At 38.2% G+C, this 72,089-nt stretch overlaps 1 protein-coding gene across 6 annotated transcripts; it reads right to left on the bottom strand.

The window, feature by feature from the left end:
* Positions 1-13,523: 13,523 nt before the first annotated feature.
* Positions 13,524-70,023, bottom strand: LOC109413735 (antichymotrypsin-2). Of its 6 annotated transcripts, none has more exons than XM_062842254.1 (8): positions 69,850-70,023; positions 69,033-69,143; positions 16,028-16,303; positions 15,308-15,966; positions 15,079-15,249; positions 14,892-15,023; positions 14,635-14,820; positions 13,524-14,573 (listed from the first exon to the last, which is right to left on the bottom strand). In XM_062842254.1, the coding sequence occupies exons 2-8, from the start codon at positions 69,049-69,051 to the stop codon at positions 14,286-14,288; spliced, it is 1,731 nt and encodes a 576-aa protein (XP_062698238.1). In that variant the 5' UTR covers positions 69,052-69,143; positions 69,850-70,023; the 3' UTR covers positions 13,524-14,285. The 6 variants fall into 6 exon arrangements, with proteins under 6 accessions (XP_062698238.1, XP_062698241.1, XP_062698240.1 ...); XM_062842257.1 differs by lacking the exon at positions 69,850-70,023 and adding an exon at positions 69,709-69,827; XM_062842256.1 differs by lacking the exon at positions 69,850-70,023 and adding an exon at positions 69,337-69,700.
* Between the last annotated feature and the right edge of the window lie 2,066 nt (positions 70,024-72,089).

Here is a 72,089-nt window from a genome sequence, read left to right as displayed (position 1 = left end):
TGTCGTTAAGTTTCCGTTTTGTTGTTGTCTTGGACAACTTTCCGGGTCCGTTAAAGCATATGCTCAGAAGAGGGTCAGGTGTCAGTCGCTCTTCGAGGAGAAGAGCAACTGAAGTAAAATTGCAAGTACTGGGGCGGGGACAGAAGTTTTTTGCACTTATTTTTTATTTAGTTGCTTGAAACTAATGTTCTGCCCGATAACAACTCAGCAGCACGAGACTCGGACGTAGTCACAGGACTTCGCGGATCTATAAGGGCGCTCAAGGATTTAAATAACTAACACTAAAGCGGTTCGAATCTATGGTGTATTATGGTGTTCTGTGTGAGCGCTCGCGGTGGGGCTGCTGTTCCTGTGATGGCTGACCAGGCTCGTTGTAGTCCACCGACAAGATGGCGGAGCAGCTACCGATTACTATTATTATTAATATTTATTAAAGACACTTTACCACTTATGTGGCATTCGTGTCTGGGGTTACCGATGACCTTTGGAATCCCGAACTTACAATGGCGTTTGGAGATGGACTGCAGTGGCGGTTTGTGAAGCTGGTTCTGGACTACAGTCGCTTCTTTCAAACGTAGTCGGTCAACGACGGCAAGGACGCCCTCTGTCGAACCGAGAAGGGAATCTCTCCTTGGTAATTAGGGCTTTTGCCCGAGAGCTAGTTCCTCCTTAGCGTTTATGGCCCGAAGCCAGAGGAACAGTGTCGGTCCTCGGAGACAAATTTCGTTCGTTTGAAACAAAAATATTCATGTTTATTCGGTAAACTGATTAAATTTTTAAAACAAAAATTTAAATTTTTAAAACTAACTCTATTACATATTGATTTCTACAATACCAATTGAGGAGCCCCCCGTTCCACCGTCGAGAACATAAACAAAAACTCACAAGTTCCTGCTGCCACCCCAAACAAGATTTCCTCCTGCAAAAAATCATGTTTCACCAGAAGTTTCCTCGAAATTCCGTTGCTTTCGGGAGTGTATGTTATCTACATGGTGTTGGCATTGGAAATGCCACGCGAGAGGTGTTTTTTTTCAGCGAAGAAAATGCATTAAATTGCAAACAAATATTTTCGCCAACCTGCCGCATAAAAAAAAATTACATTTGTTTCTAACATAATTTCCTTGCTGTTTCTAGCATAACCAGTCAGAAGATGCATTTTTGTTTCAAACATGGATTGCATTCGCTTTAATAGTGACGTTCGATTTGCTTCAAACAGTTTTATTTTTGTTGTATGAACAAATTGACAATTTATTTGAATTTACCTCAAACATTGTTGATTTTACCATATTTTTTCTGCGTGAACGATTAGATTTGGGCACCTTACGGAAACCCAGATCGTGGCGTGCACTGGCGGTCCTTCGACGCGCCAATCAGAAGGCTAGTTATAAAAACGGTACAAAAAAGGTCCTGAATTTGGGAAAACCTAGCCACACCTCTTATTGGCCTTTTCACTGGCTATCTTCACTCCACTAATTAACTTATAGCACGTCTGATCTACACGCTTGCCAGTTTTAAAGTCTACGATGGCCGCCCACCGAAAGTCCTTTGAACCCTTCAGCCATCTTCTAGTTCCGTGACGTCATCATGCTCTGATTCTATTCTCGCCATGTTTAGCTGTAGAACATGATTGCAGCCCAGTGGTTTTCTAATCGCTGAAGTATGTCAACCTACCTAAATCCTCGATTAACATGGCGCATTCAAAAAACTAATTTGAATCTTGTAACAACGGTTACATGCTTCACGTTTTATTCGTGAAGTGAAATTTTGTGAGAGGCCTAATATATGGGGGACGGGTCCCTGCCCCCTGGCATCCCCTAAATCTGGCACTGCATCTACGGCGGAGTGCAGATGGAAGACAGGACTTGGCTAAAGCGAATGAACTTGAGGCTGCATCATAGAACCAACTATCGCCCACACCGCAAAAATCGGGAGACTACGGTGGGCGGGTCACGTCATCAGAATGATAGCAACCCCTTCAAAATGGTTCTCAAGAGCCATCCTACCGGTACAAGAAGATGTGATGCGCAGCGAGCTAGCTGGCTCGATCAAGTGGAGTATGATTTGCGGACCCTTCGCAGAGTGCGGAACTGGAGATGACTCATACATGCAGCAGAGAACACTCAGGCTTTAGTCTGACCAGCATGATAAAGGTAAGGTATATCACCTGTTGCAAGGGAATTCGAGGGACATTATCAGGCTAGATTCATGGGTGAACGCACTACAACGGACCAGATGTGCGTCATCCGTCATGTGTTGCAGAAATGCGGCAAATACAATGTGCCCACACATCTAGATCAGCTATGGTAGATTTTGCACAAATATGGATTACCGGATAAACTGACATGTTTGAGTCCCTTCGAATCTCGCAGAGAAGGTCTTTCGTGTTTGCTGGTTAACAGCGCCTTAGAAGATTTAATAAGGATAGTGGGAATTGGATTGTGGCAGGAAATCGAGCTTACTTTGAACTCCGCAAAACTCTACAATAGAACAAAGTTCGCTCACCGACGTGACAGTGGTGTTTCAAAACTGTCCCCCCTCAATTTAACGGTCGACCAGCAAAGCGAGCGAACCCTTCTGTCAAATCAGCGCAGACGCGAACCTCTTCCTATATGAACACACGGGGGTTTGGGATCAAGCTAGCAAACCAACGCGAACCGTTATAGAGGTGGCGGTAGTGTTCGGCTATTTTTCATCATGGCGTCGTGGACAACAAATTTGAATTTGTTTGTTCTAGCTGTCACGTCGGTTCGTCGGTGGTTCGCTGTCGCAACCATCTACAAAACGCTGATTGAACCGGTAGTTCTCTATGGGCACGAATCATACCCATGCAATTCGACTTGTTTCTTGACACACCATAAAAACTGCTGAAGTTACTTTTTACTAGCTGTTCCTGAAGAAACTCCAGAAGGAATCCTTGGAGAATTTCTGAAAAAAAAAATCTTGAGGATTCTCTGGGAAAATCCCTGGAGAAATTCGTGGAGAAATAGCTGAAGCAATTCCTGACGGAATCTTTGTAAGAATTCCTGGAGGAATGCCTGTAGAAATCCCTGGAAAAATCTGTAGGCATTCCTGTAGAATTTCCTGGATGAACCTCTGAGGAAATCCCTAGAGGATTTCCTGGTAAAATTTCTGGAGGTATCAGGTATCAGAAGGCCGGCTCCAGAGGCACGTTATCCTCCATTTGGGACATTTGTGCCATCGCCAAAATAACAGCCTATTTCATCATCTACCTGAGGGAAAAGGAAGGAAAAAGGATTTGGATGGGGATAGGGACAGGTAGGGAAATAGGAAAAATACCCTGGAAGAGGGTACTAACGCACAAGCGTACCACAATGGGTTCAAACAGCGCCCTGAAAAGGGCACTGTAATAACGCATAAAGCGAAAGAGAGCCTATAGCTCTTTACCACAGCAGCGGGTTGAAAACAACAGAATATCCTGAAGATTCAGGTTTGTGAAGTCAGTTTCACTTAGTAAGTGTTTACCGAATACTCGGAAACGCAGTTGCGCGAAAACTGGACAGTTACATATCAAATGATACGAAGTTCCATAATCAGATTCACAGCTATCACATGCAAATGAATCAGCTTGCTGAATATTCGCCATGTGATAGCTGAGACGGCAGTGGCCAGTCAATGCTTTGACCAGCATGCTGCAATTCTGCTTAGACAGATTAGTTAGATACTTCGCCACCCGTAGAGATGGCTCAGCACTATACAATTTGGTTTGACGACATGACTCCAAACTATTCCAATATTGTCTGTGTTGAGTGACAGCCCAGGTGTGAATCTGAAGCTTAATCCAACACTTCGATATCGGGATAGCTGGCTCAGGGCCAATGAAGTCATGTGATGCTCCAGAGCGAGCTAACTCATCAGCCAATTCATTTCCAGCGATGGAAGAATGACCAGGTACCCATAGAAGGTGAACAGCGTTTGCTGAATTCAGCTCCTCGATTTGAGTTCGACAAGCGATAACTATCTTCGACCTGGAGTTGGCCGAAGCAAGTGCTTTAATAGCAGCCTGGCTATCTGAACAGAAGTATATTACTTTGCCCATTACGTGCTGCTGAAGTGCTGATTGCACTCCGCACATAAGAGCAAAGATTTCGGCCTGAAAAACGGTACAGTGTCTACCAAGTGAATAAGACTGATACAGCCTTAGCTCACGAGAATAAACACCAGCACCTGCTCGACCTTCGAGAAGGGAGCCATCAGTGTAACATACGATGCCGTCTGAAATACTTCTTTCCAGATAACCAGATGTCCACTCTTCCCGGGAAGGGAATTTCGTGGAAAATGTCCTATATGGAAAATTACAAGCAATTGTAAGATCACTTGGAGCAAGGACAATTTTGTCCCAATTCACCAAAAGTGGAAACAACGAGGTGTGTGTTGAACTGCGGTTCACAGGAGTTTCCTCTAGTAGACCGAGTACCCGTAACCGGTAAGTGCAAGAAAGGGCTTCTTTTTTGAGATGAATGTGTAGTGGGGCAACGTCAAAGAGAACTTCTAGTGCTGCCGTAGGAGTTGAAGAGAACGCTCCAGACATCGCCATTAAGCACATCCTTTGGAGATGGCCTAATTTTGATTGGACCGTTCTCACTTCACCCTTTTGCCACCACACAAGACATCCATAAGCCAATATTGGCCGAACCACAGTTGTGTAAATCCATTTGATATACTTGGGTTTTAGACCCCAAGTTGTACCAAAAGTACGCCGGCATTTCCCGAAGGCCATACAAGCTTTCTTGATTCTGAACTCAATGTGAGGTGTCCAGGAAAGCTTGGAATCAAGAATGACTCCAACGTACTTTACCTGTTCAGTCACATCGATTTCAGAATCAAAGAGACGCAAAGGTCGAACGCCATTACGGTTTCGCCTTTCCGTGAAAAGAACAATAGATGTTTTACTCGGATTAACCGAAAGGCCATATTGGCGACACCAACCCTCAACTACCTGAAGGGCGTTTTGCATCAGGTCGAAAAGGGTGCTGATGCACATACCAACTAACAATGTTAGGTAGTCGTCGGCAAAACCATAAGTAGGAAAACCGCTATTATTGAGTTGCCTCAATAGCGTATCTGCTACGAGATTCCACAAAAGCGGTGATAAGACTCCCCCTTGGGGGCATCCACAAACACTCAATTTCCTAATCCCTGCTAGACGCAATGTCGAGAAGAGATATCGGTTTTTGAGCATTTGGTGAATCCGATTGGAAATCATTGGAGATATACCATGACTCCGTGCGGCTTCCAATATGGCATCGAAAGGCACGTTGTCAAAGGCACCCTCGATATCTAAGAAAACACCCAAACAAGATTGCTTTTGAGCGAATGCTTTCTCGATATCGTAAACAACCTTGTGTAAAAGAGTCACAGTGGACTTACCAGATTGGTAGGCATGTTGGTTCACATGAAGAGGCACGTTGGCCAGATGAACATCACGGATATGATGATCCACAATGCGTTCTAAGCATTTCAGAAGAAAAGAGGTCAAACTGATAGGTCTGAAACTCTTTGCTTCTTCATACGACGCACGACCCACTTTCGGAATAAACTTTACAGTAATATCCCTCCAGGATTTGGGAATATACCCTGTAGCAAAACTGCAAACAAGTAGTTTTTCCAAAACATGTTTGAAATAATCAAATCCCTTCTGAAGCAAAATAGGATAAATCCCATCTGCCCCAGGAGATTTGAAAGGAGCAAAGCTATTAAGAGCCCATTCAATCGATTCTATAGTTACAATACTCCGAGCCGAAGCTAAAGAATTATAACTACAAGAAAAGACATCAGGATCATCCGAAGATGTAATATCCACACATCCAGGGAAGTGTGTGCTGAATAAGCATTCCAGAACTTCCTCATCAGAGGAAGTCAGATCGCCATTTGGCAAACGAAGTTCGTTCACCAGGAAATCCTTAGATTTCGCAAGGATTTTGTTTAACCGACTGACTTCACTCAAGCTGGAAACATTTGTACAAAGGTTATTCCAGCCGGATCGTTCAGCAGACCGGAGAGCTTTCCTGTAGGCCTTGCGAGCCGACCTGAAAGCCTCCGAACCAGCCGAACGTCGTCTGTTCCAACTCTTTCTACATTGTTTCCTGAGTTTCGCCAGATCAGAGTTCCACCAAGGGGTTCCTCTTGTGATCTTCACAGACCGTAGAGGGCATGCTTCTTCAAAAGCTTCCATGATGAAGGTCGTTGTAGTATCAACGGCATCATCTAAATCACTTGGAGTGTCAATGGATGGTGAATATCCATGAAATTTGGCTGCAAACAAATCAGTATAAAGATCACAGTTTGTTGACCGAGGATTCCTGAAACGCAATGTTTGCGAAGTAACATTTAAATGTTCAAAAAAGATATAGCGATGGTCAGATAAAGATTCTTCATCTGACACATGCCAATTGGTCAGCTCGTGACTAATTCTGCTAGAGCAAAGCGTTATATCTAACACTTCCTCTCTAGCAGATACCATGAAGGTTGGGCGGTTGCCTATGTTAAGTAATGCAAGATCTGTACTACTTAAGTACTCCATCAAACTGGAGCCTCTCAAGTTAATGTCTGAGCTGCCCCAGATGATATGGTGAGCATTAGCATCACTGCCAACAATTAGCGGAAGGCCTTTTGAAGTGCAGTATGCGATGACTTGTTTGAAAGCATCCGTAGGGGATGGTTCATCATGTGGTAAATACACAGAACAATAGACGTATTTCCTGTTGAGGTTTCCAACAGATACATCAATTGTGATAGCACATACATCTCTGGTGGTTAGTTCAGAGATGAGTGTAGCAACTATTGCGTTGTTGACAAGCACACAGGCTCGAGGCATGACACGCGAGTTTGCCATTTCATGTTTACTGAAAGTGACAAACACCGGGTTCACAAGGTTTCCTAGATAGAAATTTCCCTTACGAAAGTAAGGTTCTTGTACCAAGGCCACTTGGGCTGTACCATTTTGCATAAGTCTGCAAAGATTGATCGTTGCTGTTCTTTTATGCTGAAGATTGATCTGAGCTATCCTAACCGTAGCCACTACCCAAACTAGGTAAGATTAAACTCTTCGCAACAGCAGCACAACAAAGAACAGCAACAATAAAACCAAATCGGTATCGATTGGAAAACGCCAAAGGCGAGGATACACAGAATACACTGTGTAAATCGCATAATGCGAAACCATATAGGTGAAAATTTAAACTAATTAACAACATCTTCATGATCCCGCCCTTATTTAGCCTCAAGTGAGACTAAAGAAGGGCAGCTGATTGTCTCGGAGAAACACAAGGTCCACTGCACCATTGCTCCGGTTAGCGCAGTAAGGGCTACATACTGTGGAGGGCGCCCTGGTACTCCACAGGCTCCGTTAGCGGTTAGGTTTTTATTAGACCCCCCTAGCCATTCATTCCTAGGCACGGTAAGCATAAAGCCGCATCACACCATGAATTAGGGGTCACCTGTTGGTGGATTCTTACCACCGGAACAGGCGGTCCGTAGTGTTATTCTTAGCCAATTGAGACAATCGCTACCGACACTACACAGCTATCTAGGCTGATCGAGAAAAGAAGTTAATATTGATGATCAACTTCATACGGACTCGAACAGCCGACAATTCCTGAAGTAATCTCAAAGGAATTCTTGAAAGAATTACTGAATAAATTTCTGAAGGAATCTCTATTTTCAATATCTGAGAAAAAATCTCTTGAGAAATTCCTGGAGGAATTTCTAGAGGAATTTCTGGAGGAACTTGAAAGAAAGAAAGAAATCCTTGACGGAATTCTGGAAGGAATCCCTACAATCACTGGAGAAATTAGTAGAGAAATTCCTGGATGAATTCATGGAGCAATTCCTGGAGGAATCTCTGGAGAAATGTCTGGTGTTATGCCTGGAGGAATCTCTGAAAAAAATCTGAAGGTATTCCTGGAGAATTTCCTCCAAGAATTTTTGAAGAAATACTTCGAGGATTTCCTGGTGAAATTCCTAAAGAAATTGCTGACAAAATTTCTGAAGGATGTCTAGAAGGAATTCCTGGATCAATTCCTGGATGAATTCCTGAAGAAATTCCTGGGGTAATTCCTGAAGAATTTCCTGGAAGAGTTCCTGGAGAAATTTCTGGATAAAGTCCTGGAGGAATGCCTTGAGTTATTCCTGGAGGAACTCTAGAAAAATGAATGAAACAATTAATGGGTGAGTTTCTGGAGGAATCTCTAGTGGAACTCTGGGATAAATTTCTGAAAAATCCCTTGAGAAAATCCTGGAAGAATTTCTAGAGGAATTCCTGGATAAATCTTCTAAGGAATTTCTGGAAGAATCCCTGGGGCGAATCTTTGGAGAAATTTGTGGAGAAATCCCTGGAAAACACCTGAAGAAGTTCCTGGAGGAATCCCTGCAACAATTTCTGGGGGAAAATCTTTCTGAATTGTTGGAAGAACCCCTGGAAAAAATCCAGAAGGTATTCCTAGAGGAAAACCTGAAAGAATTTCTGCAGGAATCCCTGAAGGATTTCCTGGAGAAATTTTATGATGAATTGCTGATAGAATTTATGAAGGAATTCCTAGATCTATTCCTGAACGAATACCTGAAGAGCCCTTGGTAAAATTTCTAGGTGAAATCCTGGACGAATGCCTGCATGAATTCCTGAAGGAATCCCACGAGAAATCCTGATGGAAATCTTGAAGGAATCCCTGTTGTAATTCCTGGAGAAATCTTTGGAGGAATTCCTGTAGGAGCCTCTGAAAAAATCTCCTTGGAGAAATCCCTTGAAGAATTTATGGATAAGTTCCTTTAGGAGTTTCTAGGGGAATTCCTAATGGAATTCTTGGAGGAGTCCCTGAAGCAATTCATGGAGGAATCTCTGGAGTAACGTCTGGAGGAAATTCCTGAAGGAGCGCATGGAGAAAACCCTCGGCTGGAAGGTTGCTTGGATGGATCCCTGGAATCTTGGAAAATTTTGAAGGAAATTATGAAGAGTTTGTGGTGGAATCTCTTTAGCAATTCCTGAAGAATTTATAGAGTTCCTTGAAGAATACAAAGAGGAAACTCCTGAAAGAATCATTGAAAGAGCTCCTGGGGGAATCCCGAAGAAATCTCTGAAGGAAAAATCACAGTAACACCTAAAATGATATCTGTTTACGTTCCTTTTGAAATCTCTGGAGAATTTCCTGGAGGAATCCTCGAAAAAAGCACTGGAACAATCACTGGAGGAATCTCTAATGATATCCCAATAGGAATTCCCAGAGGAATGTCTGGTGAAACCCCTAGAGGAATTCTTGAAAAAAAAAATCTGGAGCTAGTACTGAAAAAAGGTACGGAAAAATTCCTGGAGAAATTCGTCGATGCATCCATGCAGAAGTATCTTGACGGGCTTAGTGGTCTAGTGGCTACCGCTTCTGATTCATATGCAGAAGGTCATGGGTTCAATCCCTGGCTCGTCCTTTTCATCCTACTTTGTATCTTTCTATCCACTTTCTATCGCTCTCTCTTCTCTACATATACAACTCATGTATATTCATATGTTCATAGCCATCGCTAGAACCAGAAACGAATTGGAAAAAGTCGTTTCCCTCCCTTCCAACTTCCACTCACAGCACAGTGTATATATAACGCCTATAAGTTATGCAACCAAAGCGTGCTGTGCCGCTTGACCTTATTCACCACACAATCTATCACGAACACTATAAATAACCCCTATCCATGGATCGCATCACTGGCCCAACGGTGACTACCAGATCTTCCATCCTTTCCGTCTAACAAATACCCCAGTCCGTGCAGGTTGTGGGGACGCAGAGTGCTCTCGGTCTCTAGTAGCAAAAACCAGTACACTCTAACATTCCTTTCCCTTCCCAGCTGACTATAAGGACTTGGCCGGCGCCGTTATTGATCAAATAAGCATGAGCTGCTAAAATTGCACTTTGAGAATAAGTGGAATGTCCCAGCCCCTTATTCAGTTGGATCTCAGTGCAATTGGTACCAGTTCAGATCAATCACGGAGGAGCAACCATTGACATGTATAGTCAGAATTGATCGTTTGATCGTTGATCGATGCATCCATGCAGAAGTATCTGTAAAAAATTCTGATGGGATCGTGAGGAATTCCTGAAGCATTTCTTGGAACAAACTCTGAAACAATCACTATCGGAAGCCTGCAAGATAACCATAAAAGAATTCACGGAGGAGAAATTCCAAGAGAAGTCCAATCAGGAATTCCTGAAAGAATCCCTGAAAAAATACCTGAAGGAATTTCCGATGGTGTCCTTGAAGGAATTCATAAAGAATATTTTATTCAAACATGTTTCTATGATCAGGTTGAAGTGGTTCTCTTGGAGAAATACTTGGCGAAATTTCTTGTCGTTTTAGAGTACAAAAGGTTTGATAATTATGAATAAATTAATTGATGTATATTTATTAAAAGACTTTCAGCCCTTGGCTGATTAGTTCCTTGCCATGTTTTTTTTTTGATTTTATTGAATGTGTTCTGAGAATTCTAGTCGAGATTCTTATACAGGGCTCTTTATGCTTCAGCTCAGTTTTTCATGTTACCAAAACCTTGAAATAAATATTCCATGTATCTTATTAAATTATTTCTAGAATAATTACTGTCAGTCCTCTGGTCGTCATGCACTCTCAAACTTTGAACAGTTCAGAACTATGGAAATGACCCATCTGTCCTGATACTGAATGAATAACACAATCACTTTAGCTATCCAAGGTTGCAGAAGTTCTCCACACTACTTAAAATATATTTAGGAGTCTTAAACTAACTAAAATTGTTGACAGCTTTGTAAATTCCAATTTCCTCGAGAAGTTCAAATATATATCTACAAATTCTGTTACAACCTTTTCTATTCAGTCGGAATGCTTGCAACAATTTGGTATAATTATATGGGATCATCTAACCTTAGATATACCCCTAAGTTTTTGTTGATTCATAGAGGTTCTATAATAAAATATAATTTAGGAGATTTATTGAATAAAGTTTCGATTGGGAACCCGCTGACTAGGGGAGCACAGCAAAATTATATTTAAATAAGTTATTATGTTATACATACTTTGTCTAACACAGAATGTAAAAAACATGATGCAGGAAGTTCTTAAAAAAAATAATATAGTGTGACGATGGGTATTATCGGCAGGTTTGTTCTCTTCATCATGAGGGGGTTTTGTCGACCAAATTTCCTGAAACTAGGTCGTATAATTCAGATTGATTGGGAAGGATTTGAGGCCAAATCTGAGATCAACAGCTTTCAAAAAACGCCATTGTCGAAGAGAACAAAACTGCTGAAAATACACAATTTCCCCTAGGTTCCAATTGATTGATTGATTTAGTTATATTATACAGACTTTCAGCCCTTGGCTGGAAGCCTAGGTTCCAAGAAAAATATAAAGAAATATGTTGCGAATATGTCAAAAAATATATCGAACCCAATAATTTATTTTTGACAAAAGATCTCAAGGTTATAATTAATTTCCATTTGAAAGAATGTTGCCAAAAGCCGAATGCTGCTGTTGGGGACCCGGCAGAGCAGGAAGAATATAAGAAAGCCAAAAGCCAAAAACCGAATCCACCGCAGAAAGAAAAAATACCATGACGACAATGGTTCAAGAAAGTATGGAGCAGAATGATAAGCGAAGGTTTTACAAAATATACAAATACCGTGACCGCGCCTAATTCCAATCAGCTCCTAATTCCGTTCACACGAATCAAAACATCGAGTATCAGCCGAAATTTTCGCAAATCTTTAGCAAATTGATTTTTGTAATTTTCAATAATTATGTCCACGCCAGAATATAATCAAAAAGTTAAAGGGTTTCTTGTGTATTATTTTGAAAATACATCAAATGCCATTATTTATCCAATCGGCCGCCATATTACTTTTTTTCTTTTGTGGACCTGTAAATTGCATCAATTTATACATTTAATGTGTTTTCATTGAAATACTAACAAAATCAATCGAAAAAGCACCATAGCAGAACAATAAAGGACATATTTTTATAAATTTCACATCAAATCATCTTATCGAAGAAGACTTCTGATGCTAGAAATGAAAAAAACACATGACCGGAATTAGGATACTACAGATTGTACTTGCTCCTAATTCCAATCACCATATAAATGCAAAGGAAACTATGAAAAAATCTGCAGTACAATCGAAACAACCAACTCCAGCATCAGTCAAGGCTTCCTAACGATTGATGTTTGGTTCATATCATTTATTGGTAACCCCAGCTAGCAAGCACAAATTGTGGTGTCGTCGGTTTAAAGATTTATAGATGACGTCAAACCCGACATAAACCTATCATTGACCTGTTTTTATTTTGGTCTCCAAACCCAACATAGACCCAACAGTTATGCGATGTGGGCCCAACATTCGATAAAGTTTGACCCGACTTTGACGCGACATTCGACACTCTGGTGGAATTTTGCAGCTTTCCCAGAAAGCTCTCAAAAAACGCAACAACATTAAAATAATCCAACGTTATTACTTCAAATTATTATAGAACTAACATGTTTTGACAAGTAAATAAATGTATTTCGACATATAAAATATAAATATAACCATAACAAACTATGACAATATGATTATTTTGTCAACTTGATAATCACTTGGAGTGACCGGAATTAGGAACACAAGTGAACGGAATTAGGATCATACTGATTGGAATAAGGAACAACAACTTGTTTTAAATAGCGGCAATTTTCTAAATAAGTTGAGTGCTTGCAACCTTGATTATATTTGTCTAGCAGTATAGAAACATAATGAAACAGCGTTGCACAATTACAGCCACTAAATGCGGAACATGTATTTTCTACAGCTATTAGACTTAGTTGATCGCCTTAAGTGAACGGAATTAGGTGCAGTCACGGTATAGGCAATTCATTCGCTTGCCTATATTTGTATATTTTGTAAAACCTTCGCGGTAAGCTAAAATGGGCTGCACACGTAGTTAAACTCTTGGATGGCCATCTTTTCTTTGGCCCAGGGATGCCATATATACAGATTTATCTGTATTATACAGATTTTTGAGCATCCGTACAGATTGAGTTTTATATGAAATACAGATTTTTTAACTAGAGAGGCTATTTTATTTTTGTATGGAATACAGATGTTTCACTCAAATTTTGTATGGGATAAACTGCCCCCACTCGCACAACAGTCCCATATGAATAGAAAACCCAGCAAAGATGGGACTGTTTTGCGAGTGAAGCAGTAAAGATTTTCGAAAACTGTGATATAGATTTTTCAAAAAATCATCTGGCATCCCTGGTTTGGCCTAACGTAACTCGGCCTAATTAACCGACCCCCCCCCCTCATCATTCCGGGAATGGTGATGCCACCAAATGACCCATTAAATTCAATTACAAGGAGATTAGGGAAATTAAGCTTGAGCTAGGCAATTTTGTTTTTGCTAAATGTAAATATTTGTTGTAATTTGAAAACAGTATTTTAAACCAACGACGGACGTTAACCTGCTGGGACATTTCTCGGCGCAAAATTTCGGAATATGAATGACAACACTTATCCTTGAATATAATTGTGTTTATTTTTTCACTTAAATCTTTAAAATAATTTAAGATTTACATAAATTAACTTATACCTACTTGTTCATAATTTGTCCGAGAAATTTAGAGAAAAAATAGATTCCAAAACTGCATTCATCACTTGTGGTGCATCAAAACAGTAACAGTGCTTATTATAATCATCGACCAGTGACCAAGTATGTCAAGGCAGATGATATTCCGAGCTACAAATCCAAGAACGATTGTATGCGGACAATTCCAGGCATCGCCGTTCCCAAACTCAATTCCAAAATACTGGAGGCCATATTTTGAAAAGATTTCATCCCGTGTATCGATTGCTGCCTTCGGATGTCCGCATCTACGAACTCGCTTCCGATTCGTATGGTTTTTTTTTGCCAATTATCGCCATCTTATGAAACTCCAGCACAAGGTGGGAAAATTTGAGCGTTCGGTGTATTTTTTTTTGGGTTTTCTAACCGGAAGCAAAGCTATCGTTACTTTGAAGTTGTAGGATAAGATCTTCAATTGAAAATATTACAGCTGTGCTTTGATTGTGTGTTCAGAAAAAAAAATGTGCGAAGTTGTGTTCCTGTAGTAGTTTTGTGTGATGTGTTCAGAGAAAAAAAGTGAGCTCAGGGAAATGCTCTGATGAATGCAATTCCGTAAGAGATGAGACGACGCTTAACTAAAACGTTAATGTTAAGATCTTCACTAGCCTACGATTACAGATCAATAGGGAGAATGTGAAGGATTCAAGTCTTGTTTTCTACTCTTCCGCCGCCGGAACGTCATAGATCTTGCCAGCAACGATCACCAAATCGTCGACGATATCACGCACGAAGAACAGGAACGGCCTGTCGATGACGAATTCGTCCATTTCGGTGGCAGCGGTTTTTGCCTCGACTTTGTTCGTGGCAGACAGAGCCGTCTCACTGCTGGATCCTTCATCGACCCGAATCGATACATGCTGAACCAGTTCATCGACGTGAATCTTCTGTTCGTCCGTGATTCCACTGAGGTTGGCCTTGGACGTGAACACGTTGATCAGTCCCAGCTGGAAAAGATAGGGAATATTACTATGGTCTACAGACAGAATCTATAAAAGTGAGGCAAACCTTAGCCAAAGCTTTCTCGGCTCTGCTAGTAGTGTCAATCTGGAATTTGGGCATGGTGATCTGCACTGGCATATCGCTGAGTTCCTTCTGAGCGCTGCTCAAACTATGGCAGTTGAAGTTCTTAATCAAATCCTTCAGACCGTCAGGTGCGTTGGGAATCATCAACATTAACGAGTAACGCGAATTCTATAGAGAAAGTTTTGAATGTTATACATTGTATGATGCAAAGTGAATGTGGTTTGGTATTGTTGTATTACATTATATGGCAGCTGAATGAACTTGGCATCCAGTTCTTGACTTGATCCAACGCTGAACTTGCCCGATGAACGCATCGTGGTTACCGGTTTTTGTTGACCGTTAACGGAGAAAAAGCCTGTCTCGGAATTCACCTGTAAAACAAAAAGTTTGAAAGGTTTTGTTGAAATAGCCTTAAGTCTAAGCTACCTGGAACGGGCTGGCCCAGCTTCCTCGGTAATACAGTCCATTGAACAACAGCATTTTCGACTCGTTCTGATCATCTTCCCCTTCTTTGGCATTAGCTTTACGTCCGACTAATGAATTACCGCTCAAGGCCGAAGCGACATCTCCCGATAGGAACGATCGCCTCACGTTGAACTATAAAAAGAAATCGTGAAATCAACCAAGTTTCACAATTCCAACAATCCATCCTTACCCTCTGTCTCGAGGCTTGGCTCTCCACTGCGTGCATGATCTCGTGTTCCTCACCATCTAGCTTCTTTAACGACAGACTAATTTTCTGCGGAGCATCCTCCACCACACGGTCCACTCGATCTTCGGCAGCCTTCAGCACTGGTTCGTCCAGCACTTCGTTCGTGTGTTCATCCTTCTGCTTGGCGATTTCTTCCTTAATCTGAGTCGGTTCCACGTACTGCTTATCCTCAATATTTCTATCAAACTTGGGATTGTCCGCGTCCTCCACTTCGTCGTACTTGGTCGGCACTCCGACGTCCGAACGCACATTGTCAATCGGCACAGATTTGATCTTCAGATCTTCGAAATCGATGATATCCTTACTGTTGTTATTCGACGGAACAATCTGACCCACAACGATCGCTTCCTCGTCCGGAGTCAGATCAATCGAGGGCTCGATCGTCGGTTCGATCGATCCCAGCGAAGTCTTCGGCTCGTCAAAGTTATAATCGTTACGTTCAATATCTCGAACATCTACATAGTAGCTGTTCTGCAGCACGGCACGGTAGTCCGGCTTGATCGTATTGTCCTTGTAGATGTAGAACCAGCTCTTGAACTGCGGTTCGTTCGCTGGATTCTGCGCACTGAGACGCTTCAGGGATTCGTCGAATGCACTGCGAACTGAAAAGAAGCGATCGGTACAGTTTGAACTATTCTCAAATAAGACCGACCCCAACGTTACCTTCTTCCCTCGCCGCGGGAAACTTCAGCACATCGTACAGCTCCTGACGGGTTTGACCTTCGGCCCCCTCGCCGATCATGGCCAGGATGGAAGCAAATCCAACCGGCGAGAACACCTGATTGGCGGGGGAGTCGACACTGCCCTTGAGCAGGCTGGCCGTCAGGATGTTGGTCGCATGGCCGACCAAAGGCTCAGAAGCCGCGGGAGCTACATCCTTCGTGTGGCGGTCCTTCGGCAGGGCACTAACCAGACAGCCACATAGCTCGACCAGCAAAACTGAAAAGGAGAACAATGGGGAAATATTAGGTAAATGTTCAAACAAAGCAGTACACGGAAATAACATTCTTAATAAGCTTTTCGAAATAAAGTTTATTAAAGAGTTTCTAGCTTTGCCACCAGCCAGTATATAGGAAGTAATACAAAATCCTTGGTAAATTCAAGAAATTTGGCCTTTTCAAATAACTCTATGCTTATCTCGATTGCTTCGAACTGCAAACTTAAATGTATCGAAGTAAAAATGTAAGTATGGGATGATCGTAATTTGCGATGAAACTGGCAACACTGAAGCGGTTGCTCATGTAGACAGATGCATACAGAAGATTGAGTTAGATCAGTTGTAAAGTGGAATTGAATGTGATAAGATGAGGAGTTTGCTACTTTGTCTCGATAGAATTGTATACTAGAATAGTTTTTCAAGCAAGTTTTTTGAATTGTTACTAGATTAGTTTTTATTATTCACAAATATATTTCAGCTTTGAAGTTGTGTCTAAAAAACACTGCTGTCAGGAATGTATCTCTTCAAGCCGAAGAAATGACTCCCCAACAGTGGCAGGAGTAATACAACACACACTTCTGCTATGTCAGGTATATAAAGGGTTGTGTCAACACGCAAACATTTATATCAACTTCGGCAGAATCTGGATTGGCGACCCAAAACTTTATCGACTAGACTAGTCAGATGGCCCTAGCCAAAATGAATAAGTGATAGCCAGCACGTTAACCTATTCTTGGTTCACAATTCTGCCAGAAATTTAATTGGTGATTTTTCTGAGATTTCTGCAAGAGTTTCTTTTGGAAAAGCATTTGGAAATTATAGTCACATGATCTAATAACCTTTCGGGATTCCTCCTGAGTTGTTTTAGGATTACTCCAGGGGTTCCTTCAAGAATTACTCCAAACATTACATCTAGTAAGACACCGTTTGATTATCTATAAGAATTCGTTAAGAAGTATGTCGTGAGGATTCTTCAAGGAGTTTCTTGAATGATTTCTGTTAATGGGATTGTTTTAAGTCATTATTTCAGAAGTACTTTTGAGAGGGCGAATGTTCCTTGAATCCCTTTTTTTAATGATCCCTCAAAGAGTTCCTTCTGAGATTCCTACAGTAGCCTTCTACAATAAGTACAACAATAAGCTAGGGATTAGCCTCTTTCTTATTATTTTTCTTGCAACACGTAATGTCAAACTTGTCAACTTTGCCGAACACACCACCTTTCTGAATTATCAGGATTCTGATCTATAATATTGCATGTTCTCTAGCGCCAACCAGCACACACTGTTACTGTACAACAGATGAATAGGGCACTCTAGAAGCTTGATTTTTTAAATATTGGCTGAATATTCTGTTGTTCAGCTGTCATTGTTACTTGTCCCGGTAAATGTAAATCTATGCAATACTTATCAACTTTGCCGAAGGCACGATCTTTCTACGTCATCAGCATTCTGATCCAAAGGATTTTTAAATTTTGCATGTTCACTAGCGTCACCTAGTGGCAAAAGTTCGAAACAAGTGACCCATCAATTGTAAGTCTATGTAATGCTAATCAACTATGTCGAAGACATCATCTTTTTAAGTCATCAGCATCATGAGCTTTCTAAAAATTGGCATGTTTACTAGCGCCGCCTAGTGGCACAAATTCGCAACAAGTGTTTCGTTATATGTAAGTCTATGTCATACTGATCACCTTTGTCGAAGACACCATCTTTCTTAGTCATCAGAATTTTGAGATATGAGGTTTCAAAAGTTTACATGCTCACTACCGCCGCCTAGTGAAAGAATTACGAACTTTGCAGCTTATTATCTGTAAGGCCTTGACCTACCCAACAACATTTCTTTCCAAATTGTCAGATTCTTGAGCTACTGCATATCGTAACTCGTAACAGTTTCTTAGCAAACTAATATGGTTCCTGTAGCGCAATTTAGCATCAAACTGTTGATAGTGCCCCTAGCGGCCAAGTTCTAGCGGTAGATCTCTTCAAGCATTGAAACTTTGCCGAAGAAATTATAGTGCTCTCTTAGCCTACCCGTAATCAATGATCATTGGTCACACCCCCAAATAATCGAAATCCCATAAGCTCTTAGTTTCATATAACGCTCATTCTGTCTACAGTGATGGGCGCGCACGCTTGCCGTTAATCGTTAACGCATTTCGGTCGAACATTTGCTTCTTTTCCCACAAAGGTCATTTAAAAGTTCACTATTAAAGTTCTCCTATTTGCAAGTGAGGTGTACCTTTCTATAGCGGTGATTTTTGAATCACTTTGAACTTAAAGTTTTCGAGCGAACAGATCTTACGGGTAACGGTTAACGACAACTATCCGTTAATAGTTAAATTCCACTCCACCATATACTCCTTCTAGATAGCTTTCCATGGATTCCTTTAAAAACTTTTCCATGAACTTTTATAAAAATTCCTCCCTCCAGAGGAACCTCCAGGAATTTCACCACGATTTTTTCTAGAAAACCTTCAATGAACAAGATTATTTTTCCAGAACTATTTCAGAAATTTCTCCGGTAATTTTTTTTTTCAGAGAACTATCCGCGGATTCCAGACATTTTTATTGCGATTTTTTTTTTCTTAAAAATCGAGAGTTCAGAATTTTACATAAAGTTCTTTGGGGCTGTCCATAAACCACGTGGTCATGAGGGGGGGGGGGGGGGTTTGGCCAATGACCATTTTGTATGGACAAATAAAAAAATTTGTATGGACTAATGACCACGCAGGGGGGGGGGGGGTTTGGAAAGTCCCAAAAAATGACCACGTGGTTTATGGACAGCCCCTTTAAAAAAAATCTCCCTCCTCAAAGCGTGACGTAATTTATAGACGTTTCTTATTCAGAAATACCTCCACGAATTCATAAAGTATTCCAAGGAAACTTCATCGGTTTCTTCAAAACTTCATTCAGGAATTCTTCGATAAATTTATCCACGGCGCCCAGCAGGTACTACTACAGAGATTCCTGTGGATAATCATACAGGGATTTTTTCTGGAATTCCATGTATTTTCTCGGAAGATCTTCCATGATTTCTCCAAAAGATACCAAATTTCTCTAGAAATCTCTCCTAGAAACTGCTACCGAAATTCCTTTGGAAATTTCTCATGAGATTTTTCTATCATACTTGAAGGAAGTTTGAGTGCTTCTCTAGACATTCTTACAGGACTTATACTCAAAAAAAAACTTTCACGACTTTCTTCAATCATTCTTTTAGAAAATCCATGAGTTTTGATTAGGGATTCCTCCAAGAATTCCTCTAAATATTTCCTAATAAATTCCTAAAGCAATTCTACAAATGGTTTCCCAAGAAGTTTTTCCAGGTAATACTCGAGGAATTTCTTCAGAATCACCTTCTAGGATTTCTTCGGGAATTTCCCTGAAATTCTTACAGGTATTCTCCAGGGATTTCTACAGAAGTTAAACAGAATATTTATTCCAAAAATTCTTCAAGGAATCTTTCAGGGGATCCTCCGCGAATTGTTTCTGAAACTTCTCCAGAAATTCCTACAGAAATATTTCCAGAGACTCATTCAGTAATTTAGGATTTTTTTTCAGAAATTTCAGTACGAGATATAATCAGAAATTCTTCCAAGGATTTTCTTTTTACGAAATTCATCTAGAGCTTTTTCAAAGATTCTTCAGTGATTCTTCCGGAAATTCTGCCGAAAAATTCACCAGGAATCCCTTGTAAAATTTTGTCAAGGGGTTACTAATTTCGAGAAGGTTTCTTTGCTACTGCGGTCCCTTCAGAAATATATCTTAAGATTCCTTCAGAAATTCCTGAAGGAATTTTATCAGATACTAGCTGGCCCGGCAAACTTTGTTTTGCCAAGCTGTGGTGGTTTGACAACTGTTGAGGTCATCGCAGCAACGCACTCTAGATTGATTTAATTTCGATCACGCTGGATTTCTTCCCGGCTCATTAAAAATCAGTATTTTCACAATTTTCACACTTTTTTAAATAGTTTTCGTAACTTTTTCTGCATATAAACACAGCCACCACGAATACGAATCGAACCATGCAAGAGCCATGCTGATCGGTTCATCTGTTCTTGAGTTTTGTTGCCTCAAATGAACTTCAAACTCATTTTTATATATATAGATAGATTATTTCACGGATTTTTAAGAATTATTTCATGAAATTACAAGTACTGCAGATTTTTTTTCAAGGATTCCCAGGAGGACTTTCTAAAAAATCTTGGAGCTGCTCCTGGAGATTCCAAGATTTTTTTAATTTCCTGAAGAGATTCCTGAATAAAATTCTGTAACGCATCTTCTTGAGTAATCTGGAAAAGTTTCAGCAGGAATATGGAATAACTGGAGGAACTCTTTGAGAGGACTCTGGAGAAATTTTCAGAAGAATTTTATGATAAAAACAATCTGAATCAATCTTCAGAGCAGTTTCTGAAGGATCCAGGAATCTCCGTGAGATAGCTGTGGAGGAAATCCCAAAAGAAGTTTATGAGAAACTTTTAGACGAATTCAAGGAAAAATTCCTATAGGAGTTTCTGAAAAAAAAATCCCTGAAGAGATTCCTAAAGGACACTCTTGAAGAAATTCTGAAGTAAATTCTGAAATAATCTTGGAAGAATCCTTGAAATAATTTTTGTAGGAATCAGAGCAGAAACTGTAGATAAATTTAATAGAGGAGCTCTTGAACAAATCACTAAATAGTTTTCTGAAGGGATTCTTGGAGGATGTTCTGAAGCAGGAGGAGAACGTGCCCCTGGAGTCGACCTACTGATGTTCTGAAGCAAACCCTGGAAGAACTGATGGAGATAGTTCTGGAGGAGCTTTTAAAAAAAATCTTGCAAAAAGTCTAAAGGTATAAGCGGACAAAAATCCCTGAAAATAATCGCTAGAGGAATTTTCTGAAGGGGTTCCTATGAAAATTTAAAGATTCGTGACAAGCACTTGATAGAGCGTGGTTACTGGTTGTGCTGTATTTCCCGAAAGATCTTTCTGTACGAGTAGTGTAGGTTTGTACCGGTATCTGCTCGGTCGTCTTTTTTGCTATTCTGTGGTATTAAATAAAAGTAGGTGAACCCACAATTTTCTACTTTATTACGACGGTCTCCGAAGAAGACTTCCCAAATCATATCATTATGTTAAAAATTATTTCAGAAAATCTTCCATGTGTTCCTCCACAAGTGCCACAAAGGTTTATTTTAAGAAATCTGGCGTGAATTGCTTCATCAAATTCTTCATGATTTTTCACAAATCATTTCAGAGATTGTTTGAGAAATTCGGCCAGGGATCACTGTAGAAATTCTTCTGGATATTCATTCAGAAATTTTTCTAGGCATTTATTTAGAGAATCTTTTGGAGATTCCTTTGGAAAATCTACCAAAAATTTCTTCAGAAATTCTTCTAAAAATCTTCCACAGATGCAATATTTTCTTCTGAAATTTGTTTACGAATTCCTCCTATTCTATAAATATCACAAATAATTCTTTCAAAGCATCTTGCATGATTTACTTCTGAAATACCTCATTTTATTTTTTAAAAAATATTCATGATATTGGACAGAAATCCCCCAGGGATTCTTTCAAAAATTCATTCGGAGATTCCTTAACAAATTTTTTAGACATTGATTCAGAAATTTCTCCAGAGGTTCATTTTATACAATTTTCAGCAATGCCTTCGGATACTATTTCAGAGTTTTTTTTTCAGAAAATGTTTCAAAAGTTCCTTTTGGGTGCTCATAAATTATTTCTGAGTTTTTTTTAGAAAAAGTTTCAAAAGTTACTTTCAAAATTCTTCCAAGGATTTTATCACATTCCCACTTCAACTTCTAATTTATCCAGAAATTCCACTAGTTTCACAATGAGTTGTGTAAGAAAGTTGTGTATCTATAAGTTTCTGCAGAAATTCCTCCAGGGATTCCATTAGAAAATCCTTCAGATTTTCTCGGGACTTTTCTAGATTTATTTTCTTAAAAATCTTTCAGAAACTCCTTTATGAACGAATCCAACGATCTTCCAAGGATTTATTTTAAAAAAAATCTCCGAGGTTTGCTTTAGAAATTGCTGCTTGATGCTTTTTTTTTTAATCTGAATTTCTGTCCGAAAATCTTCCTGGGATTTCTTTAGAAATTCTTCCAGGAACTCTTTTTTTTTTAAACATGTGACATCCATTTGGGAATTTTCTGCAGGAATTCCTGTAGAAACTGCGCTAGGGGTTCCTTAATAAATATTTCGAGGGATTTTTTCAAAAAATCTTCCACGGCTTTTATTATAAATTTAACTCATTTGGAAATACGGTTTTAGAAATATCTCCAGATTTTCCTTCAGAATTTTTTTCACAAATTTCCCCAAGGATTACTTTGAAAAAACATCCACAGATTTTTCGATAATTCTTTCATGGACCCTTGCTGAAGCCTATCCTAGGAGTCATTCAAAAAATCTGTCACAAGTTCCTGAAAAAAAAAACTGCCAGGCATTCTTTAAAAAAATCTTTCAGTAACTCCTTTGAAAACCACTCGTTAATTTACTTGAAAAAACCATCTATGAAATCCTTAAGAAATTCAGTCAGAAATTCTCTCATAAAATCTTCTAGGGATTCCTTTAGGCTTTGAAATGTCCTCAAAAATATCTCCAACAACTCCTTAAGAAAAACTTGCAGGGATAGCTTCCAAATATGCTGTATGGATTCCGCTAGAAAATATTTCAAGAATTCCTTTCAAATAATCATGCATAGATTGTTCCAGAACTTCATTTACGAATTTCTTCATTTTTTTTCATAGAGATTCCTCCAGAAATTTTTGAAACATTTATCTAGAAAACCTTCCATGAACATTCTCTATGGAGTATAGATTATTTTTTTAATAATGGTTCACGGATACATTAAGAATCAGAAATCCTTCATAATTTTCTTAGAAGCTTTCCTTAAGAATTTTCTTTATAAATTGCTTTAGAAATTCTACAAAAGATTATTGAGGAAAATTTCAAAATTTCTTCACATTCCTTTAAATATTCCTTGAAAACATTTCTTTTTCAGAAATCCAAGGATATCTCAAGAAAGTCTTAGAAAATCTTCCAAGTTTTTTTTTAGAAAGTTTTCTTCAGATTCTATCAAGGAATCTTATAAGGATTTTTACGAGCCTTTCCGAAAGAAATTCTTGCAGAGATTCCTATAGAAATTCACACAGAGATTACATCAGAAACTCCGTCGGATATTCCTCTATGTATTTTCTTAGAAATTCCTCCAGAATATCCTTCCAGCGTGTCTCTAAGAATTTCTCTATGGATTCTTCTAAAATGTAAGACTTTCTTCAGGGGATTTCCCCAGTTTTTTTTTTTCAAAAATATTTCAAGAAGTTTTGTTAGGTATTCCACCTGGGGTTTCCAGGTGTTTCTTCAGGTATTCCTCCTGTAGTTTCTTCAGAAAATCCATATATGGGTTCTTAAAATATTCCTGTTTTTTTTTCAGAAATTCTTTCAGGAATTAATTAAGAATTTTCTTCAGATTTTTTCGTAAATTCCTTCAGAAATTTCTTCAGCGATATTTTCGGAAATATCTTTAGATGCTTCTTTAAAATCCCTAGAACTACTTCAGAAATTTCATCAGAGATTTCTTCAAAACTCGTCCCATGGATTCTTTCAGAAGTTGTTACTTCAGAAATGACTGAAGCAGATCCCTCAGAGATTCCTTCAGGAATTCATCCATGGGAATGTATAAGTAAAAGGGGCGCTGAAATCGAAGAACCTCGACTAACTAATAGTTAAATAGGCTCCCCAAGCCCCTTGTTTGATTCTCTGTAAAACTTCGATTACTCTAGGGACTGTCCATTAATTACGTAAGGGAATTTTTGCGATTTTTCGACACCCCCTCCCCCCTTGTAAGATTTTTTGTATGAGAACCCAAAAAGTTTTGTATGGCGCGTAAGATTTCTCAAGGCCCCCCTCCCCCCATAAACCCTTACGTAATTAATGGACGGCCCCCTAGACAATCACGGAGTGGCAACTAAGTTCGATGTGCACGGTTATCTTTGCATATTGCTTGCATTGCCTTTATTATGAATGAATATTTCTCAACCGAAATTATTGGGTGCCTGGCTCCCAGTGCAGTGTTGGGCCATTTTCTCAACAAAAATGACTAACAATCTTGATCTATACTTTGATTGAAAACAAAATTGTTGCATTAGAGTTACCGCCCACCTCGGTATATACCGGTGGTCACCGGTAAAGAGGCACAATACGAGAGTAGCGTGCCAGTCTGGCAGCTCAGAAAACGGGTAACTTGGCTTTTATCCGCTTCAATACGCATGAGTGACCATCATGACGGTGGTGGGAAGTTGGTTGAAATGGTTGCAATGCATTGAGCAACGCAATGCAAAGAATGAGCTAAGTAATGATAAATAATTTAAAGTCAGGTGTTGAATCGCATATGGCATCAGGTATTTTCAGAATAACCTGAGTATTCCTGGAGCGTTTCCCGAAGAAATTCGGTTTAACGACTGCTTGTTAATTTATCTGAATACAGACTTAAGATTTCGTAATTTAGATAAAGAGTAGATTAATTGAAAGGTATTCAATTCTGTTAACAACACTATTTACCCACCCGAGCAGGAACGAATTACTGCCACATAACTGCAGGATACCTAAGTAAGACATTATACCAAATTAAGGTACTGGAAAGATATCCTCGTATTTGGAATACCATATTTTGGTAACGTGCCAATTACTGCCAAAATACACCTCAACGAGTTACTGGTTTGATATTAAGGACTGCTTCAATTATGATAAATCACCATTTGTACGCAGAAATCGTTGATTATTACTGAGGTATTGCAATACCGAGCGTTATTATTCATCAGGCATTCGTTAGAAACAATCAAGTTATTATTTTAGGTACTTTACCTCTAATGCAAGGCTCTTCAAGACCTTATTTAGGTCGATTTTGCATACCTGAATTTAGTATTCTACACCTATTTTCTCCAGATCAAGGAGGCACGAGGGTGGCGGTGGGGTTACACTTGTCGTCTCGTAGTGCTCTACTAATCCACTGGATGTTGGTTGTAGCCTAAAGTTTGTCTTTTTTTATTTGGTACAATCTCAAGCTGAAGACGGTATGGCGTCCATAAAAAAAAACAATATATCCATTTCAATTTCAGCTCGTTTCTTTGAAATGTTCACAACAAGCTCTACTGATTTACATTAGTTTCCTACTTTCTCAGTGGGTCAAACCCGACCTAGTTCAACCTGGAAGCAATCCGACTACGCATATTTTGAATTGCTTTCCACGGTTATCATTAGTTCCGTGTTCAACATACGCAGCAGCATCAGCAGCACCTACCTATGTATCTCTATCGATTACAACAAGCCAAGAGAGCAGTCGATTCCGGATCCATTTTATGCAAATAAAAACATCCTCATCTCACCAAGCTTGTACCATTCAAATTCATGAGCGTTAAAGATATCAGGTTTTTCTTTCAGTAGGAATTCATTTTTTTTTCTCTCGTTTAGCCTTCTCCGACAATCATCACCATTAAAGAGCCCCCAGAGCGATTAAATGGTTGGTGGATACGGCGGTGCGCGGCCTTTGCAAAAATTTATTGAATTCCTCTTTGTGCGAACTTGCCAAGAGCAAGCCTTGTTCGGCTTCAATTTCACCTGGGCTTGCACATATCGATCGACGACGGAACGTACATATAGGGGTTTCCGTCATTCGGGCATAAAGTGTTCTTTGTGGATTGTTTGGCCGTGTTGTACCACATTTTACGGTTAGTCAAGCGGATTAGCCAACCAAAGGAAAGATCGAGGCAAAACATTGAAATCGGCAGCATTTTCCAACGATTTTCCCTCACTTTTATCGGCTTTACTGTAAAGCTTAAGCCTGTATCTACTCGGTGCGATCCAGTTTCTCTTCTTATTGAACTAAACAAAATAATTATTTAAACTTCATGGTTTTGAGTACTTTATAAATGCTGATCGTATAGTCAATGTATATTCCTAATATTGTTAAATACAGGAATCACGATGAGCGGAGGATATAGGGTGATTCTCAGGCGATATATTTTTCACATATCCCTTAGCAATGACAATGGAAATTTCAGAAGTACCGTAATCCGGGGTTGAATTGATCACTACAAAACAGCTTTTGCAGATAATATTTGTAGCAATTCAAATATTGGTAAAAGAATTTCTGCAATACCAGTACCGAGTGGAACTTTATGAAACTACGCGACAGAATTTTATTCCACAGATTCCTTAAAGTAAAGAACTTCAACAATCAAAAAATGAAAATGTCACTTTGGGGCGAAATTGATCAGCATATCAAGGACAGAAATGTTGTCTGATTGAAATAACTTTTATATAGTTCTCCCAAGCTTCGGAAATATTCTTGGTATAACTGCTTCAAATGGTTATTTCACTACCCAAGTAACAATTATACTTTTGTGGCAATCCTGAAGTAATTTCTAAGATAGAATAATAAAACTTTGCAATAAAGCTCTTTGTTATGCAAATCCGAGATAAAATAGGCATAAAATATCTATAAGACTAATCTGGCCCACTCTTCAGGAGATCTGCAAGGCTGCGTTTGAAGACTGCTTTGAAACTAGTTGTATTTATGTACTTGCACTGATAATTGATTATAAGAACTTCATAAAACTTTAATAAGAATAGCTTGAGGCATGTTGATCTTTTAGCTGTCTTTCCCAAAAGTGCTAGTAGTGCTCAATAAATGAAATCTTTTACCTAAGCATTATGCAGATGCGAACGCGTTTTGTTTCATGGATGAAATGTTAATTGAACTGCGAATTAATTTTCATCAAATTGAAATGGATAAAGCATTTAAATTGCCTGACAGATCGTTGATGACAGGGAATCAAATTGTCCGTGCCATACCCACTTCTTCGTTAATATGCCATCTAAAACATACGAAAATAACATAGCGCCTCAAGAATAATATCATTCATTAATATACGAAGACAAAAATTTCATATAAAAACAAAGTGCTACGCCACTTTTTCAATTCCTTCTAGACATGGCTGCCGTTCCAAGCGAACAAAACTCGTCCAGCCGCCATCAATTGTTATTACCTTTAATCCAACCCACTTCAAAGCAATGATGGAACTAAGTTGCCTTGCATGAAATCTACAGCATTTATTGAAGATTTTTTTAACTAGTAGTGACCTTAAGGCAGATTTGTTCGTCTTAAATGAAACTTGCGCGCTTTATTCAAGAGTAATAGCTTTTGATAGTTGTTTGTTTACGTTTTTGTAGCTAGAAAATTGTCTCTGTACATTTCGCGTCAAGATGTGCCAATTCGATGATATTTTCGTGTATTTTTGCAATAATGAAGTGCGACTGTCTAAAATTACATTATATAGCATGAGATTAAGAAGAACCACAGTAAGTACTCTTATCATTTTCGGTTCGTATAGCTGTGGCCTGTATGAGTAACTAGCTAAAGGTAGGGCGACAACAGCAAGCTACTCGCATTTTTGATTGGCTATAAAATAATCAATTCGTCGATATGATTACTTTTGAGCATCAAAATGGATAAATTATCAGTGAGCAAGAAGATTAAATGTTTATATTTGCATGAGAACGCGGTTTAACTACCTATTTGTTGCATAATGTATCGTTTGGGTTGATAAGATAGTTTATTTTTTTATAATTTCGCATAGTTCTTGATCCAGAGTAGTGGCTCTAGCTCAAGATTAGAAGGTTTCAAGCAGTTTTTAAAGAAGGATAACTCAGATGAATGCACTTCAATAAACGAAGCATAAACTTTTATTAAAATATGTTGGTGTTATGTGTTGAAAATAACTTCAAATACGCCTTAAAACTAATGATAAGATGAAATACTCTAGTAGATCCAGTCGTTTTATGCGCAATTTTCAAAATTAACTTGAAGAAAACCTAAAAACCGCAAACGAACGAAGATTGTTTTCTCTTGATAAAAACAATCACAAATGTTCCATTAATTGGTCATGCTACGATAAAGCTCCCATAAAAATAAACAAATCCAAATGGAATTTAAATTGTTACTTGGGTATGATTTGATGTTTACTCCAAGCATACACTCCCGATCAAAAGTTTGGGGTCACCCCCTCAAAAGCATGTCATTTTTTAGGCCCATATCTCCGCCAATTTGCGTCCGATTTCAAAACCCAAGGTTCCATTCAAAAGATAATAAGTAAAAGAAACTTTGAACATGATTCAAAAGAAACTTTTTCAACAAATTTTGTATGTAAACTTAACCCAAAGTTGCCAAATTTTCTAAAAAATGAATATAAACTTACGGCAGTGTCGCTGGAAATTGGGTTGACCAAATTTTAAGATGAGAGTGGTAATATAACCCATTTTCTATTAGCTTTCAACTGCTTTTTACAGAGCTTAGCTAAAAAATCTAGAAAAAAAGTTATTAAGTAAATTAACTCTTCTTGGGGTCACCCCTCAATACGATGTATCAGCCAAAAGTTTGGGGTCACTTTCGTAAAACATGGAAAAGTGATTTGGTGATATCTTCGTTACCTATAGTTAAATTTTAATTCTTTTTGGCTCATTTCAAAGATAATTAACTAAATTTACGTTTGATGTTTTTAACTTAACGTATTTTACGATTTTTGTATATGAAAATGTTATGTAAAGTTAACACATTTCACCACATTTCAAAAAATGAGGCATGCCTGATGATGATGATGATGATGATGATGATGATGATGATGATGATGATGATGATGATGATGATGATGAGGATGGGAGATATGTTATGCATTTCGCAGCACATGTTGTCTCACTTTTACATGACCTATGCTTCTGTTCACAAATTAGTGTATCTGATGTGCTTCTTGGTTTTTTGCTCACCAATCCAAGAGCTAATAAGCAAACATTGCGGACCCAGCTCGAACTTGGCCATCAAAAAATGACTACCCAAGCAACACACATGTTATATAACAGTTACGACAGCCATTGGCGTATCTAGGATGTTTTACTAGGGGGTGCCTAGGGGGTGCCAGATTCTGTGACTTCTAGGTTATTTTGCTATTTTTGTAAAAGCAAATACCGATCCACCCTCAATTTTAGCGCGTTTACTATATTTTAAAGAACAGCTTTTTTTCGGAAAATCCAAACCGTTATACTGATGTGAGGTTTGGAAACATGATATCTTGATTACGTATATAATACATGGAATTTGTATTTTGGAAATTGTTTTGCAATTTATTTCAATTAAGACTTCTTTTGCAAATCTCTCAGTAATTTCTTTGGGTTTGGTAAATTTCTTCGGTAATATCTTTGGATCCCCTTCGGCAATTTCTTTATAAATTTATTTGGTAATATGTTTAGAAATTGATACTAAACACCTTTCACGCATCTTTTGAAAATTTTATCAACAAAAATTTTGAAAATTTCTTCGTCAATTCCATTACGAGTTTATTTGGCTTCAATTGCATTGGCAAATCCTCTGAAATGTTTTCTAGGGAGATCCTTCATCATTTTTTTTAGTAATTTTTCAAGCATTGTTTTGTTAACATCAGCAATTCTATTAATATTTTCTTTTTAAAACTATTTTAGTGAAGCCTTTGGAAATTCATTCGACAATGACTCTGGGAACTTCATCACATTTTTTTTTTGGAAATGTCTTCGGTAAATCGTTCAATTTTTTTTTTGGGATTTTCGTTTTTTTTTTGGATATAAATTTATCTATGCTATTCGGTATTCCTTCGCCAATTCCTTCGAAAACTTCTTCGGAAGTTCTTTTATAAATCGCTACTATAATTTTATTGAAAATTTTTTAGAAAATTTCTTCACTAATTATTTAAGGTAGAATACCTTCGGCAATTCCGATATAACTGGCATTGAAAGTTTATTTGGGAATTTTATAGGGCAATTTCCTTGGAAACCTCGATTATTACTTTGATAACTTCTTCGCAATTCCTTTGGAGTTTGATTCGGCTAATTTCTTAAAGATTTCCTTCGAGAATTTATTCGAAAAAAAAACTTTGGTGGTTCTGTCACGGTGATACCACGACAATTACTTTACAAAATTTCATTTAGGAATTTCTTTGATGATTTCGGAAAACTCTTTGAGACTTCTTCGAATTTTTTTTTGTTATTCTTTGTGAATTTTTTTATGGAATATATTTCGGCAATTTATTTTGAGATTGGAGTCAGCCAATTTTTGAAAAAAGCCTTAATATTTTTTTCAGTAATTCCATTGGTAATTCTTATATAAAAACATGCCGGTCTGGCGAGCACGGAGTCGTGGGTTCGAATCCCACCCATCTCTCAATTTGACAATTTGCAATGGTCTGTGCCTTATAATTAATTACTAGTTTTTTCGGTACATCCCTATAGGATTTCACTAGAGATTTTTCTAGTAATACCTCCTATGATTTCTCTGGAAATTCCAACTATTCCCGAAATTCGTTTAGAGAATCCTCTAGATTTATATTTATATAGCTGGAATTCCTTGAAGAAGGCCAAGAGTAATATCATGATTCATTTCTAGAGTAATCAATGAATAAAAACTGTAGAGGATCTCCTGGATGAGTCTTACGAAAAATCCCTGGAAGAATCAAAGGCATTTGTGAAAGTATCCAAGGAAAATTGCCTAGAAGAATCCCAGCCAGAAGAAATCCCTAGAGGAATTCCTGCAGGTAACACAATAAGAATTTCTGGAGGAGACCTAGGAGGCATTGTTGAAACATTGGAGGCAGGAGGAATCGCTTATGGAATCCCAGGAGGAGTTCGTGGATGAAAGTCAAGAGGGGTTCCTGGAGGTAACCAATGATAAATATTTGGAGAAATCACAGGAAAAAAATCATTTAGGATTTACAGGAGGAAACACTGAAGGCAAGGCACCTATGAAGATTTCCATGAATATACCCAGCAAGTATTTAGAGAAATCCCGGGAGAAATTCTTAAAAGAATCCCTAGAAGAATTCCGGGAGGTATTTCAGTAAGAATTTCTGGAGGAGTCCTAGGAGGAATTGCTGAAAGAACCACAGCAGAAATAGCTTGAGAAATTCAGCTGAAATTGCTGGAGGAAGAGCATGAGAAGCAAGAGAATCCTTGGATCAATATCTTGGATAAAAATTCTGAAGAAATCACAGGAAAAATCTCAGGAGGTATTATTAGAAGGATTCTGGGATGTATCATTGTAGAAATCTCAGCATAAATCCTAGGAGGTATAGCTGGAGGAAACTATACAGGAAATGCCTGGGAGAATCCAAAGAAAAAATCCTTGGAATACCTAGAGAAGTCCCTGCAAGAACCGGTAAAGGTATTTTGAAAGAATTTATAACGCAGGCCCTGAATGAATCGCAGGAGGAATTTCTGAAGGAATCTAAGGAAGATTTCCCGGCAGAACCGCAGGAAAAGTTGTTTGAGGTATCCTTGGAGGAAGGTCAAAAGGAGTTTCTGCAGGAATTTCTGGAGGAATCTTTGGATAAAATCTCTAAAGGAATTCCTGGATGAGACCTTGGAGAAATCCGTGGTAGAACAATCAAAGAAATTTCTTCTAGAATTCCAGAAAATTTGAATGGAATGATCCCAGTAAAAAATCCAGGAGAAAGCTCTAGAATAATCCGTAGCATAATTTCTAAAGTTCCACAGTTATCTGGAGGAGTTCTTAGAATTCCAGGAGGTATCATAGAAGAAATTTCTAGAGAAATTCTAGAATCAGGAAAGCCAGGGGTATCCTAAAAGTAGTTCCTCTAACAAATGCCTGGAGGAACACCTACAGTTCTCCTTGAAAGAATCAGTAGAAGTATACTAGAGGAATCCCTGATGGATTCGCAGGAGGAATTTCTGAAGAAATCTCAGAAGGATTTCCCGAAAGTATTGCTGCAAGTTAGTATGCCAGAATACTTCCCTAGATGTATTTCTGAAGGAGTCCTAATGTGGATTGCTTGAAGCATTCCAGCTGGAACTCATGGAGAAAGGTCAATAGAAGTTCTTGGAGAAATCCTCTGTGGAATTTCTAGAAGAAACTCTGGAGGAAGTCCTGGATAAATCCATGGGATTTTTAGAAAAAATCATAGGGAGATTTTCCGGAAGAATTTCTGGAACTTCCCTAGTGGAATACCTAAAGATACCACAGTGAGAATTTTTGGAGGAGTTCTAAGAGAAGTTGCTGCAAGAATCGCAGCAGGAGTTGCTTGAGGAATCCTAACCACAATTCCTGGAGGAAGGCCAATATAAGCTCTTGGAGGAATTCCATGAGAAATTTCTAGAAGTATCTCTGAATAAAGTTTCTGAAGGAATTCCTGAAAGAATCACCGGAGAAACTTCTAAAGGATCCCAGGAAGATTGTCTTGAATAATCCCGCCAGGAATTCCTGAAGGAATCCCAATAGAAATTTTTAGAGGAATCGGAGAAGTATCATAGAGAAATCTGTTGATTGTTCTTACCAATATCCTAAACGCCAAAACGTACAACAAGTATACAAGTAATTCTGAGTGTTCTTAAGTATTGTAAAAATGTGCGATTCATAAATATGTGTTAAGTTTTAAATTGTAAGGATTCCAAAAATTCTAGGGGGTGCCAAATGTGTTCTAGGGGGTGCCAGGCACCCCTGGAACCCCCCCTAGCTACGCCAATGACGACAGCGCAAGTTTTGGTTATATAGAAGTTAATTCGACGTTATTTCAACATTGTGTTAGAATTACGTAAAATAAACTTCTATACAACCAAAACTTGCGCTGCCGCAACTGCTATATAACATGTGTGTTGCTTGGGTAATTAGGATTTCGTCGGAAAATGAGCGCTGATGCTGCATAGGTGGATGGTTTGGCGGATCCTAGGGCGGATCATAAGGTTATTCGAAAGAGGAAGAGAAAATCATATACTGCAGATCGAAAAAGAAATGAAAATACTCTACACACAACGGAATATCTTTTTGAAAACAAGTTTTGGGTGTTCGAACTGAAGCTGTTTTCGTAGCAATCTTTATATTGGGGATAAATTCAACGCACGACATCGGTACAGCTGTAGCATCGTGGAGCAGTAGCAGCAGGTTGAGAAGTATCTTCGGATCCTAAGTTCGAACCCAAATCACTACTAAAACAAGCAAAAAGTACCACCTATCACCAGCTGGAGTGTGGAAAGATGAGGAAACGGAGAAGCGGGCTGTGAGAAATCGCGAAGCAGACGTAAATCTATTTTTGTTTTGTTTTGTTCGACGAGACGTTACTGCCGTTACGCTTCTTTGAGATTTTGTCACGACGTTCCTGAAGGGGTATCACTTAGACAGCCCGTTATTTTGCCAAAACCTGCTGTGGAGTAGCACTAAAGGCGTATATACGGCTAATTAGCATTAAACGCCTTGTCGTAAAGGCAACTATAATGCTGAAGGAGTGCTATTTTAAATGCTTACTGGTTAGTTGGGTAGAAAGAGCTCCTCAAATTTATCATATAAATTGTTCGTAAGTACCTACCGGATCTAAGCGCATCTGAAAGAGAATTAAATTGTCTTCCCAAAAAGTTCTCGTTTATTTCTCTACGATGCGAAATTCGATATAAAAAAGTGAAAAAGTGCACTTTGCCTATGCTGCGCCATGGCAAATTTTGGCAGTCTCTTTTTTCATAGGGTTCTCATTCCTGCCACCAGAGAAAAAAATAATCGTTAGCTTCCGACAAATTTGCCTATAAAAAATGATTTTTTTTTCTAATTTTGGAATACACAAATTTTTCTAAACCTCTTGAAAGTTCTTATTTAGTATAGTAGAAAAAGAAATGAGTGTGACTCAAAATCACTATAAGAAAGTGTTTCTAAGCTAAGCAAAGCATATTTTATGCAGAGTAACTCAAACAATATTTGTCCATTAATAGAAATATCTATTGATTGGTAGTTTAATAGTTCAATTAATTATTTGATAATGATTATGCAATTTAGCGTGGGTCATCGGAACCGTTTTCTCAGATCAAAGGTTTTCTGGTTCCGTTTCGGGCCTGAGTATCTGTGTAAAATTTGAGAACGATCGGTTGCGTCTACACTTTGCGCATTGCAGTTGAAATTTGTATGGGATTTTGTATAGGAAAACATACTTTTATGCACTTTTGGCATAAATTGAAAAAGCTTGTCTGAAACTTTTCAACCGATAACGTAAAATGATAGCCTAGGATGTTCTGAAAATGTTTGTCGAAGACCGCAAAGCAATACGATGCTTGTGAAAATAGTTATATCCAACGAACCTCATACTTGTGTTTATGTTTTAACATGTAAAGGAATAACAATAGCAACAAAATCTCACTGTTTCGCCAAGCTATACCAACGCTATATTTTTTTTTCATATGCATCAGATCACTTCGTGGTCTTCAACAAAGTTTTTCAGGACACCCTAGGCTACGTTTTCTCATTATCGGTTACATGGTTTTAGAAAAAATCGAGCTTGTAATGAGAGAACTGCAAAAAAGTGTGTTTTTCCATGTAAAATCCCATACAAATTTCAAACACGATGCGCAAAACGTAGACATAACCGAACATGCCCAAATTTTGCACACTTATTTGGGTCCTGAAATGGGACCTAAAAAGCTTTGATCTGATGGGGTTTCATCATTTTTTTCACATTTCCATATAACGTATGACCCACTCTATTATGCATGCGTCTGTTGAATCTACGATTATATTCTGGAAACAACTGCTTAAAAACCATCTGCATCAGCTCGTTGATGATAAACGTTATCATGCGAAAGATAAGATGTTCGAAAAATTCTGAGCAGTTTTAGAAACATAGTTTCCAAAAACATCGCGGAGCAGCGGTTTTACATTTCTACATTTTGAGTTTCATATTATTGAGAGTTTATTTCTTCAGTCGCCCCTAGAGTTCTAAAATCGTTCAGTACTCAAAGAATATCGCAATTCCAAAGAGAATTTCATTTATTTTAACTTTTATTTTTTTTTTTTTTGAATTTGCATCTTAAAACTACGGATGAAAGTATAAAATATATGTAATATGTGAATAAGATGACATAAAGGGCAAACGTCTCAAAATCCTTTTTCAACAGTACATCAGAACTTCAGACGCACAAATCTCAAGAAGCAGGCTTCAAACAACAGTGCATTTTATTATTCTGTTCTGGCTCACTTGTAATAAGCTTAAAAACCCGTGGGAGCGACACTAGTTTTACCAAGTCAAAAAAAAAAACAAAAAAGACGAAAAAATCCGATAAAACCCGCAAAAGTGTTGCAGGTTTTACCGGATTATTTTTTTCTTTTTTCGGCTTTTTTAGTGGTTTTCGGCTTGGCAAAACTAGTGTCGCTCCCCCTAAAAAAACGATAATGTATGTTATTGTATTTTCAAAATCTTGCTTTTGGAGGGTCCACTTCATAGGCATCCCGAAGCCTAAATCCGGCACTGCTTCCAGCGTTTTTATAAAAATCATTATAAGAATCTCTGAAAGAATCTGTAGATAAATTTCTGAAAGAATCCTTGAAGATTTTCCGAGCCTTTTTTGAGAAATTCTTGGAGCAATTTCTATAAGAAACATGGTTTGAAGAAATATCTAACGGAATGTGAAGAAATCTTAGCAATTTCCACAATAATTTGTTGTAGAATTTCTAAAGCAATCCTTGGAGAAAATTCTTAAGAAATTTGATAGAGTTCTGAATTTCTGTTCCGTAATGTATCCGTAAATCATTTGCTAAAAAACATGGAGTATTTTTGAGAAAGTTCATTGAAAGTTTTCTAGATTAATGGTTTGAACAATTTCTGGCGGAATCTCTATGAAAACAAAATCTAAAGAAATACGTCAAATAGTTTCTGGAACAATCTATGCAAGATTTTTTGAAAGGAATTCTTGAAGTATTTTCTAAAGGAATCCATGCAACATTTTTGGAAGCTAGCCATGCTCTTAAGGAGTTTCTGGAGAAATTTCTGGAGGACATTCTTAAGTCTAAATGAATCCCTAGAAGATTTTGTGAAAGAATTCCAGGCTGAATTTCTCTAGGATTCCGTGAATGATATATTGAAGTAAATCTACGAAGAGTTTCCAAAGGAGTTTTTTTTTTCCAGGAACTCGTAAAAAAAATCAGCATTCTAGGATGGATTTCAGCAAGCATCCATGAAAAATTATCGAAAAATCTGAGGAAGTTTTTTTTAAGTAGTCCTCGGAGAAATTTGTAAAGAAATCTCTAAAGGAAAATCTGGAGATACTTCTGAAGAAATTATTAGTCAAAATATATAATAAAAGCCATGTGAGATTTTATGAAAGAATCCCTCAAAAATTTGTGAACCCTTAGGACAGTTTCTACAGGAATCCCTGCAGAAAATTTCTGAATTTATCTCACATTTTTTTAAAGGGTACCTGGAGGAATTTTAGATCAAATCCCAGAGAGACTTTGACAGAAATTCAGATTTTCAAAACAAAAGTCCCCGGAACAATTTCTAAAGCAAGCCCCGAAGAAATTTTCTGGAATAATTCCTTAGAGGATCGTTGGAGAGATTGCTTAAAGAAATTTCAGAAGTATTTTTCGGAAAAAAATATCTAGAAAATTCCCGAAAAATAGGATAAATCTCTAAAGGATTTTCTAATGAAATCCTTGGAGGAATTTTTGCAGAAACTCATACACTTCTTTCTAACAAAACTCTAAGTGAAACTTCTAGAGGAATCCCTAGTGGAATTTCTGGAGGAATTGGAAGTCGCTATGGGAATTTCTGGTGGAATCCTCGAAAGAATTTCTAAAGAAACCCCAGTACAGATTTTAAACATTTGAAACATTTTCTGAAAAACTTTGGAAAGGCATCGTTGAAAGTGTTGTTAAAGGAACCTCTGAAGAAATTTTTGAATAAATGTCTAAAGAAATTTCTTTTTTTTTGTGATAATAAAATGGACTAATTTCAGAAGTAAATCATGCAAGATGCTTTGAAAGAATTCTTTGTGCAATTTGTAGAATAGAGTGTAGAATTAGCATTTAAGTTAAAATACATATTAATAAAAACTAAAAAAAAAAATGTGGAATATGAGATGTATCTAAACAAATACCTGAAGAAAATTTCCCAATGAATCCATGGAAGATTTCTAGAGAGAATCCGTGCTTTTGGCCGAATACTCGGACAAATTTCCTGAAGAATTTAAGAAATTAATTTAAAGAAATTTGCAAAGAAATTTTTAGTAGATTTTTTAAAGGAATCTCCAATAGATTCTCCAAACGAATGCCTAGAGAAATTTCTGAATAAATATCCAGATGAATTTCTGAAGTAATCTCTGGGTGAATTATTCTACCAATCTCTGAAATGATTTGTTGAAAATCATGGAAGAATTGGTGAAGCAATCAGTTCATGTCAAATTTCGTAAAAAAAATCTTTGTGACACTTCTGGAGGAAGACATGAAAGTTTTTCTGAAATAATCTGTAACATGATGGTTTGATTTGGGAAGTTTTCTTCGGAGACCGTCGTATTGAAGTTGAAAATTCTGGGTTCACTAACTTTTATTTAACACCGCAGAATTGAACCAAAATGCGATCTCGAGCAGAAAACCTACACTAATCGTACAAAAAGATCGTTCGGCAAATACAGCACCAGCACTAATCACGCTCTGTCCAAGTGCTTGACACGAATCTCACTCGTTGTAGTGAGTCATCTTAGACTATGAAACTTTCAAGAATGCCTTTGCCTAAATGCATGCATCCATTCTTATCTTCCAAACCTTCTTTTCTTCAATATGCCGATCTATCCACTTGCAGTAATCCACAAACAGCACTCATAGGTCAGCTTACAAAAATCCTCACAAAAGATTGTTCACCTCGTCCTCCAGAACACGACTTTGCATTGCTTAATTCGTTAAGCTTAAATATACATATCTTAAACCCGGCTGAACCCATCCACCAAAGACGCGCCGAAAGCGATCTTCAAGCGGACCAGATAAGCACATGCCATTCTCATTGATGACGGAGGACCCAGCAGCAGCAGCAGCTTCAACCCAATGAGGGACCAAACCTGTCTTACAATTATAACTGTACATTTGACATGAGAGGTTGCTTTTATTTTCTGAACTTCTTTGCGCTCGGTTTTTGCCCGCTGAGCTGCGGATCGAAGACAACGATGGCGAAGGCGATGGCGACGGATGCTGTGGCGGCTGACCAACTGATCGCTTGACCGTGTGTAGCAAACAATCCGCTGGGATGTCGAGGCCCAGGTGACTGATCGGTTCAGAATGCACTCACCACCATCGCCGGTGAGTCGCGGGAGAAAGATAAACAGCAGCGGCACAATAAAAAAAAACCGCTGGCGGCGACAATGGCGATAATCTGCGGCTCACGCGCTCGGTCGGTCATCATCCCCAGCTGGAGATTGCAGTAAAAATTGGGACGTTACTAATTGCCCGGAATAACGGGATGATGAAATCGATTGAACGAGTTGAGGTTGTAGGTGTTCTAATGTCAAACCTGCATTTTAGATACGTATGCTGATTGAAGACTACTCAGAACATTTAGTATGGATGATAGTACGGTTCACACGAGCTGTACTGGATTTGTAGTTATGACCTAAAATTTTGTATGTGAATGAATATCCGTAATATCCGTCCTGTCTGTCCTGTCTGTCCTGTCTGTCCTGTGAAGCTCCTTCTAGATAGGTTTCCTTTAGCGGTTCCTCAAGGATTTCCTTCTAAGATTACTCCCGGAGTTCTTTCTTTGATCCTTCCAGCAGTTTCATTCTCGATTGCTTCCGGGATTCCTCCAGAATTTCTTTCCATGATTGTTTAAATAATGTCTTCTGGAATACCTTTACGAATTACTTCCGATATTCCTTCAAGAATTTCTTCCGGAGTTCTTCCAAGAGTTCCATGCGAGCTGATTGTGGAAACGACCGACGGATTGGCAGAGTTATCCCTCTATGGTTGGCTTTTCGGTCCGGATAAATTATAAGCGGGGTGATACTATTTCATCCGACGTTTCGACCCTTGAAGAAGACCCAAACCAAGGGTCGAAACGTCGGATGAAATAGTATCACCCCGCTTATAATTTATCCGGACCGAAAAGCCAACCATAGAGGGTTCCATGCGAGGTTCCCCCAGGAGTCCCTTCTAAGATTTCTCCAGAAGTTTCCTCTTGATATGTGTTCTTTTACGATTCTTCTTATATTAAACATGGAGTTCTTTCTCTGATCCTTCCAGCAGTTTCACTCTGGATTTCTTCCAGGATTCCTCCATAACTTCTTTCCGAGATTGTTTCTGGAATTTATTCCGGGGTTCCTTCAAGAATTGCTTCTGAAATTCCAGATTTGAGGATACCTTCCGGGGCCACTCCAGGAATTCCTTCTAAGATTTCACAAGAAGTTCTTCCTGAGATTCATCTAGGAAATTCTTCATTAAATCCTCCAAGAACTCCTTCCGGTATTCAAACAAGAATTTCTTTCTGGATTTTTTTTTTCAGAAAATACTCAAGGTATTGCTTCAAGAACTCTTCCCGGGATTCCTCCGGGAACTCCTTCCAGGATTCCTCCGCAACTCTCTGCCGGGATTTTTCCCGGAGTAACTTCCAGAGCTCCCCCGTGAACTTCTTCCAAGATACCTACGGGAACTCCTTTAGAAACTGCTCCTGGGATTTTTTCAGGAATTCCTCTAGGAACTCTTTTCCACATTTCTTCAGGAGTTCCTGCAGATTATACTGGAATTTCTCCGGAAGTTGATTCTGAATTTCTCCCAGACGTTTCTAATGGAAATCGTCTTGGAGTTTATTAGGGAATTCCTCCAGAAGTATGTTAAGAAATGCCTGCAAGATTTCTTATGCAATTTCTTGAGCAGTTGCCCCAGAAGTTCCTTATAAACTTCCTTGAGGAATTCTTCCAACATTTTCTTAAGGTTAATATATGACGAAACCGATTGGTCGCAACCACTGGGTAACCAATTAATCAACTCATCAGCACGACATAGCATTCGAATATTCAAATTTGTGCTATTGCAAATTTGGGGTAGGAATCCCTCCAGCCGAAGGAAGAAAGGAACTCAAAGAAGAATCTGAGCTGGAGTTCCCTGAGCAATCACAGACGTAACTTCTAGATAAATGCCTGGAATAAATTTCTTCAGAAACTACGGTAGGAATTTCTGCAAGAATCCCAGGAAGAATCTCAGAAAGAGTTCCTAAAGAAATGTAGGAAGGAATTTCTAGAGGAATCCACACACTTGATTCAGATTGCCGGGATATCTGCCTTACCCATTATGTTGCCGAGAAGTGCAAAGGCGAATGATCTCAAAATTTAACTATTTTACCGAGATCTCAGCAATTTTGAAAGTTCATTGCTTACATTCAGAAAACGATTTTCTGAGAGTCAGCTAACATGCTGGAAAAACTTGTAATTAGAAGGCACGAAATGTTGCTAATTGACAAATTGAGAGCTGAAATTTGTGAAAAAAAAATCGCGTTCTGGTGGGATTCGCACCCACGACTCCGTATCCGCTACACCGGCGCTTTAACCAACTATGCCACAGAACAGTTAATGGTTCTGCGGAATAGAAAGCCAAACTGACTCCGAAGCCGCACCGTGAACACTCGTATTTCACAAACTCATCTCTCTTTTCGGCTTAGATGCCAATCCACAACACACTCATGTTTGTGCCCACTTACTCCGCATACCTAGCCACCAGGCAGTTTGTTTTGCTAGTGTCTAATTAGTATGCGTCGAGAGCTCAGCTAACGTATTTCACTTTATTAGTCAATTGTTTCACTGAACACTAGGCTTTCTGCGTTTTTTGCCGAGCTCACGAATCTGTTATGAGTATGCAGGAATTCCTGGATGAATCTCTCAAGGGATTTCTCAAGAGCACCGGAAAGAGTCTCTAGAGAATCCCGCGAGTACTTCCTGGAGGTGTTCTAGCGAGAGAGATCCTGGGAAGCCGCTTCAGGAATGCCAGAAGAAACTCCTGGAAGAACCCCAGATAAAACTTCAGAAGGAATCCTTAAAACCCCAGTAAAATCTTATACGATCTTCCCTGAGAAACTCCTATAGAATAAACTCAATAGAGGAGTCCGGGAAAATCGCGAACGAATTCCTGTAGGAATCTCATAATGCCTCCCCCTCTTTTCAATTTCAAATGTAGCACTATTTGTACTTACATACATGTACCATAAAGGTACTACTGTTGTCAAAGTTACAAGCTCAGGAATTCATTTTCTCCAATGTCGATTAATGGTTTTGTGTCTTACTTTGCTTTCAACATATATTAAAAATTAACGTGAATTTATACAAGCTCAGGTAGGTACGCACAGATTTCAAAATGTTAAATCGACAATGATTTTTCATAAGGGCCTAACTGACTTGATCGATTTCTCTTCGTCGACTCTCTCTTTCGTTAATATCTTGATCAAAACGAACAAAATCATTATTCTTTTTGTTTCTTTAGCAAGATGTAGTCATCTCCTTCGCATTTCAATCAAAAGGTTTTGGGAAAACTCAATACACATTCTGTAACAACACAAAGAGAGGATCGATGAAGAGAAATCGAAAATGTCAGTTAGGCCCTAATGAAGAATCAGTGTCGAAATGTTCCATTCCATCGAGACTCGGTATCATCATGTACTTACACAGTTGTACGCAGTGTATTACTTTCAACAGTCTGGTTCCTTTCTTTTTCTTAGTACAGCTTTATCAGCTCCACAATGAGCCATTTTTTTCCTAATCATCAGATTGATCAGACCTTAACAGTTGTCGGATCAACTGTTTTACGTAACTCCTGATAAACATTTCAACGAAGATGCTCCAATTCGATACACAGCAAACACTCATGCCCTCCAGAGCGCATCCATTATCAGAAACATAAATTCAATGCAACAATGTTGCCACGATTTAAAAAAAATGTGATACGGTTTTTTTTTTAAGAAAATTGCGTAATCACTAAAAAGGTGATTGCCATAATCAATCAAGTTGCCCATTGATCACACCTCCGCAGCAGGAGGCTCTTTTTCATTTTTTCCTCCAACTCTTTGGAGACCAATCAGCACTGCTATTGGCGTTCAAATTTCCCACAAAAAAAGAGCTGAGTCCGAATTTTCCGGATCGGAACGATCGTTTAGCGCGCAGCTCTTTTTTTTTTGCTCATTTGTATTCACAGTTGCCGCGTGCTGCCGCTCAGTTTAATAGACGATGGCGGCACCACCACCCCGGGGTTCGTCGGGGCTCGCCCGAACTCGTGTGGTTGTTGTTGTTGGCATTCAGGTGTGGCGCGCAATTATACATTTATTTTTCCGAGTCTCCCGCGGTGGTGGCTTTGGTGGATGAACGCGAGCACGTTCCAAATTGGCAACTTTCATTGCGCCCGTGCTCTGCTTTCTTGTGCTGACGACCACCATCTGCTGCGGGCCAGCCATCAGCCTCGGCCTTTACCTTCAGTAAGTGGTGGTCGTCATAACGCTGGCTCACTGGCTGGCTGTATACATTAAGTTGTCTTCCCCTTCGAAGATCTTTGGTAAAGTGGAGCTTTTACAGATGACCAAGGTCCTTCCTATTGGACTGTCAGTGCTTGTTTTGATGCTAAAAGGTTTTTTCGCGAGGGCCTTGTAGATTTGTCCCAGAAAATGAAATCAAAAAATCCGCATTGGGATCATAATGGCCGTCATTATGGTGATTAAGCCCTGAATATGTTTGAAACCCGTCACGCATTGTCAACGTTCACATTTTGGAAGCTTAAAATGTCCTCGCATTTACTTACAAATTTTTTCAATTCTTTCTTTATGAGAATTTGAATTGAAATTAGTTCTTCACTTACAATTTATTAAAACAAAAGAGATAGTTTGAAGCATTTTTACTACTATTTGAATATGTCGATCATTTTCATCTCGATTTTAGAAAATGTACGTGATCATGAATAAAAAAAGTCGGTTTATAGAAGCAATAAAATCTGTTTATAGAAGCATTAAAATCTCGAAAATTTGAAACTACCGAGGGCGACAAAAAATAAAGGACTCTAGTTACACTAGTTTATAAAAAAAAAGAAAGTCATGAACTTCTAATCAACGACCAAAATTTTTGATGCATAATTATGTTCTTATATCAAGATCGTGCTACAAAAAAATTAAAGTAGAACAGTTTTTGAGTTTTCTTAAAAATCGAGCTCTACAGTTTTTAAAAATATGGAATTTACTCAAATTCAAATATGTCAAATATGTCAAATATGCCTCACTTCAACTTAGTGTTTTTTAAGCACTTCCACAGTTATTAATTGAAGGTCATTCTTTGCCTGCCATTGCATGAATTTGAATATTGTGAGGCAAGCACAATGATACATTATGCCCAGGGAGTCGAGAAAATTTTCCCGACTGGAGCGGGAATCGAACCCGCCGTCTCCGGATTGGCGATCCATAGCCTTAACCACAAGGCTAACTGGAGACCCATAAAAACCCGAAAAAATTTCTGCGCTAGTGTATTTTTTTTCCTTCACGTTTTAAAATGATCATCAGCTTACCGAGTTCAAAAATGCTGTAAACTAGTGTTATTCACATGAAATTCCGAGAATGGTAAAGACATTAAAATTTCAAAATGAAACTTATAAAGTTTAAGTTTTTAGTTTAAAGTTATTTATTATTATTTTTTTCGAAGCTTATACCATTAAAATCACGGTGTTGTTTTCGGGCGATTAGATGCAATTTTCAGTCGGACTCGATTATCCGGAATATTGTTTTTTTTTTTATTTCACTCCCGATGCTCGAATCAGTAAAAAAAAAATCAAATCAACCATTCTAAAAACGTATATAAAATTTATATATTTGTTATTTTATTCGCATGAATTGGTGATATACATAGTCATAGTAAATAAATCGAATTAGGAAACGTCCTTAAATTATTCACGCAAAAAAAAATCCAGTTCCAACCCTCTGGACCTCATAAGACACACTTTTTGTATGAAACCTCTGAAACAATCTCTGGAGGTATACCGGTGGAAATCCCTATAGATTTGTCCCTGGATAAATTACTGGAAGAATCCCTATGGAAATCAGTAGAATTCATAGAGGTGTTCCTTGAAAAAAAATCTCCAAATAAACCCAAGAGGATTTCCTGGACAAAATCCCAAACTCCTGAAGAAATCTGAGTTTAAATTTCCGCAGGAATCGGAACAAAAGTTCTTGTCATGGAAAAATCTCTGCATGAAATCGTGTAGGAATCCTAAGAAAAATCCCTGCAGGAATTTCTGAAGGAATCCTAGCAGAAATCCTTGAAAGTATCATACGAACAAGAGCAACTGCAGATGGAGTATATATATACAAAGAAAAAAATCGACAGGAATCCTTAGAGAAATCCCTGGACAAATCCTTACAGCAATCCCTAGAATAATTTCTAGAAAAAAAACGACAGGAATACTTGATGGAATTGCAGGCAAAATTTCACGAAAAAATCTTCGGATAACCCCATTGAATCCCAGTAAACATTCTTGATAGAATATCAGCAAGAATTCTCTGTAAAAAATCCTAGGATGGATCTGAAGGAATTTCTGGGGAAGGTCCAGAAGAAACCATACCAAGAATTCTCGAAGGAATCCCAGGAGTAGGAGGAATAGTGAGGAATACTAAGAGGAAATGATCACAAGAAAAACGGTCCTGGATAATCATTTTGACTCATAACGAAGTCTCCGAAAGAATGTTTGAATCGAACGTTGGCGAAACAAAAAAAAAATTTTTTATGAGATGTTGCAACTATCAGACTTGCTGGAAAATTATTCGAGGAAGTTTCTGAAGGAATACACAGCGAAACAAAATTAAACTATCGGTCTGTCTCAAACGAAAGCTTATACTTCCCTTACAGATTTTGGGTCGCTGAATTATCCGGGCTCAGATTTGCTCTAGCATGTCACAATTTTTAGCTATTTTTTAATTTATGTGGCAAAATAAGCTATTTTGTTTTCTTGTCATGCAATTAAGCATGGAGATGATTTATTCTTTTTATAACACATTTATTAGAATCGGTTTTGGAAAAGATTTTGGTGTTTGGAAAAGATAACCTCAGAATTTCGAGTTGAACTTGAATTTAGGTTAATCACTACATCTTCGAGTCTTCTCGTGGTGTAGTGGTTACGCGCCTGTCTAGTGAGTAGGAGTCGTAAGTTCGAGTCTCATCGAGAGGGCGAATAACTTTTTCGCAAATTTCACCTGAATTTGTCCATTACTCACTCACGTCAGTATTTGTAATGTCTAGGTTTTGCAGTTAAGTAAAACATCCACTTATCTGATTTAGTCGCAAACATTAATAATTAATTGATTAATTAATTAATTAACTAATTGATAAAAAGTTTCTAATGAAACGGATTTGAAAATTGACAGGAAAAAATCAATAAACCTCAGAAACGTATTCCTGTAATGAAAGAGAGTAACTGAGGCCATACTACATAGGGTCAAATTTGACAAGGAATGAACTAAAGATCAAGCATCTGCTTGACACTAATGACAATTCGATCTAGTCAAACAAGATGGTTGACCCAGCCACGTACGCTTCAACTAAGGAAGCATGTACGCAAACGTTTTTGTCTTTCTCGTGGTTAACTGTTAAAGAGAACCAAACTCATACATGCCGACACATTAAGTGGTTTTTAGATAACCTAATCGACGAATAACTGAAAAAAAAATCTCAGGCCATATTTGGAAAAACCAGTAGTGCAAAACATAAAAGTAAACCAACCCCACGCATGCGATAGGGTATGCAAGAAAATAGCTTCAGATCACATTAGAGACTACCAATAGTGCTCCAGGACCGCTTCCGGGTGTCCCGCCGGATTTGATCAAATACAAAAAAAAACAAAATCATGTTTGCGACACATCAATTCAAGGCTTTTTAGGAAACCTTGTTCATCAGATTAGTAAAAATATTAGTCTCAGACCTTTTTTGGCATAATCGTTACTGTCCGGAATCGGTTTCGGGTGTCCCGATGGAAGTAGTAAAATGTAAAGTTGAACCTGCCGTACATCAAATCGCGGCTTTTTCGGTTAGTAAGAAGATACCGGTTCCGGGTAAAAAGTGGCAGTTTTGATAACCTAAAGAATGCTTTGTAAGAAAAAAGTCTCAGACCATATTTGGGACAACTGGTAGTGTCATGGAATCGATTCCGGGTGTCCCGTCGAAAGTGGCTAGATGTAAAAGTGAACCAAACCGATGCATGCGACATACCAGACTGCAACTTTTCTATAACTATAAACTATAAACTATAACTATAAACGATTAGCAAGAATCTAGGCTCAGACCATATTAGAGGGTAGCGTTGAAAAACCAGCGTCGGGTACTTCGCCGGAATTACAAAAGTGAACAAAATCAATGCAAATGATAAATATGTGTAAAACGTCAAAATCTTGACAAACCCCGAATATTTTTTTTTCAATCCTCTTTTGCTTCTAAAATTACTGTGAAAAAAATTGGCATGATTGGTTGCGAGCTCGCGCTCTGTACTGCGGTTAAAATTTGAATGGCATGTATTAATGAAAATTTCATTTGCATGCATTTTTGTCAAATTTTACATGAATCTCGACCAATAATAATAAAATTTAGCCTAAGGTGTGTAGAAAAAACTTTGTCGAAGACCGCAAAGTGATCTGTGATTGTGAAGTGATATCCTATAGTTTGTAATTATCGTTTTGATATTCATCCAATGATAGTGAAGTTGGTTGAGCAGTCAACTGAGAGGTCTGATATTTTTCAGCTCTACCTGCTTCGGAATATGCGCCACCAATAAATTCCCCAATTCAATGATGGATTTGAGCAAATTCTTGATTCTTTAAATAAATTATTCTCAGGATTCAGGAGCAATTCGGCATACGTCGACGGAAAGATCAAAATTGATCAGACGTTTTTCCTTTAGATTAAGCACACTTTTAATAGTTTCCTTTCAAATATTGTGTTGTTGGAATCGGATCATAAACGATAGTGATTTGATTGATTTGTCTTTATTATAGAGACTTTCAGCCCTTGGCTGCTTCGTCTCTTCTAAACGATAGTGGAGCGGACCAGGTGGGATGGTTAGAACACAAGATCAGCACGCTAGGGACCTGGGATCGAATTCCACTCCCTCATCATACTCACGAAATGGGGGGAAGTAAAGTCGTGGGTCCAGAGATGAACTAGCTTCGAGGTAAAATCTCGTTAATAAAGACAAAAACAACGATAGATGTAAGGAAACTATTTAAAGTATGGTTTATTTAACGGAGAAACGTCTGGTATATTTCGAAACGGAGATCAATTTGACCCTGGCTTACGGTACATACAGGGGATAGACAAAATGATCGGGACATGCAAAATTTCCACTTTTCGGAAAGTGGTCAACCATTTTGTGAAGTGCATCAAAATCCTCAAATTATCACTATTGGTTGATCGTCCATTATCGGTCCAAATTTAAGCGTTCTAAATTCTACAAGAAATTATAATATTTCTAGAGTAATAATAGTTAAAAATTGACTATCTGATAATTTCGTCTTTTACTAGAATCGCTTTATCTTCATGTAGAATTCTCTTAAATTTGGAGCTTCTTCATTAGACAAGAAGTTACTCAATTAACCCTTCAGTACGCGCGCCGTTGAAAAAAGTACAACACTACCAAAAAACCTCGCTCGTCGTATACAGCGCGACCGCGGTGCAGTTTCAGCTGCTTGATGACGCGCGTCCTGAAAGGTTAAAAGTGAAAATTTGAACATTTTTATGCACTTAACGAAAAGTTACAGCCAGTTGACCATTTTCCGCGTATTTTTTTTTGTTTCCCGACCATTTTGTCTATACCCTGTACTATCATGTGCAGCATAGTTGTCCCATGTTAATAGGGAGTCCCATCGAATATGGAACAACTATGCTGCACACGGCAGTGTATTCGACGAGAAAGGCACTATCATCACTAGGTGGATTAATGTGGGTTTTTTTCTATATAAATAAGAATGGAATGGTGTTTGTATGTCACGAATAGGCTCGGAAACGGGTCAACGAATTCAAATAATTCATTTACTCTTGCATTTGTACAGGACTCCGACGTGTTCGTACAAAAAAATAATTGTGAAAATCGACCGGGAAGACAGTTAAAACGGGAAAAGCTGAAGTTTCATTTTGTGGGGAACTTCTCTGCATAACTTTATGTCAAAAAACGCAGTAGGCAGGCAGTACGACGTTCATAATAAAAATAAAAATGTATAACGGATCCAAGTACACATTCAAATCGACCTGTTCAAAAAATACATCATTTAAGGACTGTTCATTAAAGAAAGTGGACACCCGTTTTTCAATAGAAAATGTGTATTTTCGAACAAATTCATAATTTTATTTTTTATAAATGACAATCAACATACATGTGGCCAAATTCACGTGAGTTTGAACATTTACTTCGCTTTTCGGAAGAACGCTCGGACTTTCCTCTTGACACCTCCCATTAGATTCTGCACAACTTTCTCCGTAACTTTTCGTTGTGCCGCAGGCCAAATTTTTTTTGAACCAATCAACAGAGCTTGCTTCTCTTCCATCTTTCTTTAGATGCCGCTTTATTATTGTCCAGTATCCTTCCATAGGACGCTGTTCATAGAAGTTTTGTGGATTTTGCCATTTTTCGACAAAATCGACTTTTTCCGTCTTGAGCATCTCTAGTGTAGAAGAAGCGTAATAAGCGGATGCCAGATCCGCCTAAAACAAAAGAGGATCCGTATGTTTTCGGTAGATAAGTAGAAGTCGTTTTTTGATGCATTCCTTTCCGTTATTTTCACCGTTGATTGTTCCCGTTGTGAAATACGAAGAACTCTTTAAGCCACATGAACAATTGGCTTGCCACACTAAAAACTTTTTCCCAAATTTTTCAGTTCTGATGTACCCTACATCATCCGGCACAACTGTCCCCTGCTTAGCGTTAAAAAATTGCGGTCCCGTAAGTGTATTAGTAAGCCAATTCTCGAAACGACAACTTTTTGGAACACCATTTGTGCAGAATTAATCTGCTAGTCGCAAAGCTAATACGACGACCTATCGCTCGAAATTTCTTACTTTTTCCGTTTTCTTTGAGTGTGTTGCCGAAGTTTTTACACACTGAGCAAAAATTCACAATTTTTTGTTTAGTTTTAACTCTAAACTATTGGTAAACAGATGTCCACTTTCTTTAATGAACAGTCCTTACTCATATTTTATGTTGATTTTTACTTTTTTATTCTTAGAATCATAAAGTCGTGCATGAAAGTTTTTCTTCACGATGAAAATAAACTTGTGATAGTGTTTGTATGTTGGTTGTCAGGCGATAAGTATCTTTGGAGCAGTTCTGGAGTATAAAAAAATATATCGACAAAAGTGGCTTCTCAACACGCAAGATGCGAACAGCTTTGATTTTATAATATCGAGCTTCTCGAGAATTTTCAGCATTTCGACAAGTTTCTCTTCGACCTCTAGGTTGCACGCCTAGGTATAATGTGTGTTGGGCACTTTGCGCGCCGATTGCCTATGCGCCAAGTTTTTCACTAGCCAAATCACTATTAATCAGTAGTTTAATGAAGTAAAAGCGTTGTTATCATCAATAATATCTTTGTTGTACATTATTATTTCCAGACATAAGGAAGTTCAATGTTTCAATCCGAGCCCTAAGAGAGATAGAGCTCTTGGCGCGAACCATTTTGATATTTGTTTATTTACGTTTTGGATGGCGCACAAAACGGCGCATGGGATGTCGGCGCACAAATTGTTGGCCAGTATGCGGATTTCAGAAAAGATTCGCAATACATGTACACAGTTCACACTCCGGAAGCACTGATGATGACAAGGAAACATTCTACGCACAGCTCGAACACGAGTACGACCGCTGCCCAAGCCACGACACCAAGATCATCATAGGAGACCTAAACGCTCAGGTAGTCCAGCTCCAACACAGCCTCCCTTATCTGTGCTCCTGAAAATCACCACAGCAAACGGAATCGCAAATCGACCACGTTCTGATTGATGAATGGCACTTCTCCGACATTATCGATGTCAGGGCATATCGTCAAAACTCTCCGCCCCAGTACAACTTAAAGCGACTAAAGCAACTAGATTGCTCGAGGCCGTGTTATCAGATGAGGGCTAGCTCTGGAATGAATATGACTGCTGAAATATAGTCATCAACGACGCAGCCTAGAGCACCCTCGGATACGTGAAAAGAGATCGACGAAACGAACGGAACGGATCGACAAAGGTGTGCAGAGCGATTTAGAAAGGAAGGAACCCTGCAGAACGTGGAACACATAAAAAAGCAGCGGAAACAGCGGACCTGCGTCTTCCGGGAGAAAAAGCTCCGCCTGGGGAAGAGAGCGGAGTATGAAGAAATGGAGCTGCTCTACCGTTCCTAAGAAACACGGAAGTTCTTCCAGAAGCTCAACGCATCCCTCTACGGCTTGGTGCCGCGTGCCGAAATATGTAAGCAGAGATAAGGACGGGAGCATCTTGATGGACAGACTTGATGTGATCTAAAGTTGGAAAAATGGGTCCCGAAAAGTTGGTCACCTTTCTGCACCGGTTAATAATCAGGATCTGGGAAACCGAACAGCTCCGGAGAAGTGCCCCATTCACAAGAAAGGCGTGAGAACTTCAGAGCGATCGACATTTTAAATGCTGCCTATAAAGTGCTATTCCAGACCATCTTCCATCGTCTGTCACCTAAAACGAATGAGTTCGTGAGAAGTTATCAAGACGGCTTCATCGACGGCCGGCCGACAACGGACCAGATCTTCACCGTATCCCGAGCAGAAGAAAATAACAAGAGAATAACATATCAAGGTATTTATCTTAAATACTACCATACCTTGATATGCCCTTCATTAGGAGGTAATAAGAGACAATATAACAAAAAACGAATACCAAGTTTTTGTATGAATAGCACCTAGAAAATAATAAGTCTTGTTAATTCAATAATGAATGCATACCTAAAATTTCAACTGTTGTATTTGTTATCCCAAAGTTATTGAATAGCAAACTAATAACATTTCTTGTTATTAAATGATTCATTTGTTCGATGACTTCATGATGTAATAGCAAATCTTGTTCTTCGGTTATTTTCACTGCTAAACCAACAAATACTACATCAATACCAAAGGCTGTTCAAATACCTCCAATTGTTATTGTGATGTTCTCATAACATTTCGTAGAATAACGCAGCAATAACAATTTCAGGTATTAAAGCACATGTTGCCCTTCGCATTGTATTTGTAAGGTATGCCCTTCTGTTCAGGATGGCAAATCCTCCAGAAATACCGTGAATACCAGGTCCCAACGCATCACCTAGTCATTCACTTCAAGGCAGCATACGACAGTATTGACCGCACAGAGGGAAATCATGGACGAAAACGGCTTTCCTGGGAAGCTGACCAGACTGATCAAAGCAACGATGAACGGTGCGCACAACTGCTACCTTGTCACCTCTTCAGACAGTTGTATAATAGCACGCCAAGACCTCGATGTGCCCATAATTAAAATCATATTAAAACGATTAGTGACCCTAAGTCCCAATTTGCCCAATCGACTTCCAAAACTTATTGTGCCAATCCACTTTGGGATTTTTCAAAATGTGATAACCACACCGTTTGCATAATGCAATTTTCCCTTAAAATCGATCTGCTCATCTGTTTCGCACGTCACATTAACAGCTCGCTTTGTTATGAACAGCGAACCTGTTATGTAACGAAACGATTTAACTCAAGCAAACAAACACCGAAATTGATTGAGCCTCCCCCCAATTACCGCGGGCTGGAGGGGTCTCTAGTGACGCACTGCATCGGATGGAATTAAAGTGCAGTTGCAGCTAGAAGCACGTTCGTTAAAAGTGAAACCAGCGTGTGTGTTGTTTGATAACAAACCAATAATGAGCGATTGTCAATTGCGGGTATTGGGTCTCCGAGATGCCTGATCAGGGTATAGATGGGAAATTACCATTTGAGCCCCCTTGTTTGCGATCGACAAATGGTCGCAGCGCACGCTGAAATCGAAACCATATCGATTCGACCGCAGAAAATTTTATGCACTTTCTTTTTCTTTGGCTATCGTTTGTGGGAGAGCTGACTGGCGGCCGTCAGTCAGTGCGGCAAACATCATCGGCCAACAGATGATGTTTCCATTTAAAGTAGATTAGGCCTGGACACGGCAGGCTGGAACCACACCGTCCAACCGTCCGTCAGTCGGCTGCCGATTTGCGTCGGTCGAGCCGCACACAGCCAGATTGGATACGTAATTCAAAGGAAAGCGAGTGTGCGGTAGTTGGCGGCCGTTTGGCTTTTGTTTTTCGTTATCCGGTGTGATCCGCGAGCCAATTGCAGGTGTGACGTGAAATTTAAAGATGATTGCTAAATGAATCGTTTGCTTGGGAAACCACCTTTTATCGGTGCTTTTTTTTCACAGTTCCGAAAAATAAAAACGGCGGAAGCTGGTTTGTGAGTACAGTGAACCTGAACTGCGCCTATCGGATTCAATTCTAATGGTTTTGAGCATTACTTCATATTCATCTCAATCAGATGGATGCACATAAATTGGTGAGCTCGTTTTAGACTCTTGTATTGTAAAAATTTACATGGGTACCTTGGCAATATGGTTCTGGACTTTTTCCTTAAGGCGAAACTGGAAGCATTTCCTCACTTTTTGGTTTTTGATTTTTTATTGAATAGCGAAGCAATATTTTCAAAATCTGATTTCGTACACATGTAGAGTATGGATCAGGGTATCTCCTGATTTTTTTTTTTTGTTGTGGAAAATGTTTTTTGTTTTTGCAGAAACCATTTTTGAACAAAATTTCACAATAAAATGGTTTCTGCAAAAATGGAAAACATTTTCCACCACAAAAAATTCAGAAGATTCCTTGATCCATACTCTACATGTGTACGAAACCCGTTTTTAAAAATATTGCTTCGTTATTTAATGAAAAATCAAAAACCAAAAAAAATTGAAAAAATACTTCCAGTTTCGCTTTAATGTCCTGGGGTACCCAAGTTGGCCATGTACTTTGCACAATGTATACCTCGAGATCACCATGAGATAGAAAAATAGTTTCTTCGGCAAACTTATTCAGCAGGCTTAGAACTTGGTTTGAGATTCGTCCCCTAGGTAACGCCATTGTAAAAAAATATTCGAAACCCTGTAACTCAGAATCCTGATGAGTAGAAAGATGCCGTCTTAGGAGGGTTAAACACTTATAACTCAGAATCCTGATGAGAAAGACTGATGCTTCTTCGGCAAAGTTATTCAGCAAGATAAGAACTATCGGACAATTGAGTCCTTCATTCGTGATTTCTCGAATATTTTTTCAGTACTAGTTGATTCGTCTATTTGAAAAAGTATTCGAGTTTTTTTTTATATCTGATGCCTGTGCCAGAAAAATTCTAACGTATACATCTTGAAAATCTAATGTGCTAGAAGATGCAGTCTTCGGAAGTTTTCAGAGAGCTAAGAATTATCTGACAATTGATATGAATATTTGACAATTGAGAGAATATTTGTTTTGTGTTTGTTTTTCAAAAAATGTTCCAAGAATTCTTGGATTTATCCATGAATTCCTCTAGAGATTTCTCTATGGTTTTTTTTTTTCATGTGGTGTTGGCGTTGGTTCACTAGGAGCTCCTCCAGGAATCCTACAACACCAAATATCTCTCCAGGAATTTCTGGGGGGATTACTCCAAGAATTTCGCTAGAGATTACTTCAGAAATTTCAACAGGGATTACTGTAAAATTTTCTCCACCGGGGTTCCACCAGGTATTCCCACAGGAAACCCACCAGGGGTTCAGTTTCTTTTTCTGGCACTTTTAAGGAAATCCACAAAGAGTTCTTCCAGACGATTATCCAAGAATTTCTTCAGGATTTTTGTCAAGGCCAGGGCTTGCCTGAAACCTCCACGGATTTCTTTAGGAATTCCATCAGTAATTCCTCCAGACATTTTCTCAGGTATCCTCTGTAGATTTCTCCATGGATATATCCAAGAAATTATCTTAGGATTTCTAAAAGTTCTTAGGTTAGAATTTTAACAAAGATTCCTTTCGAAATTCCACCAAGGATTTATGCAGGAGCTTCTCTAGGGATTTCCCATGGATTTTCCTCGGGATGTCTCCACAGATTTCTTTGGGAATACCACCAAGAATGTAGAATTCCTCAAGGGTTTATCCAGAGAATCTCTCGAAAAATCATTAAGAAATTAAGCGATCCCTTCTGGAAATCCTGCCAAAATATCTTCAGAAATTACGCCTGGAATTCCAAAGAGTCTTCCAAGAATTGATTATAGGTATAGGAGTAGAGGTGACAATCTGCACGGGCAGGTAGTACCCGTGCGCCAACTAGGTATTTCCCAAATCCGATCGAAATGAATGGCCCAAACGTGTACCAGACTGCGAGACCCTTTTCAATCCGACAGATTTAAACTTGTATGACTTTGTGACAGATTTAAACTTGTATGATTGTGTGACTTATTGATTAGGGTATCGAGCCCTGAAGATGGTCCAATAGCCGGACCGAAACGTCGGCGATAATAATTGATCAACGCAATTTATTAGACTGCAAGCCAAAATTCTCTAAAAAAATGTCTATAGCAGTCTTTCAAGATTTTTTTTAAGATTCCTCCAGTGGCTTATCCAGGAACTCCTCTAGAAATTTATACTGGAATTTTTCCGGGAAATCCTCCAGAAATTTCCGTGCTTTTCGGTTACTTGCGTCATCACACGCAGTATCACACAACATGGAATGTGTGTGACTTAAAGAGCACTTCGGTAAGTGAAAAGCCAACATTAACTATCGATATGTTTGTCGACCAGATGTTGGTTTAGATTTTCATTAGTTAACCACTAATGAAAAGAATGCAGATCTAAGTGTATAATTAGCTCTTAGTTAAAATACACTTAAATAAAAAAAAAAAAGTATGCAGATCTTTGAAAATGTCATGGTTTATCTCGATGTGTGGAAAATACACGCAAGGAATCACTGAAGAAATATGCAACCTTTGCATTTATTTTGATCGCAGTACAGAGCTGAAAAGAAATGTCAAATCAATTGGAACTTGGTGTGCAAAATTTGTTTGTTATTAAGAGGACGTGCCTCGGGAACCAAACTACTGATACCCTACTGAACTACTGATCTACCCGTGTTATTTTGACGAGAGCGAACCAGTATTCATTGATAAAAAAAAATGGACAAAAACAAGAGAACGTCCCGATTGTGTAACCAGGGGCTAACAAAATCGGGTCATCACTGTATTTCTCACCTTGTTAGTTTTGATTAAATCTGCATCTACATCATTTAAGCTTATCTGAATTTTAAGACACAGATATTCAAACTGACGCAACAAAGTGGAAGAATTTCTAACAAAGAACTCCAAAACCAAATAACTCTAAGCGTGCTTTATCAGCTCTACGGAAAAAGTTATCCAGTCATTTACGAGCGCTGATGATCGCCACAATCATGCTCGCTTTCGGGTAGTGCTAAGGCGATCTGACGTTTAACTTGTGTCGTTTGACAGCTGATCGATAACTTTTATGATTTACCTTATCGACCAGCTGTCAAACGACACAAGCCAAACGTCAGGTCGTCTTACCCGTATCAGAAAGCGAACATGTTTGTGACGGTCATTAGCGATCGTAAATTCTTGGATACTTTAAGAGTTTCGGGATACACGTCTTTGTTTTTTTACACTAAGCGCAATCCAATAAACAAATACCAAAACAAGACCTTCATTACCATATAGTATCTAGCTTGCTAAACAACTTTGCTGAAAACTGCATCATTCTAGCTTTTTGTGTTTTGATATATAAAGCTTTGAACGATTTTGACACTGGTTTTCGTTGCCAGATAAGTCTTAACTACTTACGGCATACTTCTAGCTCATTTAGAGTTCCAAGATTCACGTATTTGAGTTTTTTTTGACACTAGATGCCATCCAGCGAATAATTTATGAATCAAAGACTCCATTACCAGAGAGTTCCAAACTTGCTGAACATCTTTGCTGGAGCGCCATCAATCTCCCTTATCATATTTTTTTGATACAGGTGTTTGAACGTATTCGACGTTGACGCCGTCTAGCGAAGGAATTCCGAACCAAGGGTGCCAGATAGTTTTTAGCCTGCTGAACAACTTTGCAGAAAACGGCACACTGCTATATAAACAGAGTTTCCACCTAGCGGATAAATCTCGAACCATAGACTAAATTGTCAGATAGTTCTTAGCTTGCTGAACAACTTTGGCGAAGACGGCATCATTCTATCTCATCGGGATTCTGAGATACAGGGGTTGGAATATGGTTGACACTGGCACCGCCTAGCGGATGAATCTCGAACCAAGGCCACCGTTGTCAGATTGTTCTTAGCCTGTTGAATAAAATGTATATTGGCAGCAGAGATGCAAGATTGTTTTTATCAAAAATGTGTATCAATACAGGTTTTTCTGTATCGCCGTATTTGAGGGTATAGTAGACACCGAGAGTCCTAGATTTCAATAGAATCTAATACAAATGTACTTCTTTTTGACGGTTTTTTTTTTATTTTTAGTGGTATTTATTTTTCTAAAACATGTGTAAATGTACAAATTTAGATAAATTCTTCAAAGTATAAGCTTCAACTTCAATGTATTCTTGAGAAATCTGTATCATTTTTCTAAATCTCTATTTTTCTGTACTCTGTCTCTTGTCTGTATAGAAGGTCGAAAATCTGTATAATACAGAAAAATCTGGAAATCTGGCATCTCTGATTGGCAGGATGAAAATTCCCGCTAATTTGAGAATAACATGAAGTTTTAGATGATGTTATCATTGGTATATTTACGATAATCGATGGTGTAATTAATGGAAGGTATCGTGTGTCCCATCTACAAAAAGGGCGAGAAGTTGAATTGCTGGAACTATCGCGCGATCACACTACTGAGCGCTGCCTACAATAGATCGTGGGGCAATATCAGGCTGGATACATGGGTCAACGCGCTACAACGAACCAGATGTTCGTTATTCGCCAGGTGTTGTAGAAATGCCGCGAATACAACGTGCCGCTAAGGATGGCAAACCAATCACAGGATGCATCTGCATAGAATGAGCATGCATTTTTGATTGTTCTAGTCAACCATGGATTAGCGATACTGAATTGTACGATCATGTATGTTCGTGCTCATGCTCAATACTTCAATATATATTGAGAATATTTGAGAATTTCAATATATATTTGAGATACATATTTGTAAACAAAGAATATTTTTTGACGATGATATACACGAACATTTCACAAACTAATATGGCTCTGAACCTCCCCATGGTAACATTGAACACCTCTGAGGAGTGCACGATCGTTGTAAACAACGACATAGTGAAACAAAATTATTGGTCAATGGCTTATTTCAAATTCACAAATGTTTTCCTAATACTCTCATCTAAAGTCTAAATTCCAGCCTCGAAAAGCTTTTACAACTCAACGTACATCAACGAACGAATGTCCGTCCATCAATATCTCTTATGTTCATCTCTCTAACCCAACAACTCGTCACCACCCGCGCTGGAAGTGTGTTGTGTACACACCTATGTATATTCTGATCTCTGTCGCCTTGGATCGATCATCATCACTCATCTGCGTGAACCGCAGCGCAGAGTATTTTGATTCGCTTGTTTGCGGCTACCTCCGGACTTGATCGCGCCGTGCCTTCCTCTTCCACTTAATAAAGCCCCAAAAACGTTGTGGTCTGCTTTTCGTTTACGAGATGTTTGGCGGTGAAGGAGGCGATACCTAGTCTTGTTCAGTGTGTTATGGAGCATGTGTATGAGGCAACTGAACTGGCAGCAACATTTAAAATGTATGTTAATCGACACACACCGGCGAACGATCGCCGGTCTTGGGAGTGGCGAGCGCGGGCGAAGGCGTTTGTATACCGCGCGCGCCGACCGATGAAGAAAGTTTATAACGGTGGTTAAACCCAGATATTCTCTGTTGTGTCGTGTGCTTTTTTTCGGGATGTTTGCGTTTTACGTATACAATTTGCTTTTCCCATTCTACCGTGGCGTAGCCCGATCGGAATGAGCTTGTCCGATCGGAGCATCTTGTTGTTGAAGAAGTGGTGTGAATGACAACCGTGCGGTGAGATGGTTAGTCAATTTAAAGTTATTTGAAAGAATCTGTGAAGACATTCCCAAGGAACAGAGCTGAAAAAGACCATCTTAAGCTAAAGTTTGCTTAAGAGTGCTTTATTCAGCTCTTGTATAGCACAATCCTTTTTGGCGTGTTCATTTCGAGACCCACGCTTTATTTCCCTTCCGAAGGCAGAACTTCTATTTTATGAGTTTGTCGGGAATGGGATTCTCTCCCAGATCCTCGGCATAATAAGGATTAAAATACTTCAAAAAACAAGTCAGTTGCTAAAACCAGGAAAACACTGTAAATACCAAGTTTAATCTGTCCTGCCATTTCTTTCCCATTCCCTGTCCGTTAGCATGCCACAGTCAGTGTCGTCAACTATTTAGGCGCAACGTGTCGCCAAACTGCTGCCTGCTGCGCAGAAGTTGCTGTGGCCATTTATTATTATGCTATGCGCACGCTACGTCTCAGTTCCAGCTCAGCTCAGCCAGCGCAAACCGTGCCAAATCGGTTGGCACAAAATTCCAAATTCATTTCACCTCACCTCGCGGGACGGGATGTTAGCTCACTTTACACAGCTCATCCGGTGTATTTAGCGTTTGGTACAACCGAACAATGCCGCCGACAGCAATGCCGGAGGCTTCTTTCTTTCTACCATTGGCACTGACTGCGTATGTACACCTAGATTTCTGACCGTTGTTGTTGCCTTGTTAGGTTAGCAAGCTTTTAAACTAGAGAAAACATCTTCTGTTCGGTTTCCTCTCTTTTCTATAGCACACATCTTCCATGGAATGGTATGTCCAAGAAGGGCAGCTATAGTTACACGAAGCAGAGCTCAGAAGTAATTTGGCATTTTCCGTTTAGTTTTTTGTGTTGCAATTTTCTGGTTCCGAGTTTTTGTTTTTTTTTTACCAGTTTGAAAAAAGTGTTTCATAGCCCATCTTGTTCGAAAAAAAATGTATCCGTTGAGCCTTTCACGATTTGGCCCATTTAGGCGAAGTGGTTTATGGGCTTTCAATAAGATTATGCTATGCGTATCCAACATGACCATGCTGGGGGTGGCGATTCTCGGTCGGTCCAGGAACTTTTCGTTATTGAAATTTTCGTCAATTCCATGGGCATAGAGTATCTTCGTGCCCGCCACACGATGTACACATTAGCCATTGGTAGAGAAAGCTCTCTGTTAAAAACTGTGGAAGTGCTCATAGAACACTAAGCTGAGAAGCAGGCTTTGTCTCAATGGGAACGCTACTAAGACGAATATGAAGCTGTGACTGGGCTTGATTCCTATTCGGCCCTGGAACTTTTCGTTGTGTAAATTTACTTATTTTCTGGCGGAATTTTTATTTTTTGCATTCAATGCATAGTGGATTCACCAGCATACCGCCACAAAAACTCAAGCAACAGTCCGGATTCCTTCTAATAAGTTTTATAACAGTTTCAGCCCAGTGCAACTGGATTTCAACAATGTATTGCCCTTCTAGAATCTTAGAGATACAGTTAAACAAGAATAACTGATCTTAAAAATAGTTTCAAAACATTTCCGAAGTTTCTTCCTAGAGCAACGATTAAGACTAATTGCTCACTAAAAACAAACTGCACCACTAGAGGGTCTTGTTTCCCGGACTGAAAAAAATCCCGGGATTCGGGATTTTTATTTTCCAAATCCCGGGATTTCCCGAGATCCCGGGAAAAATTCAAATTTTCTCAAAAACGATGAAAAAGTTAATGGAACGATTTCTTAAGCACTTTTAATTAAATTCGATCAACTAATAACCATTATATTCGAAACAAAATACATATTTCATAGACATTTGATTGTGTGAGGGCAGTTGGAGACATTCAAAGGTATTTGAAAATTTTCAAATAAAGTTCATCTTCTTCCGCAATAGGTTAACTTGGGCTATATGTTAACTACTGCCTTACTTATCCGAAGGAATTTTTTGACAGAACTTGATGATATTTTTAGAGTAATCCCTTATAATTTACCCTGAGACGTGAATGAATTCTGTGTGAAAATTTTATGAAGGAGTTAAAATAGCAGTGTTAGAATGGTGATTTGAAAATTTCAAACGGCAATTTCTTAAGATATTATTTGTCCGCATTTCGTTTTTTTTTTTCTTTAAGAAAATGTGTGACTATTTCAATTATATGTGGATATACATTCATGTTAACATTTTAGAATTTCGATTAGTTTTTTTTTTGTGAAATACATTGAAGAAACTGTGGAAAAAATACAGAATAATTCGAGACAGACCCTCTCAACAAACTTATTGTTAAACTAATATGAATATCTTCAAAAAAATCCTTATAAAATTCTTTCGAAAATTTATTTTTTATTTTCATTTTAACATTTCCATCCCGAAAGTCCATTGGTCTTTTTTTTCGATTTATTTGGCAGGATGACAACTTTAACAATTTCTTCAGATGTTTTTTTGTGGTTTTTACAACAACTTTTATATTTCCATTATTCCTATTATATGGTATTAAATTATATTCTTCGATTTTTTTGCAATTCGATATCGCTCTGTTTTTCACCATAAATCATTACAGAAATTTCTGCAGAAGATCTAAAAAACGGTGTGCTGTTCCTTCTTGTTAATAAATTACTGATTTCTTTTAGAAATGTCGTCAAAATTATCACTTGTATTATCTCTAGTGATTGTTGAAATGAGCTCCGTAGAAAATTTCGCCTGGACTTAAGGACAAAATGTCTCAACGAATATCTTTACGAAATCGTCAACAAATATTTCAAAGATTGTCAAAGTCCTGCAGAGGTTAGGGATTGTTTATCCGTTTTCTTTTGAAAATTCTGGGAATTTCCTCATAATTGAAACGTAAATGTGCAAGCAATTGATCAGGGCTGTTGAATATTATATAACAACAAAGTATTCTTAAGGGATAACTCCAGAAACATCTAAAAATATTTGCAACAGTTTACCTATTTCACATATTGTAAAAATGTTGAACATTGCCATAAATGCCAACAATACTACCAGAACAATCTAGCTTAAAATAAGTCATTTTATTTCACATTCCGATATTCTGTCTGTTGATTCAGTTTGATTATAATTGTAATGTAACGCCACATAAAAGAAAAATGGAAAGGCAGTAATAAATTGTAAAATGTAAAATCAATGTAAAAACAAAAGATTTCGTCTCAGTTATGCCCTGCCCATGTGGCGCCCGAGCCTTCCAAATAAACGAATAAGAAAAAAAATGAAAAATGAATGACATAAATTCAGCCAAAATATCTTTGGTTTAATTAGTTGGATTTTCATCTAAACTTGATTTAAATAAAAATAAACTATACCTGACAGATAGAATTGGATGGAAAAAAGGAAACATTGACAAAGAGAAGATTTCAATGTGAAAAGATTTGTTTTAGTATTGCCATTTTTTTTTTATTTTCGGGAAATCCCGGGAATTTCTGAAAAATATCCCGGGATTCGGGATTTTTCAGATCCCGGGATATCCCGGGATTTTTGTCCCGGGAAATCCCGGGCAAGACCCTCTATGCACCACCATCTATGCTGAATACCCGTGCGTTTACCGCCTCGGCTATATGGGCCCTCGAGCCCAAAATGCATAAATAATAGTAATTCCGTGAAAAAGTATACATATTTCTGAGTGTACAAGTACATTTGTTCCGGCAGCACTTACCCAACGAATGTGAACTCACCGTTAGCAGTGGATCAACAGAAACAATAATACGTTCTTCCTATAACAAAGTGCATTCGATAATAAATCGTGAATTCTTCAAAAGCTAAAAATCTACAGTTGTAAGTTTATATAAGGTCAATGGTTTTGGGCAATTAATTACTTAAGAATTCTAATCTATTTGGCCAGGATTGTGATTAGATAAATGATTTGGGTGAACCTGTAGTAAACCGTCATTACAGGGCCCGATAGCAGGTATTCTTAAGCTGAATTCTCATTCAAATCTTTTATTTTAGCTTTAAGCTTTGAAGACAAAAAGCTGTGAAGCATCCGAACAACATTGCTTACTGTTTTTTTAACACGTTTATTTGGTATCATACAGTTTGCAACATACAATGCAATGGCATCATGGCTGAACAATTTAAAAAGATCTAACCCTTCCATATATCGTATACTAACATTTTTCTCAAGTTGCACTAATCCTGGACATTAAATTAAGGCTAACGCTGCTACGTAACAATGGTTTAAGTTATTTCGTAGTTTATCTGTAGATTTAAGTGTTCATAACAAAAAAATATAAAAAAAAAACAAGTAGATACGAGTAATTCTGACACCAAACTAAAACTAAAAGCTGTGAAAGTTTGAAAAGATAGCATATACGATTCTTTTCCATACTCAAAGCAAAAGAATAAATCGCTCTCTATTTCGTTTCTTATTTTTGTATTTTTTGTTAGATGCGAGCACGAATGATGACAAAATTGTACAAAACCAGTGGATCAACTTTATAGTGCAAACGCTACCCAACAAATGGGTGAGATCTTTCCAATATGCATTATATAACAAACAATATAACACATTTACATATACTTCAACCATATCATGTGTGTCCGCACATCTTTCGTCCCCTGTAGGTTCGAGAATTACTTCAACGAACAGACAATTTTTTTTTTATCTGTATTAACAAGATTTTTAGCCCTAGGCTAGTTCATCTCGGGACCCACGCTTTACTTCCCTTCCGAAGGAGGAACTCACATTTTGCGAGTTTGTCGGGAGTGGGATTCGGTCCCAGGTCCTCGGCGTGATAGTCAAGTGTTTTAACCATCACACCAGGTCCACTCCACGAATAGACAATTGTTTAAAACTCGAGGTAGGTAATTTTGTCTTTGCGGCCTAGTCGCTTTGACGCTAGTGCCATGTTTTTGATATGCTGAAAGCCTCATTAAAGTAATTGGTCATAATCTAACCCGATTACTTTCCCTGGTTGCTTTCTCGTACTGCCTGTGTTTGTATTAGATTGGATTAAATAGATTAGATTAGAAGTAAACACGAATGATGACAAAAAGAACGGAATCAATCGGTGCCCTAATCACTATGTTTTCGAATAGAATGACTTTGGGAGCGTCAAATTATGGCACAGTGATACTATGATGGCCAACTTTTCTAATTTGTTAACAAAAAGTTTACTATAGAGAGTTTCCAGTTTTTTAACTCGTTATCGTTATTCAAATGAGATTTTATTCATGTGCTGGTTTGTTTGGTTAACTTTTACATCAATATTCCTTACCGAACTTTTGAAAAAGGCGTCCGAATAAACTTAATTTTCTCCAAAAATTGTAACTTTAAAACAGTTTGTTTGATTTACAGGATGACTTCGAAGAAGTTTCAGGCAGTTTAAAGTGAAAGTAACTTATAAAAAATATACTGATATTAATATTCATTGCGAATTAATTTTAATTTTGTAATAATCTAATTATCGTTTTTTTTATTTTTCTGTAGAAAGCTGTCTTTTAGCCATAAGAAAGTTTGGATTGCAGTAACCCGACGTCTCCACTAGACAGAAATGTCTTGCCATTTTGCTGCCAGAAAGAGAAATCGTAACAGAAATGATCAACACCGCTGCTTTCCATGCAAACAGCGAGAAAACATTTCTGTCAAGACAGTTCTGTCTAGTGGATACGTGGGGTAAGCTGTCACGTTTTCCGATCGATTTCGCGTATTCGGACGCCCAAATAGTGAAACGGTAGATGGTGCTACGCCATCCGGAAAAAAATAGAACAAAATGTGCTTGATGACTTCGGTTGTGCTTGTGAGACAAGACAGATTTTGAGATTGGAATTCTGTCCGGATATTAGAATAAGTAGCCACAGAAGTTCAATGTCGGGACTATTCGTGTGACTAACATCTAGTTTGCCACGCCCTCACAGCGTCAGTAGCGGTACTAGGATTGAGAATATCGTGGGCAGTGCATTTACAGTTTGTGTTCTTGAAAGCTGGCATACTTCAAAAGTGCAGTGATGTTTACGCCCCGAAGTAAAGCTGCCATATTCACAATTAGGGCAAAAAAAAAACAAGTTCGTAGTGATACCATCAAGTTAAATTAATGCCGAGTGTGTTTGCTAATAAATGTCAAAATTTTAAATCGAGCAAGTGCCTACTGTGATAGGGGAAAAATGGCAACCCCTTGAATGTCGAATGTGCATGTGGACGGTGGAAGAAATTAAGCATTTTAAAATAAAATGAAATGCTAAGCTTACCACGAACAAGCTGCATGAATCTATTGCTGTATTGAGGAGAATTTCGCATGAAATGTGGACGGTGGAAGAAATTAAGCATTTTAAAATAAAATGAAATGCTAAGCTTACCACGAACAAGCTGCATGAATCTATTGCTGTATTGAGCAGTTTCTTGGCTAAGGGGTCATTCAAATATGACGTCCATCGTTTAGGGGGGAGGGGGGGTCTGAGAAAGTGTGACACTCCATGTATAAGGTATACAAAATAGCGTGACAGAGGGGGGAGGGGGGGTCTAAAATTCCCGAAAAATGATGGACGTCATATTTGAATCGGCCCTAACCGGTGGATCGTTTCAAGCTACGTGTTTTTTCTGTTCTATCTCTTGTGACGATGTTCACAAAACATTACAATTTTCTTTTATATTTCATCTTCCCCTCCCAGAAAATCGTATTTTGTTTCATTTCAGAGAATGAGTAAAGGCGCTTAAGCTTAGGACACAGAGTAAACACCTGTGTTCCATCCCAGGAATTCGAGGACCAAGGAGTGACATTAACTTTCTTAGCTACGTTACTCCCACTGATTTTTCATTTTCCTCTACAAAAATGAGCGGTCTGTACGAGATGTCCCCACTCAATATTTTTTTTGTAAAATCAATAACGCTGCACAGTAGGCCTGGCCGCTTTAATGCTTGTAATGTATTTCCGATGCACTGCAAACATTAATAATGATAAGAAAAATGATTGAAGTAGTCGATTCTACAGTACTTTTTCGATTTTATCACGAATGAAAAAAATAATCGCGTGATATACTGGAGCGTGATAAAATTGAAACATATGTTTTGCGAGTGTTTTTATTGCTTAAAATACACCTGAATAGAAAAAAGCAAATATAAAACGAACGAAACATAAAACCACGAAATGGAAATTGAAAATTTCAGGCAGCATTTTGAAAAATAAATTTAGCCAACCGTCAATAAAGATCAAGAAGTCATCCTAGATTGTATTTATGCTGCATTGTAGAGCAGTGTGAAAATATCCCCTCAACGCCTCAACTAACTAGTGAAGGCGAAATGGAGCCACATGAAATGGAACGCATGAAGTCTGAAATAATAGCACTTAAAAGTTTCCTCTACTGAGCAAGCAATGAGTATCACTTTCAATTTTGAGTATTATCTAAGGCTCAAGCATCCGTCATCATTTTTCGGAAAATAAAAAGCAGTTTTCTCGCTGTAAATCAAAACATCGACCATGAAAATATATTCACTGCATTCTATTCCTCATGTGGAGTATAGTGAATATATTTCAGTAGCAAAGACTTTTGTTTTGAACGAAAAAACTGCTTTCAAATGTTTGATGATGACGATGATTTCAATGACGAATTGTTCAACGTTAAGTTATGACATCCGTGCTATCGGTATTTGCATGGTAGCAATTGATAATTGATCATTTCGTAACAGCCGTTTAAGGCGAAACTGGAAGCAAATCCTCACTTTTTGGTTTTTGATTTTTTATTAAATAACGAGGCAATATTTTCAAAATCGGTTTTCGTGCACATGTAGCGTATGGATCAAGGTGTCTCCTGATTTTTTTTCCTAGTGGAAAATGTTTTTCGTTTTTGCGGAAACCATTTTTGAACAAAATTTCACAAAAAAATGGTTTGCGCAAAAATGGAAAACATTTTCAACCACAAAAAAATTCAGGAGATACCTTGATCCATACTCTACATATGTACGAAAACCGATTTTGAAAACATTGCCTCGTTATTTAATGAAAAATCAAAAACCGAAAAAAATGAGAAAATGCTTCCAGTTTCGCCTTAAGTGATTTTGATGGTCTATTGTGACGAAAATTTTTGGATTTTGTTATGTTAGGAATCTTCCTAAACTTTATATGAAGTTGCGAACGGAATTCCATATAAAGCTTGAATTTTGTCAAACTAACTTTGATTGAAATGAGTTAAAATTGCAGTTTTATACAGCTTTTCGTTTGTTTGATATATATTTGATATGTTTTAGAATGCGATTCTAGATAATCGAGTTCAGTACCCGGTCTGTAATCCCTTATGACCTTTGCCACTGAAACCATTTAGGGTAGAAGCATCAGTTTTGGCCATAGTACAGATTGACACCTTTCATATTGGCATATTGGTAGTTTTAATTGGTTAATTTGTCATTTTTATTTTAGGAATGATTTCCCTTAGATTGACCCTTAGATTGACCAAAACGCGAACCCTACTTATGTGCAAAAGTAGCATACTTATGACAATTCATATGCCTTATCTAGTTTGGAATACGTTTTTGGAAATATTTCTATCAATTATCATAGCGTGATAAAAGCGAAAAAAATACCGTGCTAGAATCGAGAGTGATATAATGGAGCGTGATTAAATAGAACCGTGACAAAATCGAAAAACCATCATTTTCCAGTATTCTTTCAACGTATTGGCTGTTTGTGTAGACTAGACTAGACTAGACTACCCAACAAAGAAATTTGCTGTACAGGAGTGGAACGAACCACTCTTAAACAAACTTTAGCTTAAGAAACTGGTGTTCAGCTAGTTCTGGAACTTGAGTAGAAAGCTGTCTTAGCCATGAAATTTGCCAGGTAGCCTTGGATGGTCAAATGCTTCTAACTTCTCGAATTTATATTTGCCTTCGATTTTCAAGACAAGCAGAACGTAACAGTTTTTAATATTGTTAATAAAAAAAAACAGATTCTACTTACAGTTTTTATTGAAAAAAATATGCATAATTTTTGTCCTTCATCCAATCGTTCTTTATATTTATTTACTTCATTTTTTATATATATGATCACAAAGACTGCTATAAACTTAATTCATTCAAAAAACAAATAAAATTTAAAAAATGTATGTACATTGTAATATGTTTTTCGAGATTTTTTTACCGTTTCACTGTTTCAGCTATACATATAAATTATCCGATCGTCCATTTTTCTTGCGAAACATTTTATTTTTTTAACTTGCTTTTAATTAAGAATTGTTCAATGTAGGAAAATAATGTACATGAAAATGTTAAAATGTAATGTAAGACAAATATGTAAGTTATTTTTTACTGAAAAATGTTTAGAACCTATTAAAAAATCAAAAATAATCAAATACCAAAAATTGTTTTCTTTTGCTTGTTGCGGTTCTCAAGATGAAAGAAATAAATTTGAGGAAAAATAGTTAGAAGCATTTGATCATTCTAGGCTACATGGCAAATTTTGATGCTGGATGTCAGCTCTCTACAGAAAACTAATAAAAATGGTAATGTTTTAGGAAAATTCAAATTACATGACATCTGACATGGATCAGCGATGATTATTACTCTCAGTGTAAGCTCTATTAATGAAACGTTCGAATAATCTGTTTAAAAAATCTTGTGACTTAAATTAAACGCTCTGTCTTCAAATTAGAACAGTTTGTAACAATTTTCTCTTTTGTATATTATATATTCGTTATCATGTACTTTGAAATAATAACGATTGATAAAAAAAAGCAAAATTTTATCTAGACTGGTATTCCGTTTATTTTTACACTTTTCAAACTGTAAAATTGTCTATTGCAATATTATAAAAGTTACATACAGGAGATGGCCGAAATGTTTGGGATAGGTAATTTTTTCTGTCACAAAAATGTTCAACATGCTGTAATTTTTCATAGAGTGCATCAAAAATACTCAAATTTTGACTGTTTGTTGACCTATTATATGTGCATGATTGGTATAAATTTGAGCTCGATTGGTTAATCTTCCGCGAAGTTAGAATCGTTCTGGTAAAACACTATTTTTTATAACACTAATTTTTGAACTGTCATATCTCAGAAACCAGTGAACCGAATTGAATGAAATTTTGAACGTTTATCAACAATATATTGATACTTGATACGACGCTATAAAAAGTAATATTTTCTCACGATCAATAAAGTTGTACCGGTTTGACATGTTCACCCATATAGAGGAAAATAAGTCAAATTTACAATATCATACAAAAAATTCTAAATGTGTTATGCTTTCAATTCAAATAGGCTCTAATATATCTTATCAGAGATGTCTTGAGAACAGAAGCAGAAAATCTTTGGATATCAACACTAAAATTGAATAACATTGATGTAAAAAATAACATTTTTTTCAGGAAAGATCCAAAAAGTTTCAATCTATGATAACTTTTTTCAACTTTCAAAAAGTACCTATGTTTTTATGACATGAGAAGCACCAATCTATTGTTGATAAACGTTCAAAAGTTCATTAAATTCGGTTCACTGGTTTCCGAGATATGACAGCTAAAAATAAGTTGTCTAAAGAATAGTGTTTTACGAGAACGATTCTAGCTTCGCGAAGGATTAACCAATCAAGCTCAAAATTGTACCAATGATGCACATATAATAGGTAAATGAACAGTCAAAATTTGAGAATTTTTGATACTTTCTATGAAAAGATACAGCGTTTTGAACTTTTTTGTGAGAGAAAAAAAAGTTGCCTATCCCAAACATTTTGGCCACCCCCTGTGCATGTCAGCTAGTAAATCTAAATACAAATGATAAATAAATAAAAATTGATAATCATTACAAGAAAAAGCTTTGTGATGCACAGCTTAAGAAAAAAAAATACGAAAATATGCAGGGGACACTTACATGCAAGTAGAGCTCTCATAATTTCCGCAACCGGGATTTTCTGCTTTCTTCGATGATTCAAGCGCGATGGAATGTTCACTTAACGGGCTCACTACCAACTACTCCTCAAAACTGGAGAGAAACACCACATGAAACAAAAGAGAAGCAAGAGGAAAATAAAATCACATTCACTTTCTGTCTTCGATTACAACACTTGCTGCACATTTGAACATAATAGTAGCCCAACAACGTGAGAAAATGACAAAACCAATTTATAATCACTTCCACTTCCCACCGTCGTCGCCACCGCCACCACCACCCTTACCACCCAGTTTCTTTACTTGTCCGTTGTTGATTACAGCTTTGTTTTGCTCTTTATGCAACAAATCACTAACAACCCACCCGCGAAAAAAGGCACCCGAATCTAATTTGCACTCTAATTGACTGCTGTAGGTAACACCGAAAAGCGCGCTTTCTTCCCTGGCCCTGATGGTTTTCTATACACCACAACACATGTGCGAATGTAGAGAAAAGAAGGCCACTGGAAAAGAGAGATCGGACTGCTGAACGAGCGAAGGTCGCTTTGTCCCTTTGTAAGTGGTCCACACAAAAGTCCTTCGCAGAAGGACCCACCAGAGACCTTTCGCACTTTTCAAGATCAATGCTAACCGATCGAGGTTACACAACAGAATGTTACCTAATGGTCAAACGGTTTCTTGTTTTATACTTCGACGCAGATGCGGCCTAAGACGCCGACGATGAAAGGGTGGCGTCGGTGGCAGTGATGGCGATGGCGGCGGCAGCGGTGCGACTGTGACGATGCCTGTTGTCCACACACCGTTGCAACAGCAGCAGCATCCCGTTTCTTCCAGATCACAATGATCTCCGCGGGAAGAGAAAGAGTTCTTCTTCTGCTGGTTCAAATCGATACGTTTGGTGCGCGCGTGTCCAAAACCAAGTCCCCCTGTGTTGAAGTTGAACCAGCGAGGTTCCACAATGGACTGCCAGCAGTAAAGTTGGCGCGCGGACGAGAAAGCTTCCTTCGTCGTGTTGTGCCTCCCGCTCGCAGCAGCAGCAGCTGCTGCGGAGTCATACTCTTGCGTGGAAAGCTACTGGTGCGCCAAGCGCATAAGGCCACTCCGAGGCTCCCAGGCGTATAAGCCATAAGAAGCGGAGGAAGTGGAAAAGGAAAGGCGCTTTCAGTGTTTAGCAAGCAATTCGCTCAGCAGAGTTGGTTTGCGTTCGGCGTTTTGTTGTTTTGAACGCATTTGAGTCTCTCTTGATCGGTGCAAACAACACCGGAGAAAGAATCGAGAAATCTTCTTGCAAACGTCGCGGGTGGTGTGGGAGAGAGAACTATGCTAACCTGATGCTAAACGACTAGGGTGAGCCGATAGTACTCGTATGTCTTGTTCGTTGGCTAAATAAATTAGAAAAACGTAAGACTAAGAAACGATGAAGACCTTATTAAAATGAAACAAACAATTATAGACTTTTGAAAACCTTTATATAGTTTACCCGCCTTGAAAAAGCAAAGCAGCACTTTTAAAAAGTTAGGATTACTCTAGAATTACTTTTCGAAATTATTTCTTCTTTCTATTTTCAAATTCAGCAAACTTGCTTAGCATAAGCAGAAGAACATTGGAATTAGAACATTGGCGCTGCTTAACTTTTTAACTCTTTCGGGCCGGATAGTAGTGTAGAAATCTACTTCATCATATGCGCTAATTCTCATCATATCAGATGAGATACAGATAATCCAACTTATGTTTGCCAATGGTTCGTCAGATGGAAGCAAAAAGATGTACATGGAACTACAAATCAACCCAAATTTAAGTTGTTTTGACGCAATCCCGGTCTTCCGTGGAATAACTCAAATTTGCGTCAAACAGCTAAAGTGGTGAGTGAGTAGTTCTCGTTTGAGAGCGGCAAAAAAAATTAACCCACTGTTAAGTTATTTTCACCCAACGGAGGCCTCAAATGACGCAAATTTGGGTTAACTCAAGAAAACCCAAATTTGGATTCTTCCACGGAGGAGCAGTGGATGCGTCGGTGCTTCTCTCTTTGTTTTCGACAACATTGCGGTGGAGCGAGGGAGAAAACAACCCAACTTTGAGTTAAAACTATAAGCAGTTTAGCCAAATTTGAGTTTTTAAAACTTATTCTTTGGGTTTTAATATTTTTCCGTGTAGACTATCAATACCCCTATAGCACTGGAAATCGAATAATTCGACAATGATTTTTCATAAGGGCCTAACTGACTTGATCGATTTCTCTTCGTCGACTCTCTCTTTCGCTAATAACTTGATCAAAACAAAGAAAATCATTATTCTTTTTGTTTCCATAGCAATATGTAATCGTCTTCTTCGCATTTCAACCAAAAAATCTTTGGAAAACTCAACACACATTCTGTGATAACACAACGAGAGGTTCGATGAAGAAAACTCGAAAATGTCAGTTAGGCCCAAATGAAAAATCAGTATCGAATTATGCGAAATTTTACATTTCATTTTCACTACATCTACGAGTTGAAAATTATTCTCGTTTTGCTTACGACGAAGGCAACCGCACCAAAGCAGCAGCTAGCCGAATTGTTCTTCATCCGCGTTCAATTACCATTCACTTCGTTAGATTCACTTGTTGAACCAATCCGCAATTCCTCAAACCCCACAAAAGCTCTATGGCACGTTAAGGACAAGGTATTTGGAGTACATAGCTCAAAATTTCTATAGCACCGTTTTTTAGAACCGTTGAACGGATTTGGATGAAAATGCATCATGCTAATTGTTCAGTGGTTGTCAACAGCGTGATGCATTTTAATCCAAATCCGTTCAACGGTTCTAAAAAACGGTGCTCTAGAAATTTTGAGCAATGTACTCCAAATACCTTGTCCTTAAAACTTGATTTCACTGTTGCAGAATGCAGCAAAAGCTGTTCAATTAATCAAATAAATCACTTTTTCCGTCCGTAAAACGTAAAAAAACAGGTAGTCTTATCTAGGGAGGATGCAAGCAAATGTGTGCATGCATAGTATGCATTGGGTTACGTACAAAAGGCTGAAACACAAAAGGCTGAAAT

This window comes from Aedes albopictus, chromosome 3 (assembly GCF_035046485.1).
Source record: "Aedes albopictus strain Foshan chromosome 3, AalbF5, whole genome shotgun sequence".
In the NCBI taxonomy this organism is placed as follows: Eukaryota; Metazoa; Arthropoda; class Insecta; order Diptera; family Culicidae; genus Aedes; species Aedes albopictus.
This window is presented reverse-complemented; position numbering and strand designations above follow the sequence as displayed.

What these genes read in the sequence shown, in the direction of transcription:
- LOC109413735 (XM_062842254.1), bottom strand. An exon ending in TCCCGCGGCGAGGGAAGAAG is followed by an intron (nt 15,967 to 16,027) that starts GTAACGTTGGGG and finishes GCTTCTTTTCAG; the next exon opens with TTCGCAGTGCATTCGACGAA. An exon ending in GCCAAGCCTCGAGACAGAGG is followed by an intron (nt 15,250 to 15,307) that starts GTAAGGATGGAT and finishes TTCTTTTTATAG; the next exon opens with TTCAACGTGAGGCGATCGTT.